The 72,089-nt window shown below is 37.0% G+C and overlaps 1 protein-coding gene across 1 annotated transcript; it reads left to right on the plus strand.

Moving 5' to 3' along the window:
* The first annotated feature begins 3,177 nt into the window (after positions 1-3,177).
* On the plus strand, positions 3,178-50,147 carry l(2)k09913 (transmembrane protein 53-like lethal (2) k09913). Its single transcript, XM_081739259.1, has 6 exons — positions 3,178-3,335; positions 11,266-11,398; positions 18,876-19,205; positions 28,264-28,532; positions 33,762-33,939; positions 43,915-50,147. Exons 2-6 carry the CDS (start codon positions 11,315-11,317, stop codon positions 44,053-44,055), a joined length of 1,002 nt encoding a protein of 333 aa, XP_081595385.1. The 5' UTR covers positions 3,178-3,335; positions 11,266-11,314; the 3' UTR covers positions 44,056-50,147.
* The last annotated feature ends 21,942 nt before the right edge of the window (positions 50,148-72,089 follow it).

Here is a 72,089-nt window from a genome sequence, read left to right on the forward strand (position 1 = left end):
CCGGATCCAATATTCAAAACTTCGGATCTGGATCCAAGATACAAAACTTCGGATCCGGATCCAAGATCCGAAACTTCGGATCCGGATCCAAGATCCGAAATTCCGGATCCGGATCCAAGATCCGAAATTCCGGATCCGGATGCAGGAACCGGATATCCGGATCCGGATCCAAGATCCGAAATTTCAGATCCGGATCCGAGATCCGGATCTTATAGGATCCGGATATCCGAGATCCGGATCCGTCTGGCCATCCCTATGGACCTACTATACAATTTTTTACACATATTTATTTAAATAGAACATATCGTAACTAAATATACATTTATAAGTACTCCCTAAATATAATAAAATAACATAATACCGTACAGAATATGCATTTTAGAGAATTTTCTGGAACAACAGTAATAATATACTGTGATGAAAAACGAATTTAACTTTGAAATCATAATATAGTAATAGAATGTAATTTTATTTGTGATTGTATATAAATTCCCGGAAAATTCCCATTTTGGGGAATCTTCCCAGGGAATATTCCTAAAAAATATCTTCCCGGGAATTAGTCGTCAGTTATAAGACTGTCTTAGAAGCAAGGAAGAATAAAAATTGGCTGAACCAAAATTCTAAAAGGTACCCACTTCTCTTATATACGCTTCAATCCCGGAAAATATTTGAATAATGTTCACAATATTTATGAAAAAATGTCTTTTAAACATGGAAATCTCAGTTTAACATCCCATGCTTATGACCTTTAGGCTAAGGGAGACGGATGATTAAGGGAAGTAAATAATGATGGAAAAATTGGTGAAATTAGAAAGTTGGAGTACTCCAAGAAAACCCATGGACACGATCTTTCTACTACGAAGTTATTTGCCCTGGAACAGGGCCGCAACTAAGGGGGGGCAGAGGGGGCACGTGCCCCGGGCGCGTGGTTGGAGGGGGCGCCAGAAAGAAGATAGTATATCAATTGTTTTAAAAATCGCACCCTTTCCCTTGAGAAACTTATTCTAGAGGTTAAAAGAAATCAAAAGTTTACTTGGCCTTTTCCATGGGACATCTTTTAGAGAGAGAGAGAGAGAGAGAGAGAGTCTCATCTAAATACGTGTAATGTCATACATTGAAAACCTAATATTGCATGCATTTGTTCCCTTGGGCGACCACAGAGAATCCGCCCCCCTTTCCTTTTCCTACCACAAGGAGCTGTTTGTCTGTATAATTCCATTGAGTTGAGTTGATTTTAAGTTTAACGTCCCTTTCAGCAGCAAGGCTATATGAGACGTGGACCTACTGATTAACGTGGAATCCGAACCACATGAGCTCCCGCCAGGAATCGAACCCGGGTCTCCCACGCCAAAGGCGCGTACGTTAACCGCTTAGCCACGAAGAAGCTCTAAGTTTAAAACGCTGTTATCAATAGGGGCGGGGGCGAAAAGTTACCGATTTTTGTTGCTTGCTGGTGGTTGAAGAGTTTAGCTCAGACGCGCCCCTGTAATGTTACGCAATTGCTGTAATGTTTTTAAGTTAGAGGGCAGTTTTGTGGCGGAAAAGTAAGTTACACGCCTCGGTGTATTTAATTGTTTCTTGTACGCCTACCAAGGGATTTTGCGAGTGAAGGCTGTATGAAGTTTTATCTATTAGTTTTGCTTGAGAGCTTTTCGAGGCATTTTGAATTGTTATCTATCAGTCCAACTTATGCTTTGTTGTTAATTTCAATCATTGTTTTACATTAATCGTGTATAATGTATAATATTTACTATACATTAAATAATCTAAATATCTTGATCTATTTATTAATATTTTATGAAGCAATTTCTTTCATATTTAATGAACTTTCTAGTTAATGCACTGTAAAGAGATATGCTTTGCTCGAATCAGTTTTTTCTATCACTTGTGTGCATCTTAGAGGTGCATATATACAGAAAGAGAAAGTATACAGAAAGGTGCACAAAAAGTACAGAAAGTGCTCAAGTTTGAGAGGCACACATAACAATATAGTGTGGAGTTCTTTTGTGCTTCATTGTTGATGGAAAGTTTTGTTCTTTTCTCCACATCAAAGGATTACACCGAAAAATTTACAGAAATAAAAATAAGCTTTTTATTGTTGCATTGTTATGTTCTCAATGATTTTGCATTATAAATATTTTTTTTAAAAATATTAATATAGTATATGTTAAACTTGCAGTTAAATAGAATTTCCAAGAATTATGCTATATATTTTAAATTATGCTTTATTTTCTAAAATTATGCTTTATTATTCTTTAAAATTAGTTTCTTCTGGACCCTTAGACAACCACACCCATGTTCAAGGTACCAACCATATGACTAAATTGCTATTATGCTTTTTATGCTTTTGGGTTGCTCTATTTATAATATACCAGATATTTTCAAGTTTATTTTGTATTGTTTATATATTTTTAAATGAAAGCTTATGTACAAAATTATTTTTGGATTTATTAGAACTAAATGTTATTTCAATTATAACTTTATGATTTACTAGAAATTTTCTAGTTTATTTTGTATTAGTTTCTTATTTTAATATGAAAGCGTATGTTCATAATTATTCTTCGGGTTATTAAAACTAAATGTGTTATTTCAATTAATAACTGTATAATGTGGCAGATATTTTCTAGTTCATTTTGTTTTGATTTCTTCATACAACATTAAAACAAAATGTATGTACAAAATTATTCTTAAAACTTGTGAGCACATAACGAATGTAATATATTTTTTGGTTAAAGTAAGTTTGATTAAAGTACTTAAAAATCGATATAACTGGTTTCATTAAGAATGTTATTTACAGTTGCAATCCATAAGTAAGTGATACTTTTCGACTAAACCTGGGGGGGGGGGCGCCGAATTGTGTGTTTGCCCCGGGTGACAGAAACCCTAGTTGCGGGCCTGCCCTGGAATCGAACCAGGGACCCCATATACCAGAGGAAAGCACTGCCGCTGAGCCACCATACAAGCGTTTTAAATATGGAGAAAATACATTTGATTTATTTGTTTCTATAAATAGTCTTGCAGTTATGCAACATACCTTACTGATACTCATTTGCAAGTAAAATCTTTTCTTTGTATTTCTCACATTACTTTTACATAATAATAAATAAAGAAAAGAAAAGATTACTTTTACGTAATAAACATAGTTATACGTGATTCCTGCTTTTCGCCGCTAGATGACTCTTATGGTGTTTCCGAAGGAAAAGTGGCCTCAGCTTCTTCTGTAGACGGAGTAAGGGGCGAAGGTTAAATACCCGCAAGCAGCTGAAGTATTTAGAGTTTATTGAGTACAATCGAAGGACGGATCATATTTGATAAAACAAGTAGCTTCGCTGTTGGTAAGCTACACCCTACTTTTATTTAACCGGTTGTTGTGTATTTAGATTATTTAAATTTACGTAAGATTTCAGTAGTTATAAATCCTTGACAGTGTATTTATTGTATTTGTAGCACACAATTGATTGTTTCCCTCCTCACCACACGACCTATGACTCTTTGTCGTCAGAGTTTGATAAGTAAATATTTGTATTAGTAAATTACTTAAAGAGATACTTTATGAGTAGATTGAATAGTTTTTGTTCGTTCCACAAGTTATGCCATTCACACTATGTAACTAGTTAACATTAATAATGTTTTCTGAACGTTACAGCGCAATGCAGCAGTAATTTTTCGCTGGAGTTGTTTACACTAGTTTATAGAAGCTGTGCATTGTTACGCTACCTTGTACGATGAAGCTTTGATTCCTAGTACATTGTACTAACTGCATTGCTTAAGTAATTGTAAGGAAAAATTATATATATAATGCAGTTTATTGCTCGTGCGGTAGCAATGATCCTTGCACTTAATATAATTAGTTGGGTTGGAATTTAGTAAACCAAAGCATAATATCGTTCGTTCAATATTTCGGTGCTGATTTACTTCTCGCGCACCACATTTTGGAAGATTTACAAGTAAAGTTCAACACTGTTTGAAAAGACATATTTATAAAAAAATAAGCTTCAGCAGGCGATAGAATTAATTAGCGGTACAAAGTAATATACCAGTGTTATAGGTTTAAAAGTGTAGTATTGCTATTGTAGAATCATTATCATAAGTGCTTTACGACGGATAACAAAAAAAAAAAAAAAAAGAGTGCATATGAAAGTTGATTGTTTTAGATACTATTTTCGGGTTAAATTCCAAAGTTAGGCGTCCGTTTCCAGCAAAATTTTTAAAATTTACAGGAAAGATATAGATAATTTGATCATTTGTGTGCTTGATAATGTATAAGAGTCTCGAAAAATCTGTTTATTTGTTATATATGAGCGGTTATAAACATGGGACTATACGGCGAGCGGAGGGAAATATTTGGCGCAAGGTAACCGAACAGTTGCATTGTGGGAAAGAAACGAGCATTTATGTTATCAACATGGCGAATGTACAAGGGCAATGAACTAACAGTTTTAACATTTATGAAAAAATACGTTGATAACGAGCAAAATCTTTTAAAACTTTGTGAAGAGCACGGATTAATGAACCTAATAACAAATTGCAGAAAGTGTGGAAAGGAGATAAAAGCGAAAAAAAGTGATAAAAGCGGACGCCCAACTTCGGAATAAATACCCTATTTTCCACCGGCGGCGTATTTCTGTACAGTGTATAGAAGCCGTATTTTATGTTTACAAAATGGAGTGCTACTGTATACAGACATGAAAAGTTCCATTGAAACGCGTATCATTTTCCAAAACCTACTTGTTCTTGCTACCCTCACTTACGCGTATTTGCACCGTCGCTACCACTTGGGCCCCAGCTTCACCCTGCACTGACTCGGTTAGATATTCGTGCTTTCTAGTGGCAACCTAGCACAGGTTTGTTTGTTTCCTGCGCTGTACTTTTATGCCATCCATCCGGACGCCATATTTACACTTAAATTGGAAAATAATTGCAATTTTTCAGCAATTACTTCTGATGGCCTCTTTGAATGTTATCTATACCAAGTGAAATATTTGCTTGTTGCCCAGTGCAAATCATTTAGGAGATTATAAGAAGGAAATTAGTAAAAGAATTATAGTTTTTCAGTAGTTATTTCGAGTGTTGCGCCAAAAGTAAATTTACACGAATTCTTAGTTTGTGGTAATACGATTATTATTTTAATGACAAGTTATTAACAAAGTAGGGACATCACATGGTTCGGGAGCCGAAGTAAAAGGATGGACGCCATATAACGTCACTTTAACTTAAATTAGAATAAACTCGACATAGTAGCTTGTATGAATCAGGGTATTATGTGAAATGGCTCACTTATGTAGGTTGTTTGTAGTAGCACTTACATTGTTACGGGTCTACCTAGCATACTAGTTAGGGATGTGTCAATTGCTTAAATAAGTTAGTAAAACATTATCTACAATTGCAACAGGTCAAGTTTAGATATATCACGTTTTGTAAAATTTACAGGTAAAATTTAATAGTTTGGGTGGAATACCATGTTTATAGGGAACAAATTTCTGCAGGCGACAGAATTTGATAGTAATAGGGCTACAATTATATTTTGTGTGTACAAGTGTAGGGTTACTTCTGTAAAAAGATTACAAGTACTATACGATTGTTTAAGTAAGTGCATATGAGAGATGACTATTAGATACTTCATTCGCCCGGCTGAATATTTATGCACAGTGTACAAGAGTGTGTTTTGTGTGGGTTAATTGCCGCAGATAGCGGCTCTGAAATTGAAAATTTACAAAGAAGTGAACAGAATCAGACAGTAGGAGCAATGACGGTCATCAGTGTAGGGTGAGTAATTTGGGAGGAAAACCAAGTTAAATTGTAGGCTATATGAATTCGCGGATTGATGCGATATTAGGTACCGGTAAACAAGCAATAGAGCATGATATGACATGTTTGAAAACGACTGCCTTATTGACTGGATGTGTATGTTGCTGTAATGGAGGGAAATACAGAAATGTTGACTGGAAATTAAAAAGAGGGAAGATTAATAATTGATCTGAACTAAGTGTGGCATAAATGAAATGAAATGAGGCATAATTTTGGGTGCTATCGCATTATACGCTTTTTTTGGGGGGGGGGGGGAGAGGGGCGTAAATTTGTAAAATCCACGGAAGAAAGGCGTATACTAAGGTGGAAATACCTTGTGGGAAGTGTGCTCTTTACCACATACTATAGCACGGCCAGCTATAATATGTGGTATGAAATGTCTGACATTTCATACCACATGCGGGGAGACAGAACGCAGGAAAGGAGCATAGCACTTTTGTATAAGTTCTGTAATTTTTAATATCCCAGGGACATGCGTTTGATAGGGACATTCCCCTCTGAAAGTTGATTTAGGTAATACTCTAATAGTTCATTGTTTTACTGATTTCTGAGTGGTGCGTAGTTTGTAGCAATTAACACTTGGGGGGTATAATACTGTATAGATGCATACGGATGCAGCAAAGAGCAAAGGGAGCATGAAAACAAGAAATATTTGATTAACAGTGAAAGGTGTACTCCGGAATTGAAACAGGTAAGGTTTACTGAAATAACAACACGTAAGTAATAATACAACGTCGAAAACATGTTCATGTGTGTCTTATCCGGGCCGCCATCTGCGAAAACTTAAGTCTTTTATGCCTAATGTGAAAGTATAATAAGTGCTATAGGGTCTCGTATCACTGCTTCATGTGCTTTCATTACGCTCGCGTGCGCGCTGGCTTCCTTCTGTCTTACCCTCGTGCTACTGCACGGATTCACGGCCTTCATCGTATTGTGACTCAGTAAGATTGCATTCATGCGTTTTGGTGGCAATATAGCACAGATTGATTTGTTTTGTGCGGTGTAATTTTTATGGCATTTATCCGGACGCTGTATTTATGCGCGAATCGTAATTTTTCAATAATTACTTCTGCTGCTTACGTTCCGTGCTAAGTAGGGTATTGTCTTATCTCTCAACGCCAATCTTTGGAGGACAGTTTGAAGGAAGTTAGTGAAAGATTTAATTTTCAATAACTAATTCGAGTGGTGTGCGTAAACTTGGCCTGCACGCTACAGTTATCGAATTAACGATGTTTTATTCCTGAGTAGTATTTTCCGCATACAATAAAACTTACTCATTCCATTTTAACACGTTAGCGCTTATCACTCTGTACACTATGACTCCTCAGTAAAAGACATCTGGTCTGATGATGTAGGTCTCATAGACTTTGACCAGAAAAACAGATAAAAGTTACCTATTGGAATATACATAGATAGATACTGTAGTATTTACGGGAACTCACAAAAGAGGGATGAAATCTATGTGATGATCAAATCAGTTCTTCGTGAAATGTGTTATAAAATTCAGGCGATTTCTCCACGAAAGAGTGACCCGGATCAATGTATTTCTATTGACGAGATCATTTTTGAGAGTCCCTACTGTTCTTAATTTCAACCACTTAAACCCGAAGATCAGTGAATACGGAGAGCTTTCATATTTCTAGTCAATAACTGACATTAAATAAAATTGAATCCTCAAATGTTGATCAACTAATAATCTTATTGCTCACATATACCTAAACAATATCACAAAAGCAACATAATCGAAAAAGCTCTTTCGCTGGGCTACTCGGTACCTCGTGTGCTTTTGATATAGAGCGTATGGGGTTCGATCCTCGGTGGGAGAGCACAAATGATTAAATTTCACAATCGTTTAGTTTCATAAATCATCCGTCTCCTTTAACCTAAGGACAATCTAGCTGTGAGACGTGAAACTAAGAAAACAAAATCATTTCATTTTACATAAACGAAATCTCTTTAAAAGAGTGAACATGGGTGCGTAAAGATACAAAGTATTCGTTCCAAGGAGGGGCCCCGGTGGCTCAGTGGTAGAGTCTTCACCGCTGGTACATGGGGTCCTGAGTTCGATCCTAGCTCTCGCGAAGTGAACTTTGTGCTGGACAATCACCGTGTGCGTGGTTTTTCTCGGGGTTCTCCCATTTCCTCCCACTTTCTTCGTTCCACTATTTCATTCGTTTCTCATCATCGCCGTCTCCTTTCGCCTAGCTGGCGTAATCATGGGACGTAAAATTTAATAATTTCATTTCATTTTTTCTTCTTTTTTGTCTCCAGAATGGGCATGGCTTTCTTTCCTAAATTGTATCTACATGCTGTATATTGTTTTGGAAAGTTGTCAAAGTAACACATGGTGTCTACTGATACTTGAAGTACTGGAAATTACTAAAAATTCGTATTGATACTGGGAATGCTGAAGTTATAGTAGATGTTACTGTGTAAAACTAGACAATGTAAAAATTTCCCTTGAGATCTTTCAAGATGGCAGCTCCATCATCTGGGTGTACGTGGTTTTTAGGGCTGCTGGCCATCCATTAAAACCTGGCAAGTTCAAGAAAGAAAGTGCATAGTGTTTATAATATGAGGCATGTTTATAATGTAACAATGTCTTATAAACTTTCAAAAAGACGCTCTGTGTGCAAAGACTCCCAGCGAGTCGTGGTGTGGTTAGAAGCTCATCAGGAAGAACAGGTCTTCTACTTAATATTGTTTTCAGTACTGGAACAGTCCGCAGCAAACAACCTGTAACATGAACATTTAAGTTTATTGTGAAACGTCGAAATGTTTTGTTCCAAAATAAATTTGCAGGGGAGGACGCCGAGGTTTCTCCTGGCGTGATTCGTGCCATTAGACGTGATGTTGATTCCTTGCACTGTTAGGCGTAGTTTCACAATAAACTTACATGCTCATATTGCAGGTTTTCTTGCTGCGGACCGTACCAAATGTAATACAAATGTAAAGAAAAGTCTAAAATTATTAAACACAAACAATTTGCTAAGCAAAACAGTATATTCACATTGAAAAACTACATACGTGTGACAGTTTTGCCAATTAACATTTTGACTTCATCAGCCATTTTGGTTGTTAGTTGGCGAACCTGTCACACGTACCGTATGTAGTTTTTTTTAATGAATATATTGTTTTGCTCGGCAAATAGTTTGTTTGTGTTTAATTATATACAAAGCAAAGCTTCTGCTTATCTGAAAATATGTAATACAGTCAATCAGGTGAGGAAAGGAGTGACCCCTATTGGGTGGGTGAAGATCAAGAAAACAAAACAATAAAAAAGTGGACGTAGATTGCGACAGGCATTCTGGGAGAGATCAAGTTCAGAAAACACTGACATTATTATTATTTTTAAATGTTGATTTCGACCCCCTAGTGTCTGTGCGTTCTTTCTGTTAGAATATTGAATAAGAGTACACTTTTTCAACATATTTTTGAGGTTGTTAGATATCTGCAAACTGTCGTATGTGGTAGTCACTTTTTTTTTTCAGTTCACCATAGTATTTTAGGTATTCAGTTTCACTAGGATACTGCAATTATATTGGAAATACCCAGAGACATCCTGTAACATCAAACCATTTATTTACAAAGAGTGAAAAATGCACAATATGACCGAGATTCTAATCCCGGTCTCCTGCTTACAATTTCAGTGCATCAACCACCACGCTACTCCAGTTCTGCATGGCTAAATGCAGTGTACGTATGTTTAGCTTCGGTGACCCGGCTTCAATTCCCAATGGGAGATGATGTGGTCTGGATTCTATATTAGGGTGTAGGTCCTCAAAACCATTCATTCAATTCACTCTGCTACTTGGTCCATTCGTGCACTTTTTGGCTCTTTTTGTATTACTGAATTCGTCCTTACAGAGGCATTGGCGTTATATATATATATAATTGTGTGCGTGTAATGTGCTTTTTCCTTCATTTATCTATATAATCCAAACTTTTAGTTGAAATCATTATCATTAGGGTTATATAAGGGAAATAGGATTCTTTCAATGATATGGGATTATAGTGTATATTCTGCTGTTTGATATGGTGTGTGTCCCTATAATGTATTCCGCTAGGCAGGTTAGGATCGGTATTTGCTCTTCGAGATGGATAATTTTCATGTAGTTACGTGGATAATAGTTCAGTTAGATGAAAAGAGGGCTACGCGATATTTATTTTGTGATGATCGTGGATTTTTTGTAATGAGCAAACATGTTGTATGCAGAGCTATTTAGTTCCATGTAGCGTATCGCTATCTATCTAGAAGATGAAAATAAAGTAGACATAAATTGTTTTGAACTTAATTTACTACAAAAGTAATGAAGCGTAACACACGAAGAGTGAATGACTCGGTCATGTCTCGAACCCGGGATCTCCGACATACCATGCCGATGCGTTAACCTCTACGCCACGCAGTCTGCTTCCCAGCACCGACACACTTTTTCACTCTAGAAGTCAGTACTCTTCACTCAGACCACATGGCTTGTACCACAGCCTAGTTGCTGTGCTTGGAAAGTCCAGTGTCCATATATTGAGAACACCTTTTGACGGTTGTGGTTTCATGTTAATGAAGGGAGAAAAGAACCGATTTAAAGTGGTCTTTTACACGAGAGCCTCTGTAGGTGTGAATTTAATAACACACAAAGAGTGAAATAGTGAATGACTGCACCTCAATATATGGACACTGGATTGTTCAAGCACAGCAGCTAGGCTGTGGTCTGAGTAGGGAGCACCGACATCAGGAGTGAGAGAGTGGGTGGCTGTTCTGGGAAGTGAACTGGATGGCGTAGTGGTAAATGCATCGGCACGGTATGTCGAAGATCCTCGGTTCGAGTCCCGATCAAGTCATTCACTTTTTCATTCTGTGTGTTGTTGAATTCACATCTACAGAGTATCTGATGTGAAAGAATAAACTTAATTCGCTTGTTTCTTCCTTTCATTAATGTAGGGATGCAAATGAGCAATAAAATTTTACTAGCCCAAAATAAAAGCTACTAGCCCACATCTTAACAATAAAAATAATTTACTTACCTTCGGTATGATATTAAATACTCGTCCGCACCAATGAACCACTCGCTCCAGGCAAGTGGCTATTTGCATCCCTGACGTTCCTTACACGGTTCCTGTGGCGACCAGAATCATTCAGTTAATTATCTGTGTTTCGAGCACGTTCTTCGAGTACCCTTCATCAGAGTTATTTAACAAGGTTATATCATGTTTTACAGGAGTTGATTAGATAGTATGGTTCCAAACTTACTTAGATATGAAGTAGTTGCAAGAACTATTGGATATCAGTACATAGTTATAATAAGGAAAACCCGTACAGTAGGAGTCAAAAACACACTTGTTCGACACAAGGCTCTTCAGTTGTGTTTAGAATATGCAATTCTCCTTTCAACCTTACTTTGTTGTATGTTTCCTCTATGCTGTTTGTTTACATTTTCTCTCTTTTTATGTTTTATGTAGGTCTATATGAAGTTTGCTTCAACCAAGAACTAGCTGTAAAGGTGTCAGAATGACTGTGTTACGAACTGTGTGCGCATTGGCGGCAAGACAGACACAAAACTCTCCATTTGTGCTCAGGGCACAGTGCTCTAAGGCAAGTATTCCAGTTTAATTATTATTACTTTCATTGCCTATTTACATAGTGGAAATGATTGTATTAGTTTTATTTTCTGAAAGTCTTGTAATAGTAACACTGAAATAGAGTAATATTCCGGCTAATCTTGGAGAAGTGCCGATTTTCTTTGTTAATAATATCGACATGTTACTTGGCAAATTTGTACTCTGAGTTTAAATGCATTATATGATGATAAATAAAGATATCCGATACAATACAAAAATGGAATCTTTGAGTTTTACGTCCCTGCCTCTGCCGGCTAGGTTAAAGGAGACGGTTATCATGAGAAGTGGATGAAATGGTGGAATGAAGAAAATGACAGAATCCCGAGAAAACCCACGCACGCTATGTTTGTCCACCAGAAAGCTCGTTTGACGCGAGCTGGGATCGAACCAAGGACCCCATGAGGAGGGATAAAATAGGGCAACAGGAATAGGATAAAGAATGTAAAGTTGCAAATTTTGTTCCACGTCACTCCGATTTTGTTTCGAAGCTAAAATGTTCATTTTACTTGCAAGAAGTATCGAAGTTTCCTAGTGTAAATACTGTGTTGTTTTTTGCTCTTCAGCGTTGGAAGTACTTATATAAAAGAGCGCCTAATTTCACAAACATTAATCCTTGTGTATTACCATGAAAAATACAGCGTAGGAGATACCGTGGGGTCCATTTTAAACCTCAATTATAAATTTACCAAATTATTGGTGATCCGTGCAGAAATTTTATACAGATACATTTCAAAGCAATACTTTATTGCATTGCACTCCAACTCAGACTGTCACATTTGACATCACTGATATAATCGTCATACAAAATACAAAAGAAATACTTGACAAACTCGTCACCAGCTAACAGGCGCAACTACAACCCAGAAGAGTCAAGTCGTGTCGTTTACTTGGGATTGTTGCTTGAAGTAATGGGTGTTAGTCCTTTGAAACTAACCACTTGGTTATTCACAAGCTGTTCAAAAATTAAAGCAAGTTTCAAGATATCTGTTGCTTTGAACTGTAACCTGTGGAAAAAAAGACAGTCACAAACAATGTTGTGTAATGGAAGAAAACTTCTTTTCTTACTTCGAGAACAATATATTAGTAGTTTCTATACATTCTATCGCGGTAGAATTTGGTAAGCCGTAAAGCGAAAAAGGTATCAAGTGCATTTTGCATCTCTACTAGGGATGTGAACTGGCGTCAACTGAGGTGATTGCCCACGGAATGGAAAAGGTAATAATTGGACGGTGCAATGTTTCCCATCCAAGGCGTATACTGGTGTTTCATATCATCCATCCGCGTGGGGCTTAGCGTTGTCCTATAACAGGAGGACCCCTTTGCAATTCAGAAGTTCTGTCTCCAGAGTTTTGAGTTTTCCTTGGACATTCCTTTTGGCGTGGGAGACCTGGGTTCGATTCCTGGCGGGAGCTCATGTGGTTCGGCCTGCACGTTAATCAGTAGATCCAGTCTCTTATAGCCTTGCTGCTGAACAGGACGTTAAACTCAATTAGTGTTGAACATGGCCCAACTGCTGACAGTTCAGTTACATTGGTGCTCTGACCAGCTGGTAGCTTTTCCCGGTGCACGATGCCGCGAGCAGTCCACCAAACACGCAGGAGGACCTTCTGGTGGAATGCTCCTTTCGGCTGTTTTGGAACCGGTTCATGGGATGCTAACCAATGACGACGGCGCCGTGGAGCTTCGTACGGGACCCACTTCTCATCACATGTCAGCACCCTGTCCAGAAATGATTTCTTCCTCAGACGAGACAGCAAAAATCACAGATGTCTTCTCGCGTTGCCTTCTGACCCGGAGTCAAATCATGTGGGACACTCGATCCAACTTGTAGTGCTTCCCAACTTGATGGAGGTGCTGCCGAATGGTTTCTCCATTCACGCTGAATTGTAGTCCCAGCTCATTACATATTTAGCCAATGTTCGCCTCAATTGATGCCTGAAGATCTTCATTTTGTACATATGTTGCTTTTCCGGCACGTGGTGAGTCTTCGAGTGTTTCGTCAGCGTCCTTAAGCTTGTTGAACTACCTCTGCACTGTCCGCGTAGTCATGACACCCTCACCAAAGGCGTGGCGTATCTTCCAGTCCGCTGCAGCGGCGTTTGACCCAGTTTGCACTCGTACAGCATACATACCCTTATGACGCTCTGTGGAGATTCCATGTTCACTCTGCCCTTACGCAAGTTCACGGTGTGACTGAACTGCCACAACCAGGTAGTATGTTGGATATATTCACACCAACAACTGGCCTTCACCTTATCTCTATTCGCATTTACCTCATGTTGTGAGGATCAATTGAACATAGACCTCCACAAAAAGCGACAGAACTTTCTTGGTTACCTTTATATTTTTACATAACAACAAGGCAATAGCAAACGATATTTGATGTTCAATATATTAAACATACATTGGAGAAAATACAAGAATAGGCTTTTAAATACTGACATCCTTTTAAGAGATACACTGCATTAAATATCTCTGGGGTCCCAAAAGGACCCCATGTAATACAGAAGAGTTAAAGAATATGAATTCCATGAGATAGGCAGGGAAAGCAATAATATATGATTGTTAAAATTTTTAGATTACCCTAGGCGCCATTTTATACATTTTTTTTTTTTTTTCATTTAAGTAAAACCGTACGCATCAGTGTGATGGAATTGTTGCTTTTACAAGAATTGCCATAGAAAATAGTTTTGGTTATGTAAGTTGGCGCATTTGGCACGCATTTATATCGAATAAAAAATGTTACTCAGCAATAGAACTGAAGGAAATAACTATTCCTTTCCGTTATATCACGCTTAGAACTTAAAACAACTCTTGAAAGTGTTTACATCTTGCTGTATAACGAATATGTGTCAAAAATCCTGCAGTACATTTGCAATTTGAGGCAGTGTAATTCTGTTACATGTGAATGACGTCCGGATATTTTTTTCTTTCTAAATTTGTAATGCACTTCAGCTAGAAAAGTTAACAAAGTAGTTAGGTTAGACAATAATAACCAAACTTTTCGTAAAATTCACCAAACCAGACTTAAGAATAGTCTACGTAAGATAGTCTCTTGTTTCATATTTACATGATATGTTACTGTATCATATTCTTAAGTACATAGTTGGAATTTTTTCGTTCCCTCTCTACACTTTTTTCAAAGATAGAAATAATGTATAATTTTCCTGTGGAAAGACCCGTGAACTAAAATTTTTTCAAGTCGTTGTATTTCCGATTAAAATTAACGCTAGAATCCCATTGTTTATCTAAATTTCCATTGTCAGTATTTAAGGCCTTTTTTTTTCCTGATGTAAAAGAATTACTACATTTGTCTGACATGATATAGAACGTAAGAAGTTACATAAAACGTCGTCCACGATGGAGAGAAGTATATACAAGTCATTTCTAGTTAAACTACATTAGAAATGTGTAATAAAAATAGCCAATCGTTGTGCTATGGAGATCACCGTTAAAACTCAAACTGGTTAATTCTCTGCCGCTTTCAGTGTGGCTAGAGAAATTAGAGTGAAAATAAATCATATTCTTGATGTTTGATTGCAGAGATACTGCTTTTTGTTCTCTTCTACCGTTTCTTCTCTATAACGATCAACGTTAAACCCGGAACTGGTTAATTTCTGCCATTTCCGGTTTCAGTAGAGTTAAGGATGAAGATAAAATGTACAGGGTGTATCAAAAAGAACTGTACAACTTTGAAAACTCATACTGATTTTTATTTATTTAACTTAGACATAATTTTGATATCATTTTTTTGCAAGATATTTTTTTTCAAACCTTATACCTAAAGAAATTGAATGTGACTTCCATTGGTGATGCAGCATATATCCCATCTGAAATAATCTATTTCTTGCCAAACCTGCTGCAGCGTGACTGTGTAATCCAATTAATTTGTTGTGTCTTACCGAACATCTAGTTTCAATAAAACACTTACGCCACTGATAAATAATAGGCCTACTGAGAGGATCTTTACCATACTTTGTACGAAAATTACCCACAATATTAGTGAATGAAGTTACTGTCTTTTACGCTAACATATCGATGGCCAGCCTCCATTTCAAACAGTAACTTCATTCACTTATGTTGTGGGTCCAGGTAAATGACAACGTTGCATTTTCATTTAAGGTGGGGCGCATAAAGAGTGTACAGCCCAAACGGCTCTGAGAACATCATATTTGGAGACAGTTTTTCCTCTTACATTTTGTTGTAACTGTAATAATTACAGAGTTTCCGTATGTCAGGGGACTTTTGAGACACCCTGTATATAAACGGGCAAATAAAGCTCCTTAAAAGTTGATGCTATACGAGAAATATGTCACGTATTTAGATGAAACTGGTACTAACTTACACACCCATTATGCCTTTCGTTATACGCTAGCTAATCAGGTACAATGTAAACTTATTATTAACTTTATTTATTTACTTTTTAATTACATCGATTGGCATAGAGACAAAAGTAACAGAATAATGAACGCAAAAATTCTAGTAGTCTTTTTCTTCCGGTTTATACGAGTACATTTGTATAAAGCATATTTCAGCAGTTGAATAAGCATTGACTCATACATTGTAAGCATTGACTCATTGCATTCTCAAGGGTGTAAACATTGATCGGCATATGTGAGACTTGAGAACTTTTGAACTGTTGTTTACTTTTATTATTTATTTACAGTCTGCCAGAAAAATGTATACACTCTGTCATCCTGTATCAGAATACTGGCATTGACAATTGTTCTGAAATTTAAGTATGTTGTAGTACGGTATTTCGCCCAACAGATGTCAGTGCTGCCAGCGCGGTTAGTGAGATAAGAAAATGGAAGAAGCATGCTTGACGTTCGAGCAGCGTCAGTGGAGATAGGATTTTGGTACTGAACCACCAACCCGCCTAACAATCCAACGCATTGTTGCCAAGTTTGAGCCGAATGGAACGACGAGCGGTCATTGTATCAATGGAGACCGATGCACATGCCTCTGTAATCTTCTGGCGAAGGTTCTCGAGCGTCCCAAGCATCAGACAACATTTTCAACATCTAATGAAAACATATGCTTACTTGAATGTTTGAACAATAATTAAATGTAATTAAACATATTATATATATTTTTTTTCTTAAACAGTGTATACATTTTCCTGGCGGAATCTATTTCTTTTTTATTATTATTATTATTATTATTTTACGAAAATCCAAAAAACATAAAATACGAAAATCCAAAAAAGAAATAAAATAAAAAAACTCCAAAAAAGTCATGCGACTATAAAAAATATGTAAATATAAAAAAAGAAACAACTGTACATATACATTTTTTCGGCTACCGATTTTCATGTCACGTAATTTTCTCCAGATAATAAGATATACATTTTCAGAAAGCTCTTTGTTCATAGTTTCTTATTTTTAGTTTTTTGTTAAGCATTTCCGATGTTCACGTACTTAATATCGTAAAAAAAAACTACTTTTTTTCGCTCCTCCCATAGACCGCCATGTTAATTCGAACCGATTTTTAGATATGATCCAGATGATCATCGTACTTACATTTGGTATTAACATACGCAGAATTGATCGCGCTACAACATATAACAATATCATTATTGTTCGCAATGGGGTGCTACAGCATTATACGGGAGGCAGTCTCTTTCAAAACCAGATGCGCCAGGATGCAAACAATTTCGATTGAGGGTGGGAAAGGAGGGATGAATTACGACGTTGTGAAGAATTCATTTTCTATGTTCGTTGTGAAGTCTTCATATTCCGTGTTTTCTCTCACTCAGTAATAATTATTTTCGTGCGAAATAGAAACTGCGCAGCCCTGTGAGTTTAGGCAGGAACCACTCCTACTGAGCACTGGTCGCCAGATCTCAATTTATAGTCACAGATGGCGACCGGAAATTTTGCGCCCTGGTCTGCAGTCATTAGTTTTCCTCAAAATACGATGCGCATTCAGAAAGTAACTTTCCCACGCGTCCCATAGCTAGGAAACCGTATGTTGCGTGAAGCGACTACGTGCGGAGAGAGTTAAGGTCCCAGGATGGTGCATGCGCCAGCGGAACTTTCCTAGTACTCTCAGAAGCGTTGTGATAGTGGTTAAAGATGGACTTCCTATTCCAGCTCCCGCCGCGCGTGAAGTACGAGTAGTGATAGTTTCTGAATGCACAGGGGAAAACACTGTGCAAATTAAGATGGGCCATTCAGAACAAGCGGCGTGGGATGCTTGTAGTTCGTGTTGCCCTGCAGCATAATAATGCCCGCCCACACAGCTCGCCAGACAACAGATCTCCTGCAGCAGTTCGGCTGGGACATTTTGGATCATTCACCTCACTCCTAGCGATCACCATCTGTTCTTACGCCTCAAGAGATACGTGTCAGGTTAGTATCAGCATTTTCAGAATGACGGAGAGGCGGAGGAGGTTGTCAAACAATGGTTCCAATTTCAGGGGGCCGAGTTCTATGATACGGACAAGTTGGTCCCACAGTGTGACAAATGTCTGAATTTCGGTGGTGAATATATTGAAAAATAGCTAAGCACATCCTGTTTCTGGTACAATAAATGCAGGCTTTCCAATGCTCCTATATTTCCTACATTTTAACGAAACTTCTTATATTTTTGTCGCATTCCTACTTCCATTTGTGAAAATAACATAAGGAAATAAGGTACGGGTGGTTGGATGGCCTTTTGTCTCCACAGTAGGGTGGTTGAATGAAAACTTTTCTATGTTTCGTCCTTTGCTGCTTATTGTCTACAGATAATTACTCCAAACAATATATACAGTTAGCGCAAAAAATATTCATACACCTTCAAAATGGAACAAAAAATAAACTAGTTTCGTTATATTCATTAAAAAAAATTATGGAGTACTGATTTTAAAGACTTACAAATAATTTATTTACGTGTATCAATACTTTTTGCATTAACTGTAGGCAGATAATTGTAGAATGTTACAGATAGTCGAATTTTACCTTAAAAGCGCCAGCTGCAGAATGTATACATTTTAGATTTCAGATAGTTGTATGTTCATATAACAATTGCTGTAATTTCCATGTGATTATTTTTTATTTCTACCTATCGGATAATTCAAGTGTCCCTTTTTCACAGCTTCAGGAAACCTCCTATATTTGTTCGTCGTGATTTCCTATATATATATTTCATTAGCATTGGAAAGCTTGTAAATGTTACCACTCAGTTGCGTTTTGTTTCTGTTCAAGACCTTTGGGAAATTTACTTTCTGGAAGCGCTTCATATGCAGAAGTGATTTATTTATTTATTTATTTTTGGTAAAGTCTTTACTTAAGAAATTCGTTGTGGTTCTTAAAACTATTACAAGATGCAGAAAAATCCCTATAAAAACAAAGTAATAGGTTTAACAATCAGCTTTCTGGGAATAAAATGGTGTTATATAGTGAATCCACGTGCACAGTTAATCGTAGAAATAACCTGGTAATTAATGTGTAATTATTTTCTTTCAGTTTGCGGCGCCTTTGCTGTCAGCAACATGGGTCTCTGTTGATACCCGTCCTCAAGATAGAAGTATATCGTCTGTTAATCTGTCGAAAACATTGGAGCTGCTGAGTATAGATGACAAGATCTCCTTGAAGAAAGGTTCTTCAGATGCAAAGAAATCGCTGCAGCTAGAGAATCCTCCTCAGAATAGGCCGTTGACAGTTATCTTGCAATGGCTGCTGTGCAATCGAAAGCATTTCATGAAGTTTGCCAACTTATACTTGGAGCAAGGCTTTGATGTGCTTACGGTGAAAGTCACTCCGTGGCAGTTGTTGTGGCCAACGAAAGGAACTCAGGTGAGTGTTTTCCTTAACACAGTTTTTTTTTTTTTTTTTTTTTTTTACCTGGGGCTGAGACACCTAGGGGATCGCTAGAAGAATACGGAATGGCGGGGAAGGGAGGTGATGTAAATAAATGAAATTAGAATCTACAGGTAATTAGATCCCATTTGTAAAAGTAAATGTAAGGTAAATGTACTAGTGGAACAATATAACATTTTCTTTAGAACATTTCCTACATAAAACGAATTCAGTACGCTTTTCTTTTTAGTAAAATACGAATTTTTTTGTTTGTTTGTTTTTTTGTTTTTTACACATACGCATACAACAATTTCTTGTAAGAAGAAAAGAGTAACTTACATAAGGTTACTGCAAGGGTTGCCAGGTCCCCCAAATATTTTTTTTAGGAGTTTTTTGTTCTGCTAATAGGGTAGGAATTGCACAAGTTTTACCTCGTTGAAATCTGTCTTCCATAAACTTTCCAATGATGTATCAGTAATGACTCTGTGATAAGCAGGGTTTGCCCAAGTAAGCCCAGCCCGAAAAAACCCACCGGGTTTTTTCGGGTTGGACCCACCTGAAAAAACCCACCTGGGTTTTTGAGCTTTTTGTTAGTATATTGTTGGTACAACTAAGGTGATTACATTGAAAGCGATTTTTATCAGATTTTGGACTTTCCTGGGCAAATTAGATGCTTTTACATTAAGGTATACAACAACATACGACATAAACTTCTGAATGCACTGAATGAATTTAAAAAAAAAATAATTAAAAAAAAAAAAAACTTTAGCTTGAAGTAATTATAGAACAAATTAATGTATAGATTATGCTTATAGCCTGTTTGAAGTAAGATATGCAATTTTATATTTTAGAAAATACTTTCCGTGAAAAGTGTGCTCGCTGACTCGGCGACGCCGAGGGACGTTATCCCTCATCGGATTTAAGGCCATAAGTGCTGGTATTACCAGTAAATATGTAGTGCTCGGAGTTCCGAAGATTACGTAACTCTTACTATTTCAAATGTTGAATTCAAACTTCCTTACTAGTGGAAGTTTCGATGTACACCAAGAAAAAGCTGCATTTTCGAAAGAAAGGAAAGAAAGAAAAAGTCGCGAAAGAAGTGCTCGGGAAATTCCCGCAATTCAACGCACAAAGCGTCGCAACTGAATAATTGAACAATAATACTATTTATTTTACGCTGGAAGATATTGAATTTTATTTAAGACATTTTGAAACATTTACTTTATGAAATATGAATTATGTCTGTTAATTGTTTTAAATTAATTTTATGGAAAGAGCCGTCTTGCAACTAGAGTTCGGGAAATTCCCGTAATTGAACGCACAAAGTACGGAAGTGAACTCCAACCAGTGGCGGCGGTTAGACGTTACAAGTGGGGGGGGGGGGGTGCAAGACATGATCTGAATATTTGAGATCAGTTTTAGTTTTCCTGGTTTCTTGTAACACTTTGACGAAAGGTTGTATAACTATTAGAATAGTGTCTTTTTCAGTTATACCGTATATCTTGTTTCATATTTTACTAAGTAAATTGACAAGGGCAACGCAAGTAGATACTAGCCCTTTGTACTCTTAAACAACGAAGGTGTAAGAAGAGATTTGATTCCTTGCTCATGAATATCTGTCTGGAAAATTGTGTGATCAGATTAGGAGCCTATTTAATAACAACGATGCGAGCGGTCCCGGGTTCGATTCCCGGTGGGGGCACTCGCTCGAAAAAGTGTAAAACGCTTTTTCAGGCCAGCCACCCTGAATGAGGTTTTCCTGGTTTTTCCTCATTCACACCAGGCAAATGCCGCGAATCATATAGGTCCCAGGCCGCTTCCTTCCTTCCCCCATCCTTTGTTCCTTCCCTTTCCCCGGATTGTGTGCTCGCCGAGGGACGTCATCCCTCAAAACGTGAAGGGCTAAATGGCCTTAGATGCCGAAAGCCCAGAAATCTAAACTCTAACCTATTTAATAACAAATTTGCAAAACAAATAAACAGAAAGGATAATATTAATCAAATAATCATAGTAATGAATAATGATGCTTGTTTTGCAAAAGTTATATTGAAACTGGAAATTAATGAACAACTTATATTTTTAATTCCACGAATGCTATTATGTGTTATTACTCTTAGAAAGACAGTGAATACTACAAGCATATACTACGACATTTAAAGAAATACTTTTGCAGCTTCCCGAAACATGTTCGCTGCCATTAAGTACAGTTTTCACTTTCTTGGAATGTATCAAAATTCAGCAATACTTAGTCACTCCATATTTCAGTTATACAAAATAATCCGAAGACCTAGAATTATGCTAAATTCACTAAATTTAATTGTATATACAAAACTGTATATGTACACCCCTAAACTCGTATATTACACTGCAAAATTAATATTCCTTACTGAGCTTCTTCGTGGCTAAGCGGTTAGCGTACGCGCCTTTGACGTGGGAGACCCGGGCTCGATTCCCGGGGAGCTCACGTGGTTCGAACTCCACGTTGATCATTAAGTCCACGTATCATATAACTTCGCTGCTGAACAGGATGTTAAACTGAAAAAAATCAAATCAAAATATTTCTTATTATTCGAAAAAAGAAAATACATTTTAGGAACTGTCGACTTTTGTGCAATTAAAGAATAACTTATGAAGGACTTCTTTTCTTGCGAAATGTTATCTCAATTAGTTCTAGAGCGGCTGACTAACATATCGAGCCCTTGCAAGAAGAAATGAAAGTACGCTGGAATTGTGGCGCTCCAGTAGGTTATTTGTGAGTTATTTTTAGTGGCAGTTCAAACATAATTCCTGTAGCTTTCTTAATTCTACGGGAAGACAACCAATACGTACTCATAGAACGACAAACACTTTATGACACCATTTTTATTCTATAAACCAATAATACATACAAAACTTTATATTTCCAAATGAAACTATATACATTAATGGGTAATTTCAAAAAAGTGGAGGGGAGGCAACTGCCCCTCCTAATCGCCGCCCATGACTCCAACAATAAAACTACTTATTTTACATTGGAAAATATTTATGTCGTATAAGACATTTTGAAACATTTATTTTATAAAACACGAATTATATATCTTTGTTTTAAATTAATATATTTGGTGTTCATATTTGGCGAACGTCACTGAGGCTTCTGGGATGATTCGATCTACATTTGTTCGTTCGTCTGCCTGTACCACACATACTACAGGATACGAGGGCTGCTATATATATTTCTGGCCTAATAATGAAAATACGAATATTTATCAACGAAAATGGTTTTATTGTTTTTCAAAATATTCTCCATCAAGATTTATACACTTTTGCATGCGCTCAAACCAATTTTCGAAGCACTTTTTCCACTCCGATTGAGACACCTCCAAAACATGGTTTTTGAATGCTTCAACAGCATTTTCTGGCGACGAAAATCGTTGACCACGCATTTTTTTCTTGATGTGTGGGAATAAAAAGAAGTCATTGGGTGCCAAGTCAGGGCTGTACGGCGGATGACCCATCACTTCGACGTTTTGGCCGGTCAAAAATGCGCTGGTTTGAGCCGATGTGTGAGAGCTCGCATTGTCATGGTGCACAATGATTCGTCTTCTCTTGTTCATTTTTCGAATTTCTCCGAAGACTTCAGGCAAACAAATGGTGGTGTACCACTCAGAATTGACCGTCCTACGTTGCTCAAGCGGAACAGTCGCCACATGACCAGTTATGCCGAAGAAACAGGCGACCATTTGCTTCGAAGTGCTTCTTCCACGAACAACTTTCGTTGGATTTGGCTCGTCTTGGAAGACCCACACGGTCGATTGCTGTTTTGTTTCGGGCTCATACGCATAGATCCATGATTCGTCACCTGTGACGATCTTATAAACGTCTTTTGAAGCACCGCGATCGTATTTTTTCAGCATTTCTTTACACCAATCCACACGAGCTTTCTTTTGAGCGATTGTCAAATTGTGCGGGATCCAACGAGAACAAACCTTTTTTACGGCCAGGTGTTCATGCAATATCGAATGTATGCTGGTGGAAGAAATGCCTAGGCATGCCTCTATCTCACGGTAAGTCACATGACGGTCTTGCATTATCAGTTCACGTACGGCATCGATGTTTTCTGGCACAACGGCTGTTTTTGGACGACCTTCACGGAATTCGTCTTTGAGCGAGCGTCGGCCACGATTGAATTCGTTGTACCAGTTTTTCACAGTGCTATAGGATGGTGCTTCGTCGCCATACAAAGATTTAAGTTCATCGATGCACTCTTGTCGTGATAATCCACGTCGAAAGTTGTGAAAAATGATCGCACGAAAATGTTCACGAGTTAATTCCATTTTTTTGCCAAGTTGATTTCTTCAAGTACCTGTAAAAGAAAAAAAAATTGTCGTAAGTCAAAAAGTTCTGAGTACATTTATGCTACAAAATGTCAAACTTTCCAATGGAAATGTCAGATTGCACCTGGCAACACTTAGTGTTGCCTAGGCCAGAAATATATATAGCAACCCTCGTATCACTTTCAGTCTTTTAAGTTTAAATTTTCAGGGTACAAGCACGAGACACACTAAATTTCCTGTACAGATTTTGGCGGCATACCAACGTAAAATTTCAAAATAGCGGCCATTCTTTTTTCAAAATAGCGAATATCCACGCTACAAAGTGCAATTTTTGGTCTTTTTAAGTTGACATGTTCAGAGTAGAAGCATGAGACACTCTAAATTAGCTGTATATACTTTGGCAGCAATCCAACGTAAAATTTCAAAATGGCGGCCGTTTTTTCAAAACTGCAGTGAATAGAAAATTGTTGTGACAATTGTGACAAGTTGTGGCAATGATAATCTTGAAATATAAATCACATTTTAACACTTTTACCCCAAAAACATTGAAATATTTCGAATAAACCCAATTAAACCCGAAAATACCCGAAAAAACCCACATGGGCCCAGGTGAGTTGGGCTTTTTTAAAAAAAAACCGGGTTTTTTCAAACCCTGGTGATAAGGGAGTCACTAGGGCCCCTAAGGTGAAAGTCTTCAATTTCGTTCAAATCCTTGGCGGAACGTAGAAAGATTAATTCAATCAGGAGCAAAGGACCAAAACTTAATTTAGATAGAGGCAACGTAGATCATAGTTGAAATACTACATGACATAATGAACATCACCAAATAAACCACAAAATTAATGTTTATTCGTTTTTAATTACAAATGTTTCTCGTTTGCACAATTTTACCGCTAAGAACAGTAGCATCCTTATTAAAGAACCAAAATAGAATCTGAACAAGTATTTTGAGAGGATTATTTACATCGTTTCAAATATTGAATCTGACCTCATTTCCTCCACTTGAAGTTTAATTGTCGGATGAAAATTAATTTGTCAGCACCAAACCTGAAACTAACACGAAGTGAAGAACTTTAGTTTGTTGAGAAATCTTAGTGACATAACTATACATAGTCAAAATAATCAGTGTTCAAATGCACTAGTCTTAAAATTCGCGACAGAGAATTAAATCTTCTGGCCTTAAAAAGTGAACTTTTGAACAATGATATTTTCATAAAAACAGAATATAGCTGTCGAATACAGTGATAAATAAATAGGGATATTCAAAAACCAAAATTAGGTCTCTGGAATACTCTGTGAAAATTACTCTTTATAATAAAAGTGCAGTAGGAGATTTAAAAAAAAAAAAAAAAGTTCCCAGCGAGGGAGAAATTAAAAGAACAATACAAAGCCACAAAGTAAGTCACTTTTCGTAAGGCAGAGTTTCTTGTCTTAGATAAATAATGTTGCTGTAGTTACGTAGACTTCGTCACGTAGGTTTTTTATTTATTTACTAACTGGTTCGTATACAATAGCTTTGCTATCTTAAATAACTTAACCCTTTGGGGATTCTATGGTACAACTTGTACCATACGGGTGTTTCATGGTACATTGCGTTATAACTATTCTATTTGAGCTTTTTCGTCCTTTTTTAAGTCTAGAGGCATTGTAGAAAACGTGACGTATGGTTTCACACCTTCCTGCGTCCAGACATAGGAGGTGATGACGTCATAATTTTAAAATATATATTTTCTCTTATGAATCCTATGTTCATTATTTTTTGGCGCGCTTATTTTTGCACGTAGAAGATTGAAATTTTGCACAAGCATTCAGTCCACCGAGTAGTATTTACCAGATGTTTTTTTCAGATTTCTGCGTTAAAACAGGGGGGGGAAGGGATATTTTTACCCCAAAAATCCGTTTTTTCGGGATTTTCCCGCCTTAGATACGTGATGGAGACATGTGAATGGTACCGTCTGAAAGGCAGTTCTATTCTGAATAGGATGATTGGCGGATTATAGTCCTAGGATAAATAGAGATGTCTCAGGAAAGTTTTTACCTGAGATCATGGTGTTTTGCGGTAATTTGGGGCATTGTGGGGATTCTTGATAAAATTTCTCCCACCCTTAGTATTCAAGATAGAAACTTGAAATTTGGCACACACATTCAGTCTACCAAGTACTATGTATCAGATTTTTTTGAGATCTCTACGTTCACACAGGGCCGTTCCAGAGGGGCCCAAAGTGTGAAAAAAATTTTCCCTTTGACATCAATTTTCCCTCTTCTGGTATATATGGACATGCAAGTCGTACCATTTGAAAGCCAGCTTCATTCTGAAGAGAATGAGATATGAACTATGATCCTAGGATAAATAGTGGCGATGCAGTAGCTGCTTGACTGAAAGTCTAAAAAAATACCCCAAAAACCCCGAATCCCCAAAGGGTTAAGCTAGAAAAAAAAATCACTGAACCAAGCAATGTTTATTTTAAAATATTAACTGTGTGACAGTATCGCCAACTAACTGAACATATTGATTTAATCACTTCTTAAAACCAATAGAAAACAATGACAAACATTCTTTAAGCTTTTCTTCTGAAATATCGGTAGTATACGTAACATGAATACATTGGTTCCGCGGTGGCTCAGTGGTAGAGCGTTCACCTCCGCTGCATGAGGTCTTTGGTTCGATCCTAGCTCGCGTCAAGTGAACTTTGTGGTGGACAAACACCGTGCTCGTGGGTTTCCTCGGGATTCTCCCACTTTCTTCATTCTACCAATTCATTCATTTCTCATTATCACCCTCTCCTTTAACCTATCCGGCATAACTCTGGGACGTAAAACTTAAAAAGATTTGATAACATGAATACAGTACCATCATCACAGATTTCATCCAGAGCTACAAGATTATAAAACAGAGTACCGTACTGTACCCAACCAACTGGCTGATTTGATCTAAATTTTTCTCTGTAAGGAGTGAAAGTCCTGAAGGTAGCTGTAAACCAGGGACTGTTATTATAATTCATCAACCTGCAAATCACTTCTTCTAAATAGCAAGGATCCAGCATGGGTGCATAGGTGATGTATTCACGTGTTACACCATTAATATCTCTAAATATCGGGAAGAAAGAATGATACCTAGCCGATGAAGTCAATATGTTCAGTTAGTTTAAAGTAAATGTTGTTTTATAATCACATGGGCGCATGGGGGGATATTCAAAATTAACAAAAAATTGACTACTTAAAAAATTGAAAAATTTAAAGATTTTGACGTTTCAGAACTCTCAGCAGGTTCCTTCCTCAGTGGCAAGGTAAAAAGAATTAAAATGGAAAGGAGATAAAAGGAGTAAAAACAGGAATACATGCCACTATATAAAGGTAACGTACAAAAAAGATCCTGAGATGACCTTGCTCTTACCTTGCCACTGAGGAAGGAACCTGCTGAGAGTTCCGAAACGTCAAAATCTTTAAATTTTTCAAGGGAGGAGTCATTGGTAAGTAGCCAATTTTTTGTTAAGTATTGTTTTGTTTTTCTAGTTGAAGTTGTTGCGTAATGAACACACATATATAATTATGTCCCAGGAAACTTTCAATACTAGTTGTTTTGCACAAATAATTCCCAAAAATTAAATAAGAAACTACAAAACACAATACAACCAATACGAAAATTTAACGGACATATCAGGTGAGCGCAAAATACGGTTAAGCGGCATAGCAGGTTACCAGTTATAATTTCAGATCAACTTACTAATTCCCATAACAAATAACTTCATTGGAAAAACTGTGGATCAAAGAATAAGATAATATATATAGAGAAACAAGCATTCATCTTTACTTAAGACTGTTTCTTTCCTAACTTCAGTAGTTAACAATATGTTTCTCAGGCTTTTTTTCAAGGTTTGTTTGACAGAAAGCTGAAGTAGCATAAAATCCCCACAATAAAGAGCAGTAAGGCAATAGCTCTGGTAACATTCAGAGTTTTATTGTTAAGTTTTTTTTTTTTTTTTTAGCTGAAAAAAAAAACGTCGAACAGGTTGTCAAACAGCAAACCTAACCAATATCATTAATCTCAATCAAGAGGCATTTCCCACTCAGAAAGGGTTTCTATTTTCTTAGACACCAATGCAGGGAACACAAAGCATGCCAAACAACTTTCGTCAAAGAAGCAACTTAACTCTAACATACAAACCATTACGAATCCCTCATTTCCTTTTTTAACTTTGTGTCTCAAAATTGATTATCTAAATATGTATAATTTAGTGGTTAGAATTTTGGTATTAAATCTTCATTAGCCGAAAATTCACAGGAATTATGTACTTCTTCTTTCACTAAGTTTAACACGAATCCATTTTCAATATTCTACGTATAATAAGGTCACATTAGACAATTTACGAGCTACATCCTATCCATTTACCTGGTACACTCTGCTCGCCACAACTGATCACCTTGGAGGTGCATTCCTGGTACAACTAGCGCCATAAGCGGGGAGTAGAAAAACTACAAGCACTAGTTAAAACGCGAGCAAGGGACGAACGTTATCCCGCGTTTTTCTTATCGTCTTTAAATTGGAAATTTTATTTACAAACATTTTTAAACATAAATTTTATTATTCGACTGATAGCAACAAAGTTAATTTTATTTGTTTAGTATTTATTGTAACTTAAATAAATAACAAATACAAACAAGTTATTTTCAGCTCTTCTGTTCATATTTCTTTTATGCTTTTTTTATTTTATTTTATTTTATTTTTTTTTTTTAATTTCCAGCTGGTTGCAGAAGAACTCAGGGACTTCCTTTACTTAAACACCAACTACAATCCACTTCTTCTCCATGGCTTTTCCATTGGAGCTTACTTATGGGGAGAAACGATGGCAAAAATGGAAGAGGATAAGCAGAAATATTTCCCCATTCTTGAGCGCATCGTGGGACAGATTTGGGACAGTGCCGCTGATCTCCACGACATTCCTGTAGGATTATCTAGAGCCGTGTTCCCAAAGAACCCTGTGCTTCGTAATGGATTGGAAAAGTACGCTCGGTAAGTACATAACCTATTCCTAGCGCACACAATAGACGAGTCTTATTTAACATTGTTTTTATTATTATTATTATTATTATTATTATTATTATTATTATTATTATTATTATTATTATTATTATTATTATTATTATTATTATTATTATTATTATTAAGACTTTTCCAACATCGACTACCGGGCATCTTCACAGGTCTCTTGAAAGCTTCAGGATGGAGTGGGACTGAATTACCTTGCTCGTCTTTTCCGGAATCTGCTTCAATAGAAGCTTCAATGTCAGGCGATAGTTCTCAGTGCTGAGGGTCCAATAGAACAAAACTTGTGGTAGTAATAAGGTAATATTCAAAACTTAGTACCAGAGGTAGGAAGAAACTTAAGCTGTGAAACACATTTTTACAAAAATCTGCATTTTTAAACTGTTAAGCAAATTTGATTTTGTATTACATGAATATTAAGTTTTCGACAACCTCTCAGTCTTCTTCGATAGTTTTGGCAGTTTAAAGGTAATAACTTAGAAAGTGGCCACTGGAAATACTCTGTATATATACAGGAATTGTACGGTTCATGTAGTCTTAAGTATAAACACATGGCTGTTCAGGAAACTGGCACACTCAATATTGATCCGTAGTGATAAGTACAGAAAGAAATCATCCATATTTGTATTTTCAATGAACTGTCATATCTTTGCTAAGAACTAACAAGCGTAATAATCCATGAGGCAGATTTGTCATAAAGCAAATTACAGTGAAACCTCTACCAACGGACAACTCTATAAAGCGGACACCTCCCGTAACGGACATTTTTTGTAATCCCCAAATACTGTAATAGGAAAAAACATATTGATAAACCTCTCTAGTACGGACACGGGCAGTCTTTCCTGTCTTTATAGGTATTATTTACCTCCGTATTACGGACACTTTCTCTAGAAACAAGTTGGAAAGTGCAGTAAAAATACATTTTTAGTAATTCATACATGTGTCATCAAGGTAGCATTGGGACATTTTGCCGCCTCAACTGGCTGCTCAGCAACCCAGACGAAGTCTCTGTTTAACAACACTCTCATGTCCTTTGCTTGCATCCACTCCCACCCAAATTGTTTTAGACAGAAAAGTGTTTGACAGTTACCCACAATTTGGGATGACACGTTATGGTACTGTTCCGCTAGAATCTGTAAGCAAGCAGAAGACAAGTTTGGTATTTTTGGCCCGCGGGTACACATATTGTCTGAAAAGAGACACTACTGGACTGCAATTAACTCACAAATTAAAACAAAATATCGAAAATGTAGTTAGTAGCAAGTGTAAAGAGCAGAGAACTGTATCATCTTATTTCCATGTTGTGCCTCGAACATAGAGTATTGGGTGGCGGAGGATAATTCAGGCGTTTTTGTAATATTCGTAAATACATGATTCATGCAAAAATATTTGTTTTCTAATTGCGTATTACCTTGTTTACTAATTTACGTCATAAAATATTGAAACCTCTCTAAGGCGGACACCTCTCTATAGCGGACAATTTTTGATTCCCCATGGCTGTCCGCTTTAGAGAGGTTTCACTGTATTATGAATAATAATTTGAATTGTTATTAAGTTGCCAGTTGAGTTACTGACACGTTTACTACTTTGGCTTTTTCGGAGTTTTTGCCTTCTTCACTTTTGATGGTGATTTGGGAGCAGCAGCTGTCTTTTCGCCTGTCCTTTTGGGATATTTAGATGCTGGCTTCCGAGCAGACTTTTTCTCCTTTGTTGCTGGTGGTTTTCGCCTTGGTTGAGGATCCACCTTCAGGCTTTTTCTTTAGCGATAGAGCAGTAAGCTTAAAGGATCCAGATGCACCTTTTCTCTTAGATTGAACCAATGACCCGAGGGCACATGCATCTCTCAAGTATTTCTTGATAAATGAAGCAAGCTTCTTGGCATCCCCTTTGTAGTTCTGAGAGATATATTTCTTTATGGCTTGCAGTGTATTTCCTCCCCTTTCCTTCAAATTCTTGATGGCGTTGTTCACTATTTCTGATGTTCTTGGATTAGGTGTTGTTTTCGGTTTCTTATGCTTTGCAGATTTCTTTGGAGAAGCCTGTGCCCGGGCTGTAGGTGCTGATTCCGTATCTGCCATTGCTTTCTGCAATAAACTCATTGATACAGAAGAATTGTCGTGACTGAAAGCCAATAAAGTGTTTGAGAACAGAAGGTGTTTCATACATGTAGATATTTAGTTTTGTGTGTTAGTTATACATTTCACTTAATAATAAAGTTTTGCTTAAGTAGTTTTATATGTATATATAAGTGGCTCAGGGGAAGACCATGATATCTCACATTTTCTAATAAAAAATAAAAAAAAAAAAAAAAAACAGCATTTCCATACAATTGAATGTAATGAGAACTACACATACAAAACAAACTTCTCTCTCTATTTGCAGGTACCTTTGCGAAATTAAACTACCTACTTACGATTCCAACCCAGAGCTCTGTAGTGGTTAAGCGGTTACCTTACGAGTCTTTGGTGTGGGAGACCTGAGTTCGATTCCTGGCTCATATAGATTCGTTGCTGAAAATGATGCTGAGCTTAAAAATCAAATTAAAATCCGATCTCAATCCATTCCACCTAATAACTCAAGTTAACGAAAGTGGTGCTTACCATTGTCTTCCTCCGAGCCACTATATATATATATATATATATCTATATATATACAGGGTGGTTCAGTAATGTTGGACAGCCCTGAATAAATCGGAAACCAGAAGAGATATTAGCAAGAGTGTGGTGGATCCAGATACTTGTGGAAGGAGGACGTCTTTTGAGGTGCCACACAATGTTACCAGGTCAACAGTGTTGCCAGCTCAGTACAAAGTTGTATTTTTTTAAATGGAACGTATAGAAGTTTATGCCACCAAAAGAATTAGTACAGAATGTGAATACCAACAAGCGAAACCGCACCTGTCAGTGTTGCCAAATAAGGAAGTTATAAAGCTTCAAAGATCAAGAAATCAGTGTCCGTAGAACAAAACTAGCAAAAAGACAAGAAAAATAATACTACGGAATGAAAAGGAGTAACCGAAAGAGTAAACCAAAGAACGCACAGCATCCAGTGAGTAACAGGGTTGCCACAGTAAAGAGGGAAAAAATTGAAAATTTTGCAGTTGCTATAGGAGGAAAAGTGCCCATATGACATAATGCTGGAAACACCATAGAAAGTTCATGTAAAATTCAGGAATCCTAATAGCGTTTGTTCGAAATCAATATCTCTAACCGTTTCCGAGATACACCAAAGGTGTGCGGAGTTTGCAACACTGCATAATAATTCCCTCGCCCTCCAAACTACAGGAACGAGTAATGAAAATGATACGCCCAACAAAATGTAAGAACTACACGGATCTAATCGTCAAATTAATTATGCAGTGTTGCAAACCCCGCACACCTTTGGTGTATCTCGAAAACGGTTAGAGATATCGCTTTCGAACAAACGCTATTAGGATTCCTGAATCTTACATAGACTTTCTATGGTGTTTCCAGCATTATGTCATATGGGCACTTTTCCTCCTATAGCAACTGCAAAATTTTCAATTTTTTCCCTCTTTACTGTGGCAACCCTGTTACTCACTGGATGCTGTGCGTTCTTTGGTTTACTCTTTCGGTTACTCCTTTTCATTCCGTAGTATTATTTTTCTTGTCTTTTTGCTAGTTTTGCTCTACGTACACTTTAATTTCTTGATCTTTGAAGTCTTATAACTTCCTTATTTGGCAACACTGACAGGTGCGGTTTCACTTGTTGGTATTCACATTCTGTACTAATTCTTTTGGTGGCATAAACTTCTATATGTTCCATTTAAAAAAATACAACTTTGTACTGAGCTGGCAACACTGTTGACCTGGTAACATTGTGTGGTACCTCAAAAGACGTCCCCCTTCCACAAGTATCTGGATCCACCACACTCTTGCTAATATCTCTTCTGGTTTCCGATTTATTCAGGGCTGTCCAACATTACTGAACCACCCTGTATATATATATATATATATGGTGAACCTGAAGATGTGCACAAACTCCGGGAAGTGATTCGTGACATCGAAAGAAAGCAAAAAGTCCTCTTACATGTTGTCGAATTGCGCGTCCTGTACGCTTTGCATATCTTTCTATTCCATTCCAATTGTCAGGATTCGAGTTTTGATTCCAAGTTGCACCCCTGTCACTCGTACACGATGCGGAATTCGACAACATGCAACAGGACTTTTTGCTTTCTTTTGATGTTAAGAATCACATCCCGAAGCATGTGCACATGTTTTGTTTGTTCCAATTGTCACAATTCGATTTTTGATTCCAAGTTAGCACCCTTGTTGTACAGGACGCGGAATTCGACAATATGCAAGAGGACTTTTAGTTTTCTTTTGATGTCACGGTTCACCTGATATATATATATAAAATTCAATAAATTTTAAGCACCCTAGAGGTATGCCTAACACAGCAGAGTAATTGTGCTTATATGTGATTATTAAGACAGTTCAGTATATTTAATACTTCAACTGAGTATTCAAGGTTAAAATTTTACATTATTCTAATAATAGTATTTTAAGTTTCCACAGTAATTTTGTTCAGTGATTAGCATTTAGATGTAAGTTAAATGTAAAGTAAATATCCAGTTGTTGCAAAATACATAAATAAAGAAAGAAAAATCAGTGGGAGGGGTTTTCTTGAGATGAATATTGTGGGTCAAATACTAGCCACAAGCTTTCCATTGTTTCCTTCCAATATCAAATTAATTTGCTGAATTCCTTTGAATCCTATCTAAATAAGAGTTCGAAGAGCGTAGCAGTTACTTCGCTGGTTGAAACTGGAAATCAAGAGTTTCCGCGCTAGTACCTCGACAGGACGGGATCGTTTGAATCGAATGTGGAACAGTTTATACACCTGTATTGTCCTTATGTACATAGTAGTTAATGAATGGGCTTTTACATAGGCCTTCAGTGAACAGAACGCGAAATTTTATCCGAAAACTTGTACAGTTTGAAGTTTAAATTAGTCACAAGTGCGAAGTAGCACTTAAGTTTGTTGCATTCCTAATGTTAAATTTCAACATAAGATTATCGGACAAAAGAATTTGCATTTCCCTGAGTTTAAATTACATTTTACTTATTATTTTTTAAATTACATTATATTACTATTAAAAATTTTTATTTTTTAAAGACAGTGCCATACTTTAACACTAAAACAATATTGAAATATAATTTGTATTTATTTCAGGTATCACTTACGAACGTTCCACGATGCAGCCACCATCCACTACATTAGATCTAGTCAGATATTCCACGGCGCAGTTACACACGCCCCCGCCTTGCTCCTCTTCTCCAAAACAGATCCTGTGGGAACAGTTGAGTCCAACACAAAGCTCAGGGAAAACTGGGACAGACTAGGTGTCCAGGTAGGTCAGATAGTAATTTTCCGGTAAACTGAAAGAAATATGGCTCCTCCTAGATACGAAGCGTATCCGGAAAGTAAGTACCGTTTTGGAAAAAAAAATATTATAGTAAATATTTTTTTAAAACAATTCTATTGTCACAAGAAAGGGCATATCTTACAATATTTTTCCACATAGTTTCCACCGTTGTTGAGGCACTTGTCGTAGCGGTGGATCAGCTTATCTAGTCCTTCCTTAGAGAACGATGCCGCCAGTGAGTCCGACTCTATATACCGCCAGTGATGAGAACCATTGCTGCACAGCGAGTTTCACTTCGTCGGAATTCGCCTGAAAGCGTTCTGATAGTGAAACCTCTGTTCTCACGGATTTCTTCATCGATTTTCCTCACCAAGTCATCGTTGACAACAGAAGGCCGATGACTCCGGGGCTCAGCGTGGACGTTAGTTCGACCCTCATTAAATATCCTTAAGCACTTTCTCACCATTTCATCAGTCATTGCGTTTTCACCATAAACTTCTTTAATTTGACGATGAATTGCTGCCGGTTTCATATTCTTTGCGTTTAAAAATCGAATTACCGAACGAATCTCATAGTCGGCGGGATCGTCAATTGTCTTAGGCATTTTAAACTTGCACTGTAAACAGACAACACTACGCAGAGCAACCAAAATGGCGTCAGTTGAGAGCAGACGAACATGTATGACTAGTGCGCATGCGCGGAACGCCGATCGCAGCGTAGCAGCGGCGGGAAAGCGAAACAGTACTTTCTTTCCGGATACGCCTCGTATATCAAGTAACCGCACTATCCGATTTTGCAGTTCGAGAGGAAATATAATTTTGCCCGTCAATTTTCTGATAAGTTTTCTCATTTTCTTCATTCCACACATCTTTATCAGTTAGTTTTACTTATCTTTTGGTGTACAAGACATAACCAAGGCCTGTTTATACTAGGTGAAGCAGCCATTACTGTATATAAGGTTTGGGATATCAAATTGCCTTTAAGGAATTTATGGCCTTTACGTTTATTGGAAATAATCTAAGTGATGATTGATCTGATACTTCCGTAACCAGTTTTTTCGAAACAAAGCCTTTTGAAGGAAAGTCAGTTTTTCAATCCTTTGTATGTATATTCCTATTTATTTGTATTGAACTATATTATGGCTAAATAGCCAACACCAAAACACTTGGGATGTAGATTGTTCTCACCAGTTTCTTTCTCTTTCTCTCTTTTTTTCTGTCTTTTTAGTAATGTGCCTATATTCACCATAGATATGTTATCACAACAACTTCTTAACACATCTTGTGGGGGCGCGGTGGCTCAGTGGTAGAGCGCTCACCTCTGGTGCTTGGGGTTCCTGGTTCGATCCCAGCTCGTGCCGTGTGGATTTTGTGGTGGACAAACACTGTGCTCGTGGGTTTTCTCGGGGTTCTCCCATTTCCTCCCAGTTTCTTCATTCCATCATTTCATTCATTTTTCATCATCACCGTCTCCTTTAGCCTAACCGGCATAACTGTGAGACGTAAAACTTCAAAATTTCATTTCATTTTTTTTTCGATTTTGGCGCTTTTTTTTTTAATAGAACCCAGAAGCTGGTAACGAAGATGTCACTCTTGACAGATTATTCGCTGAAATAATCAGGTCATGCAATTTCATTTTTTCTTAACACATCTTCCGGTATACCCCTGTAGTGTCCAGATTTCTTGTATCTTTGGTGTCGTACCCTTCACAAGTCCTTTACAAACTGCCACTATATGAATTTATTATATAAAACTGGTATACACAAGAACAACTAAAACAACTTACCTATAATGTGCTGTTTCGCAGGGCACTTTACGTAAAAGGCGCACTGTACCATTCACGGGTTCTTTACCAAAAATAACTGTGTATATTTATTGTACTGAATGTCGTATACTGAAGAATAAAAAAACTATTTATCTTTGATGTGGTTCCGCAAGGACGCCTTATGTAAATGGCACACTGTATCTTTCACGACTTCTTTACCAATAACAACTGCAGAAAAATGTATTTGGTCTAGGAATTAATTCGTGCGGTTTTACAAAAGATGGCGTAACTAGCTTATTGTCCCATAGTTTCGTTGATCCAAACATGCGTTGAAAACTACTGTCATTGAGCATCTTGTTTAGTATATGTCAGTTGCTTGAAGCGGAAACAACAACATTTTTTCTTCAACTGAAAATGGCGCATTTTGTGCCTGATAAAGTGTTTTTGCGGGGAGTTATTCTTCATTGCTTTAACATGAAGAAAAGTGCTACCGCAAGTCATCATATTTTAGTGGAAGTGTTTGGTGACCATGCTCTAGCTGAGCGAACGTGTCAGAAGTGGTTTGCACGGTTTAAAGGTGGTGATTTCAGCTTGGAAGACCAAAAGCAATTTGGACAGCCAAAAGAATTTGAAGATGAAGAATTGAGAGCATTGCTTGATCAGGATTCGTGTCAAACGCAGGACGAACTTGCAGAAGCATTTGGAGTTGAGAAAACAACAGTTTCCAAACGTCTCAAAGCCATAGGAATGATTCAAAAGATGTCTTATTGGGTTTCACATGAATTGAAAAGAAAGACGTTGAAAGAAGAAAGACCGTTTGCGAATTGCTGCTTCAAAGACAGAAAAGGAAGGGAGTTTTGCATCGAATTGTAACTGGTGATGAGAAGTGGATTCATTACGAGAATCCTAAACGAAAAAAGGCCTGGGTGAAGCAAGGTGAACCAGGTCCTTCACAACCGAAACGAGATATTCATTGTGCAAAGGTTATGCTGTATATATGGTGGGATTTGAAACGTGTGGTGTACTATGAACTTCTGAAACTTGGTGAAACTATTAATGGACACCGCTATCGACAACAATTAATGCGTTTGAAGCAAGCTCTGGCCTGAAAACGACCAGAATGGAATAACAGGCATAATAAACTTATTTATCAAGATGATAACACTCGACCACATGTCGCAAAACCGGTCAAAACCTATTTGGAAAATGTCGGATGGAAAGTGTTACTCCACCCGCGATATTCACCAGACACTGCTCCGTCTGACTACTACTTGATCGATTGCATGAATAACGATTTGATTAGACAGCGGTTCACTTCTTCAGAAAATATCGAAAAATGGATCGTTGATTAGATTGCGTCAAAAGATGAGGAATTCTTTCGACACGGTATCCGTAAATTGCCTGAAAGATGGGAGAAAGTAGTGGCTAGCGATGGACAGTATTTTTGTTAACGTATTCATTTACTTTGTTTTTGAAATAAAGCTTCAATTTTTATTAAAAACCGCACGAATTAATTCCTAGACCAAATATTATAAACAAAATTTGTACCTTTACTTATAATGTGATGTACCGGAAGGTGCACCGGAACATGTCCCACTGAACCACCTCACGCCTGCGTTGCGGTTGTAAAATAGCAAAATGTGGAATGTTTGTAAAAATTCCACTAAAATCAATAGTAGTAATACGTTCCTATATGTTTGTTGACATTTCTCGGTCTATTTGTTCTTTTTGTGCACAGTTACCCATTAGAAAGCTTTTATTAAGTGGAAGAACTATAGAAACTAGTCAGAATGAAATATTATCTCTGTTTATTACGAAGTCCTCCAAGCAAGAGATGACACTTTCCACTTGCTGCGTAATATACTCGGGGGGAAAAAAATGTTCAATTCAAAATTTAATCTCGTAAGATTCGGAGAAACACATTTACATGGCATGTAAATAACTTCTTTAATACTGTTCGGGTATGTAATTAATTGTTCACTAGTGATTATTAAAGAACATTGTTCTCTTCGGTATTTGTTTATTTCACACTTCGAGTTTTGCACTTAGTCTGGTCTAAAATTGATATATCATATGCCCAAATTAGGTCCCCTTTTATCTTTTTCTTTTAAAATGCTGATTCATCTCGTTCATTATCAACGAACTTAAAATGTTCGTTACGTGTGTGAGTGTGTGTGTGTGTATGTATTAGCGATTTTTTCAATTTTGAGCCCTCTATTCGATAGAGCATTAACATCTATTTGGGAAAGTGATGGAAATTTTCGCGTCACTCTTATCGTTCTCGAGATATTGAAGAAAGAAAGAAAGAAAAAAAGAAGAAGAGATTTAAGGAGCCATATCTCGGGAACCGTAAGTCATAGAGAGATGATATTTTGCGAATTTTTCAATTTTGAGTATGTGTCTTCTTAAAACAACAACACCGTAGAACGTTTTAACAGGTTTCCTCCTTCGTATAAACTAAACACTTTCTCATTACTCTCGATTACACGGTTCCAGAAGTCTTGTGGCTTGTTGATGCGCATCCTTGCAAAGTCTAAGCGAGCATGTATATGTGCATCTGTTAGTTTGACCTGCAAAGTAGAACAAATAATATGAGTATACATTTACATGTCTATGTACTGCATTCCAGACCTAAAGTTGTTTTCAGATTTGTTGCAGCAGCGAAGGTATTTGCTGCATTAGCTTCAATAATCGAAACATTTTCGTCTTTCGTTGTCACTTGCGGTCTACACAGTTTGTGATTTCTGTTCCCCTTCTGCCTCGAATCGTTCAATTCAATATCTTACTGTTTTAATATCCAGACTCATGGCTCAAGCAACTTGCATTTTTAGACATTCCAGCTTCTCATATGCAATTATTCTTCATCTAACTGTAAGAGACAAATAACCTGCAATTTTTGTTTTATATAGGGTGATTCAATAAGAAAGTACCAGGCCTATATCGCAGCTAATACTGCACGTAGAGCCTTCAAAAAAAAAAAAAAAAAAAAAAAAGCATTACCAAATCGTATGTGTAGAATGCAATAAAATTAGTAGCGAGACCAGTGGCGTCTCGTGAATACCTCCAACGGGGAGCAAGTTCAAAATTTGAAATGGAAAATGGTATAACTGTTGGAATCGTTCGAAAGGACATTTAATGTCATGCAACGTTTAGGGGACAAACTTTGTCATATCCTTTCCCATTTAGCCGCTAGAGGCGTTGTTGCAGACTTGTATCTGACTACCCGTAGCAGGCCTTTATCTCAGCTAATAATGCACATAGAGCCGTCAAACAAATAATTGAACTACCAAATCGTATGTAGAATGCAATAACAATAGTAGCGACACCAGTGGCGTATCGTGAATATCTCCAACCGGGGGGGGGGGGGCAACTTCAAAATTTGAAATGGAAACAGGGGTTGGTTATGCCTCCATTGAAACAAGCGCACAATGGGAGAAACGTCGAGAGGAGACACGTTGGCACATTTCTTCCTCTGTGGCAGCAACACGATCGTATTACGAGGTCAAAATCAGATGATGCGAGGGTTTCTGCATACGAAACGAAAGGGAAGAGTAAATACTGGTCTGAAACGAATGGGACGTACAATTGTACATACGCGGAATCACACCGTGTAAGTGGTGACAACAATGGCGTCAGCAAGAGACCACTACGGCAGAGGGTACATACTGTAACAGTAAGCAGAGGTACATTGGCTGCTGTTGAATGAAGCTCTAAATAGGGAACCAATGACACGCAATATTTGAAGAGAGTGGTTTCCGTATGGCTGCGACAGAAGCGCAGTGGATGGGGAGAACTATGATGAGGGGCAATGTACGATGCTATAACAAAACGGAAGAAGAAACTATTGGTTGCAACGAAGAAAGACGAACCGAATGTGCTGTAACCAAAGCATAGAACAAAACATGGTGACAGAAAGCTCAGGCGTTGCAATCAAGCCAGTGGAGAAAGATGAGTAAATAGCTAAAGAATCAGCTTACCTTCTGCGGAGTGTAGTCGACCCCCCCCCCCCCCCCCGTGGCTTTCACAAATGATGTCCCCGAACAGCAATACAGCGATTTATTCGTTGTACGTAATTGTGAGCAACAGCTTCCAACTCGACCACGTTAATGGTCCGGAATGCGGTTGTAATGGGGTCTTGCGTGTTGCGAATTGTAGTTGGTCGGTTGACTTACACAAAATCCTTATTTCGACCCCAGAAAAAAAAGTCCATACAAGTAAGGTCGGGCGGAGGAAACCGTGGAACCTCTTCCGATCCAGCATTGCGGAAATAGAACATTTAGCTCTTCCTTACACATGGCAGCATTATGGGCTGGACAACCATCTAATTGAAACCACAGCGTCTGACGTATATGGAGCGGTACATTTTCCAATAGCGGCTGTAGATGGTGTCGCAAGAAATCACGAAACATTGCACCTGTTAAATGACCAGCAAAAAACCATGGCCCATTGACCTGAGTCCCTACAGTGCCACCCCACACATTAATGCGCCAACGGTGTTGCCGATTGACTTCTCTCATCCAGTGAGGGTTCTCCGCTGCCCAGTAATGTGCATTGTGAAGATTCACGTTGTCATCACTGCAGAATGTCGCTTCATCAGTCCTTAAAATGAAGTGAATGAAATTCGGATGTTCTCTCACGCGATTGACCACCCATTTGCAGAACAGAAGCCGTAAATTACAGTCCGCATCACTTAGTTCTTGATACAGAGAGATGTGGTACGGGTGAAAATGTGTTTTCCACAGAATACGCAGGACACTACCTTGACTGATACCACGATCTCGTGCGATCTGCCGCGAAGATGCATGAGGATTTACTGCAATAGCGGCAAGTACATCTATGGCAACGTCTTCATTTTGTACGACTCTTCTCCGGACACCATAGCGTCCACGCATGTTGCCTGTCTGCCGCAATCGTGCTGCTACAGAGGTTGTTCAGCGTACGTCTGGCCGATTTCGTTCCTTCCCCTCCTGGGCAGAATTGACTCACCCGACCTTGCTCGTGACGTCCTACAGCGTTGTTCAGTGGATTCCTGTGAACGGAGTTTTTTTTCCCGCGCGGACGACAATAACGCACAAAACAGGACCATTGTTATGAGTGTTGTGTTAAATTTGTTTCCAAGTGTGTGGTTTTCCGCCCTGTGACCGAACTGCCGCCCAAACTAAGCCGGTTTTGGGAAGGCTATGTTGGGGCTCTTTATGACGCCCACTTTAGTGTTTCTGTCATTAGAAAACAGCGCAAGAAGAATGGTTGCAACATCAGTTTAAGTGGAATAAAAAATGTTATTAAAAAGTACAAGGGCAACGAAGCTCCACCATTTGGATCAGCAACGAAGTTGCCTAGGAAGCGGGAATGCACTAAGGCCAGCTCCACCATGCAGAAAAAACTTCGCAAAATGGCAATGCAAGAAAATCAGCCAACACAAAAGTGTACGGCTAATCGTCTTGACGTGTCTTTGAGTACTGTGAGCCGGACGTTATAACATCAACTCAAACTGGAAAAAGTCATGAAAGCTCGCGGCCTTCTCACGGATGACCACCAAGAGGAACGAAAGTGTAACGCCCGGAAGCGGTACGAACGGCATCTGGCAAAGCAAAGGTGGATGCACGTCGTAACGCTCGATGAAGCATGGATTTACTTTTCGACTGCTGCAAACCGAGACCCATCATGTATCAAGAGAAAGGCGCCAAGAACTTCAGAAGGTGAGTCCGTGTCTGTACAGAATTCTTCCCAAAAGGGTTCATGGTCGTTACTGGCTACTGTTACCGAGGTAAACTGAAGGTTTGTAGGGTGGCGAAGAACTGCAAAATAAATTCGCAGTATTTTCAGGAGCAGATCATGCGGCCGATCTACATGAGATTCCAACAATGTACGGAAGTGACGCCAATCTCGTGCGCATTCACATGGACAAGGCCTCATCACATACTTCAGGATCGTCCCTCGCATTCTACAGGGAGATGGAGGAGGCAAGTGGTATACAGGTGAAACCTTTCAATGAGGTACCTGTTAAATGTCCAGATGCAAGTCCTATGGACTATTGTGGATTTGGATTGCTCAAGCGGGCTTTGGGAAAACGGCGTGTGACAACTGTGGAAGGACTTTGGAAAGCTGTGCAAAGGGAATGGGACAAGATTCCCCTCCCAGTTCTTCAGAGAAGCCTATTACAGTGGAAATTACGCTGTCGGGCTATGGTTAGGAACCAAGGGAAACACATCGAGCACTTACGGACCTGGCACCATGGATTCTTCTAAATTTTTAGGTAAGTCGAAATTGGCCAAATGTAGACTGAACAACCTCTGTAATCTCCGCAGCAGATTGTGGGAAATAGCTTGTCGCTGTGGATAGCGTTCAGCGTATAATCGAGCTGCAGCCCTATAATTTTCCCGGCATTCTCCTAAAATCATGAGCATTTGGAATGCCTCCAAATTCGTATACCACATGAATGTTATTTACTACAGTCACTTCCTACTACAATCTCTCAAACATCAATACAATCAAAGAGGTTTCACAGCTTGTAGAAGTTTCGTATTCGTCCCGTCACGAGCTTGTAATGCACAGGGGTAGTAGAACTCAATGCACGACACCTTGTCCAGTACACGGAGCACTTTAACTCACTGCAGAGGTTAATCACTCTCGGACTCTACACGCTTGTGTTACCTGTTTTGGCTACAGCATCGCTCCTTCTTCCCTCTGTCTGACATAGCAGCAATCACCTGTTCGAGGCCGCATAGACTGTCTTGAGCAAGGTCATGTAAGTGTTAGCTACCGGATCTACAAGAGTATCACCACACAATCACTGGCAACGATAAATGAGTGTGCTGTTCGAAACAACGACAAACAAGCCCACAACACATGCTCTCGGATTTGGGAGATATTTCATATTGTACGTACGCGCACAAAATACATCGCGCGTCCACGTCATTGTGGGTCTGGGCTACCCTTGGCTTAGGCCCCGAGTTAACCCTGCAAAGGTGTCGGCGGTTATTTGCCAGGGCATGTTTGCACGTACCCTCCCGGCATTCGCCTGGTGTGACTGGGGACTTCCTCGCACCATCTGACTTTCACCTAGTAATGCGACCGTGTTGCTGCCAACGAGGAAGAAATATGGCAACGTGTTTCCTCTCGACGTTTCTCCCATTGTGCGCTTGTTTCAATGGAGGCATAACCAACCCGTTTCCATGTCAAATTTTGCAGATGACCCCCGTTGGAGATATTCACGATACGCCACTGGTGTCGCTACTATTGTTATTGCATTCTACACATACGATTTCGTAGTTCAATTGTTTGTTTGATAGCTCTATGTGCATTATTAGCTGAGATAAAGGCCTGCTACGAGTAGTCAGATACCAGTCTGCAACAATGCCTCTAGCAGCTAATGGGAAAGGATATGACAAAGTTTGTCCTCTAAAAGTTGCATGACATTTAATGTCCTTTCGAACGATTCCAACAGTTATACCACTTTCCATTTCAAATTTTGAAGTTGCCCTCGTTGGAGGTATTCACGAGACGCCACTGGTCTCGCTACTATTTTTATTGCATTCTACACATACGATTTGGTAATGCAATTTTTTGTTTGAAGGCTCTACGTGTAGTATTAGCTGCAATATAAGCCTGGTACGTTCTTATTGAATCACCCTGTATATATATATATATAATATAGCGGCGGATCCAGGATATGATCAAGGGAGGATCTAAACCATAGTTTGCTACTTTATCCAGTATAAAGCAGGATTGAAGCCAGTTTTATCCAGTGTATGATGGAGCGTCAGGGGGGGCTATAGCCCCTATAGCCGCCTCCCTTGGATCCGCGCTTGTATACACACACACACATATATATATATATATATATATATATATATATATATATATATATATAAGCAATTTGCTGTAAAGAGGAAACAGTTCTTATAAGTTCGTTCTGGCAATGCTCTTGAAGCATTCTCAACTTTTTTTTTTTTTTTTTCTGTTTTCGAACATTATACACACAAAATACTAGGTTTCCGATTGTACATGCTAGGTAAGATTGCTAGTCTGAACAGGACACTTTCATTAATACTACCAGGTTAAGAGAGCTAAAGCAAAATCATTAAATATACTGCAAAGTTCAGCTTTCAAGAACTTTGCGAGTCTCAAAACTTGGAGTGTTATAATTGCTTATTTTTTTTTTCTTTCTTTCTTTTTTTTTTTTTTTTTTTTCAGACTTACGTGAAGTGCTGGGATAGATCTCCGCATGTTTCTCACTTCAGATATCACACTGAGGAATACATAGCTGAGCTGCGGGCCTTTTTAGAGAAAATTGGACTTTCTGCTCATTCTGAGAAGATCAGAGCGAAACTTTGAAGAGAAAGTGTGTAACTTAATAAAAGGAAAAATATGTAAACTTTGCTGGTGTTGGACACTTGATTCAAGATATGGTCTTCAGAATGTTAAGCTCATTAATATCACAACACTTAAGTTGTATTTTGATATTATAATGTCCTTTTTTCTGTTTATATATATCTTTTGTATATTTTCTCCTACGTTGAATAGTTTACATATGCTTTTGTTGTGTGTACGTATTATGTAAGATGTGTATAAGAAGCTTTACCAATGCAAAATGGCGATAGTTGCCAGCTGAGTGATAGATAAGCAATGCACAAGGATATTTTTAGTCATGAACCCTTTTTGTTTTTGTTGTCGGTTTGATTCTTATGTATTTTATCCGTTGTTACTGCCATGACAGGAGTCTGTGTTTACTTATCTTGTTTATATATTTTCCATTTTTGTACAAAAAAAATACAGGATAAGCCAAAAGTAGGAAGATTTCTTTATATTTTTTTTTTTTAATTTTGAAAACGGTGGAGTGGAAATCAAACTAATACCAATAGCACTATTCTTGAGGTGTGTATAACTAACGTAACAGGTATTATAATACGGTGAACATGAATTTAATTGTTATTTTTAAATGGAGGTCGCATACCACATCCGAATTTTAGATACTGTTATTGTTGTTTTTATGATTCAGTTTTTATTATTAGATTTTATGTTGTTTTTATGAATGATAGGTGCATTCGTTTTCAAGATATTCGTAACCCAAAATCAGATGAATTCACGGATGATAGACTTCTGACTATTCAGCCTTACAGGGTAAGAAGATAGCCAGAGTAGTATGAGTTCTATAATTACTCACTACTTGCCCCATCCATAACTTTTTATACCAGAACCCGTTCTTATTATATTGTTTGTCCTCCTACTACAAGCCAGTACTTTATAAAATGCTTATTACATACTGCACTGTAAGTGTTAACTGAGTCTAAGAATAAAAAATTTGTATCCGCTTTAAGATAACTTCATAATTAATTTAAGATAGCTTCATAACTGTCTAATTTAATTCCAGGAACGTAAAATAATGTACACTGCATGTACATACAGTGTTAGTATAAGCAAGACATTAACGTGAAACGTATGCCTAATTCTTAAAATAAATGTTTTAAATTTGTTTTGTAATTCATTGGTAAATGATTTACACAAATACGGAAAGGGAGACCTAAAACAATCAAAACTTAGCTTTTAAAGTAAATCCATGATAGATTACTGCTTTCCCTTGGCACAATCACGTTTCTATGAAGGCTTTATAAATCGAGTGGATCGTTTAAAGAGTGTTTTCCTCCTTTTATGACGAAATGTTTTTCTTTTTCGAATACTTGAAAGTCTACTGTACATATACATAAGTAAATCATACTAAAGACTACGGAATAGGATGGATTGCTATTTGCATGTATGACCTTATTGCCCACTATTATAAAATCAGACACATTATTTGTTTCTTGAAATTTAGCGTCGCTTTGCCACACCGAGACTGTATGAGACGTGGACGTATTAAAATTTCAAGAACTTTCCACCAGGAATCGAACCCGAGTCCTCGTGCATGAAGTGCACACGCATTAGCCGCTAGAACAGCCATTTTAAAACAAGGAAGCCCGCGCACTAGTGTACTGTGAAAGTTTTCGGGAGAAAGTCAACGCTTTACAGAAAAGATTATTTTTTTTCTTTCTTTCTTTCTTTTCCGTTATTTGAAAATCAGTTGCAGTTCCGTAGGAATGGTTCTTCGTGGACAAAAGTACAAACTTACTTGGCATTAGCTGTGCAAACAAAACCGTTAAATCTTTGTTTGTATGCAGGAGGATTTTAATTACATAGTATGTCAAAAATTGTAAAACATTTGTAAAAGCTGTGCAGAACGCCAGCGGGGAGAGTAGCAGAAGCATTATTTTCAAATTGAGTTTGTTGTACATCGAGTAATACCTAGATATGATAAGTTTTAAATGAAACAGATTAATTTGATTTGAAGATAAATTTTTTGGTAATGTGACGATGCAGTTCTTTTGAATACATTTTTATTCACCCAATAACGAAAAGCAGAGAAACAAGCATTTACCAACTGTTTGTTCAAAATGTTAACGTACAGAAATTTAGTTTCTGAGAGCAAATGCCGGAAGCATGTGGTATGAAACCCTGATGTGCGTAATGGATAATCCAGCACGGCGGGATACTAGTTCTGCCTAAACTTTAAACATATTGGATGGAGATCTTGAACAGACGGATGGTGAGTGTTTTTTTTATTTATTATGGAGTGAATGTAAGCAACGATCCATGCAGAGTGGTAGAGCGTTCACCTTTAGTACAAGGGGTCCTTGGTTTGATCCCAGCTCGCGCCAAGTGAACTTTGTGGTGGACAAACCCCGTGTGCGTGGGTTCTCCCGTTTCCTCCCACTTTCTTCATTCCACCATTTCATTCATTTCTCATCATCACCGTCTCCTTTAGCCTAGTCGGCATAACGGGACGTAAAACTTCAAGATTTGATTTTTTTTTTCAACTATCTATGTGCAATACTGTAAACACATTTGTTCTTCTAAGAATTATAACTATAAATAATAGAAATAAGTCAAATTTTGATTGTAAATATTGCATTTACGGGAATCTAATGTGCTTTTGTTTGTTTGTCCAAATATAATCTCGAAAATTATGGTACGCATTAGATTCAAGTTGTGCTTGAATCTGCACCTTACCTGTTAATTTCATTCAAAGTTATCGTTTCTTACGTTGCAATGCATTGTTGAAGTTCTGGACTTCGGAACTTCTATTGTTGGCCTATAAATTAAGCCTATCATTGACGAGCATTAGATTCCGGTAGAACAGTGGTTCTCAACCTGATTCCTATCACGTTCCTAATTTTATCACATCTTTTTGCCAGAGACTCCCTTATAATTTCTGATTTGTAATAAGCTTGTCTGGGGTTTTTAATATACCTATTGCGGACATTTCACGTTATCCATCTATTTCTATAATAATAGAATCCATTTCTTGTATATAGTGGATACAGTAACTTTCCTAAAAGCAAATGGATTAAAATCAAATTTGGCCACTTCATTCATCTCCCGCGTATCTTCGCGACCCCCATGAAAACCTCTCGCGACTTCCAGGTTGAGAAACCCTGCGGTAGAAAATACGGTATAGCCAAAACAAATTACAGAAGACATATTTTTAATTATTCACCTAGATTCAGGATGACGTAGTGATGATGTGCCTCATGTGCTGATTTCGTGTTCTTTCGATACTTTTATTTTCCATTCCAACTTCTATTAAAAAAAAAATAAAATAAAAAATAAATCTTTCAACTTCTGTCTTAGTCTGCAGTATTAAAGAATATTCATCCACTTCCTCCTCCCCGTCTCAATATTTGTACTTATTTTTGAAAGGTCAGAATTAGAGTTAAACGTAACGATTCAATTATACATGTACTAGATAGAAGGTTAAGGTACCAAGGTATTAGAGTAACTTCCTTTTTAGAATATTAGTGAGTACTGTTGTAATTTTCTGATAAATGCTGATAGTACTCATAGAGTTTTGTTACAATTAATATATTACAGTATTTCCTCCTCCTTTGTACAATATTGTAAAAGGAAAGATTCGGGAAATGGTCTGTTTATTTATGAATTGGTTCAAATTTTGAATAATGTTAGATTGTTATTACTTTACGGAAATACATCCGAGTCAGGTTTTTTCAGTGGAATTTGGAATAGTAATCTCGCAGCGAAGAAATCCTAAATATCCATATGTTCTTTTGTTTCTTAAAGTTTAAATATGTAGCAGGGAATGTAAAAACGGTTCTACAGTTCTGTAAAACTACAGTCTGAGCTATTTTAGCGGTAAAGGTGATCAATTCTTAAAATACTAGTTATTTTGTTGGAATATGTTTTGAAAGTGTTTGTGTGGGTTTTATTTTAAAGGTCGTGCAAATACGTATGTTCCGTCCCCATTGACTGCAGTGGATAAAGTAATATTTCGTATGGACAGTGGATTTTTAATTAAGTACTAGCTGAACCTGTGCTATTTACACAGCGCACAGTTCTAATATGAGCGTGAATCTCCTTCCCACTTCTCACTATATCTGTGCAAGTCCCTTTACGGACACAAGTAAAGGACAGGAAAACTCTCAAAGGGAGTAAATTGCTATAGACAAACATATAAATGTTGGAGTGAGTTTGTGACAAACTTTGATACGTAATAGATGATATCAAATGCAAATATTTCTTCCTTATAATTCCATATCCGAGTACGTCTCATTGTGGGCCCACAAGCCTTCGAAGTTGCCAGCTTGCAATAGGTTTTGTCACTCAGATTAAAGCAAAGCGCCTGAAATGTCCATCAACCCGCTATACGTAGCTCCTCTACTTGTTGCGTTTCACAAGGGTATCAACCTAGTTGCAATATTAAACTAATAGGGTTAAAACGACGCCTACAATGTGGAATAGAAAAATAAAGAGAAGTTTTTTTTTTTTTTTTTTTTTTGAAAATTTGAATGAGAACTGTCAAATCTACACAAAATTTGGAATCGTCCAACGAAAACGGCACGTTTCTAACACTTGTAATTTTGGAGATCTTATTGTCGAAAGGATTGGCCACAAACATAAAATCTTTTCTAGCATTTTAATATGTAGATTTAAAAAAAAATGTTCGAAGTCAACGCAATGACAATGTAGAAACTTGCTATAAACATAAAACAAAACTATTGTAGTGATCACTGACAAAAGAATTGTAGTGATCAAGTTCCTCGACTTCAGTGACACCTACGTAATAAATGGCTCAGCACTGTTCCCCGCCAAAAGAAAAACTGAGAAAAAATCATTAGTTTTCACTTGCCATAAAGATGCAAAATCACTTAAATTCGTTCGAAACTTTTTAACAATAAAGGAAATTTCATGTTTTCCAAGTATAATAAAGATTTAAACGAAAAGTCTTATTATTATAGGGACTACCTGATTCGATTACACTATATTGTGTTAACAGTTCCCTGCGTGTCATAGTGAAGTCTATGTTAAAGTCAAATCTGTTTGATGTTGTTAACGTTTATTTGGTAGACGAGGTATTTTAGTCACAGCTAAGCTTGAAGATGACTGTCTTCTTTCCATTCCCGAGAATGTAAAGTTGGATTTTGAACTGAACTTATAAATTTCTCTTGTGCCTTAGGCATCGCTCTATAAGATACATATATTAAAAAATGTGCGAAATTTTATGCATTTTCAAAATTTATTAGTTTCTGCTTGTTGATGCTGTGCGTCTTGTTGGGAAACCTGCTCGTAGAGAGAAATTATGAAGTGAAACAATACAAAAATCCTGGATGGCATGGTTACTATTTAAAAAAAGTAGAGACTGCTTCCCCTTCGACTTGGTATAAAACCTAAAAGTCCTCCCAATATTTCACCAGATGCCATACGGGTTCAAATAATTTTTTCCCATTTGAAGCCCAGTGTGACGTAATTATGTTTTTATTTAATTTTATTGGTCCTTTTATGTAATATGAAGATGTTTCCAAAATGGAGTTTTAACGATACCATTAATCTCAAATTGTGCTGTATATTTTAGAAATCTGCAACAGCAACCTATTTAGAGAAAGGTGCTGCAACAGTCATATAATCAACGGATCAACGGACAGACGCTACATTTACATTGAAAGATCTGTATGCATGAAGTCAATCAGTAAGTGAAACACGTGGGATCACAGAGAAAAGTATAACCATTGCTTGGTTGTTAAGTCACATCTTTTACAGTGAAATTGTCATCGAAAGGTCTAGCGCAGGGGCAGTTGTATGGCGTAGGTGTTTTATCATGGTAATATCACAAAGAGCAGTTATTTCCCAGAGTAAGATGCACCTGCATTAAAGTTTTCAGTAGTAGGTATTCTAAAAGTAAAGAAACTGTGTTAGGCAGTTCATTATTGGTTCAAAACTAGAATTATAGAAGGCTAGTCTACACTTGGGAGGACCGAGTCCTTATTTCTTGGTTCATGGAAATTTTAACATCACACATTTGTGTATTTGCTTGAGTATATAATACTTATGTAACTAGTGTGCGCTATTACAATAGTAATAAAGAACACTTAATACTTTAATTTTCCACTTGTATTTTTTAAAGTGAACTTGTATTCATTCCTTGTAATACAGAGATGAATCGAGTGTATTGTATTAGGTAAACTTTAAAAAAATATATATAAAGTTGTAGTGGACATACGTTGATTTTTGTTTTCTTCAGTAGCACATAAAATAGTAATGTAACATGCAGTTCGTTAACTCTGGTGCAAGGGTAAACTATGGTACATTACTTTATCCACTAGGTTGTAAGAAACTTAAAGGATTGCAGCTTACAACTACGTAAAAAGATAGAGTAGAGACATGCTCCTTCACAATTCTACTCGTTCACGAAAACCTGATGGGTCGATTTGTGGAGGCAAGCAGCCAGAAGTTTTGAGAAACCTCTTTGTTTCCACTCCACGAAAACCTGATGGGTCGATTTGTGGAGGCAAGTAGCCAGAAGTTATGAGAAACCTCTTTGTTTCCACTCCACAAAAACCTGATGGGTCGATTTGTGGAGGCAAGTAGCCAGAAGTTATGAGATACCTCTTTGTTTCCACTCCACAAAAACCTGATGGGTCGATTTGTGGAGGCAAGTAGCCAGAAGTTATGAGAAACCTCTTTGTTTCCACTCCACAAAAACCTGATGGGTCGATTTGTGGAGGCAAGCAGCCAGAAGTTATGAGAAACCTCTTTGTTTCCACTCCACGTTAACCTGATGGGTCGATTTGTGGAGGCAAGCAGCCAGAAGTTATGAGAAACCTCTTTGTTTCCACTCCACAAAAACCTGATGGGTCGATTTGTGGAGGCAAGTAGCCAGAAGTTATGAGAAACCTCTTTGTTTCCACTCCACAAAAACCTGATGGGTCGATTTGTGGAGGCAAGTAGCCAGAAGTTATGAGAAACCTTTTTGTTTCCACTCCACAAAAACCTGATGGGTCGATTTGTGGAGGTAAGTAGCCAGAAGTTATGAGAAACCTCTTTGTTTCCACTCCACAAAAACCTGATGGGTCGATTTGTGGAGGCAAGCAGCCAGAAGTTATGAGAAACCTCTTTGTTTCCACTCCACAAAAACCTGATGGGTCGATTTGTGGAGGCAAGTAGCCAGAAGTTATGAGATACCTCTTTGTTTCCACTCCACAAAAACCTGATGGGTCGATTTGTGGAGGCAAGTAGCCAGAAGTTATGAGAAACCTCTTTGTTTCCACTCCACAAAAACCTGATGGGTCGATTTGTGGAGGCAAGTAGCCAGAAGTTATGAGAAACCTCTTTGTTTCCACTCCACAAAAACCTGATGGGTCGATTTGTGGAGGCAAGTAGCCAGAAGTTATGAGAAACCTCTTTGTTTCCACTCCACAAAAACCTGATGGGTCGATTTGTGGAGGCAAGTAGCCAGAAGTTATGAAAAACCTCTTTGTTTCCACTCCACAAAAACCTGATGGGTCGATTTGTGGAGGCAAGTAGCCAGAAGTTATGAGAAACCTCTTTGTTTCCACTCCACAAAAACCTGATGGGTCGATTTGTGGAGGCAAGTAGCCAGAAGTTATGAGAAACCTCTTTGTTTCCACTCCACAAAAACCTGATGGGTCGATTTGTGGAGGCAAGTAGCCAGAAGTTATGAGAAACCTCTTTGTTTCCACTCCACAAAAACCTGATGGGTCGATTTGTGGAGGCAAGCAGCCAGAAGTTATGAGAAACCTCTTTGTTTCCACTCCACAAAAACCTGATGGGTCGATTTGTGGAGGCAAGTAGCCAGAAATTATGAGAAACCTCTTTGTTTCCACTCCACAAAAACCTGATGGGTCGATTTGTGGAGGCAAGTAGCCAGAAGTTATGAGAAACCTCTTTGTTTCCACTCCACAAAAACCTGATGGGTCGATTTGTGGAGGCAAGCAGCCAGAAGTTTTGAGAAACCTCTTTGTTTCCACTCCACGAAAACCTGATGGGTCGATTTGTGGAGGCAAGCAGCCAGAAGTTTTGAGAAACCTCTTTGTTTCCACTCCACGAAAACCTGATGGGTCGATTTGTGGAGGCAAGCAGCCAGAAGTTATGAGAAACCTCTTTGTTTCCACTCCACAAAAACCTGATGGGTCGATTTGTGGAGGCAAGTAGCCAGAAGTTATGAGAAACCTCTTTGTTTCCACTCCACAAAAACCTGATGGGTCGATTTGTGGAGGCAAGTAGCCAGAAGTTATGAGAAACCTCTTTGTTTCCACTCCACAAAAACCTGATGGGTCGATTTGTGGAGGCAAGTAACCAGAAGTTATGAGAAACCTCTTTGTTTCCACTCCACAAAAACCTGATGGGTCGATTTGTGGAGGCAAGTAGCCAGAAGTTATGAGAAACCTCTTTGTTTCCACTCCACAAAAACCTGATGGGTCGATTTGTGGAGGCAAGTAGCCAGAAGTTATGAGAAACCTCTTTGTTTCCACTCCACGAAAACCTGATGGGTCGATTTGTGGAGGCAAGCAGCCAGAAGTTTTGAGAAACGTCAGTGCTTCTACTTCGATATTTGCGACATCACAGAATAATTTGAAAGGAGCGGATTGCTTATGTAAAATGCAAGTCTCTAATCACAAGTTCATTCAACCACTGTTGGGAGAATTTGTAAGTTGTTGTAGAAGACAGAAATAGTATTAAATATTTAAAATGTTGAAGAAAAAAAAAATCGAGAGATTACTGAAAAAAGTTGAAACGTCAAGCGATATTATTAAACTTATTATGGTAAGTTAAGAAAAGGAGAGCTGCAAAAATAATATTTTGATACGTATAAGTAACACTTATTATTATTATAATTTAAATCATAACTATTGTTTTTACATTTTCAGAAAAAAAGTTAAATAAAACTTACTGGCCACTCCACTAAACATTCTCGCTCCATTCTTAAAAGAGAAACTTCAAAGAGTAAACTACCCCTTTGTTGATATTGTCACGGAAGTGATTTATGCAACATCATAACAATAATAATGAAGTACCGTATTTGTTTACGAAATGTGATCAAAATCATTCGTATCGTTTTTGAGAAAATAATATGAAAAGAAACTTATTCCTAAAAGTAAACTACCCCTTATGATTTTTTAAAGGTAATTTACACAATATTATAAAGTATTAATGAATTATTTATTCATGAAATATGAACTAAGGTAAACGCACCGGATTTCCACAGGTTAAGGACCTTTTTCAAAATCAATTGCCTAATGTGGCCATAATATTGGTCGGTGTTGGCCCATTTTCTTCCTTGAAATGTACAGTGTCTACTAATACTAAAAGTCACTTCAAGGCTCAAATGCTAATGTTAGAATTTTTTATGAAACTGGAACTCGCCAATGGAACCCGAATTCGACACACTTCACCTGATTTCGACAGTTGCGGTACCTGAATTCGACACCTTCAATTATATCCATGTAAAACATTAAGTCGGCATTATTACTACGCTTTTTCACGTACCTTTGCACTCTTCAAAAACAAACCGCGTAACTCAATTTGTATCACTCCGCGCACGAGTATTCAGTGATTGGTGCAGGAGAAAATGCTTCGTCTGTTTCCCGCAATATTTCTGCTTCTGCACGTGCATGTAATCCTTCACTGGTAACCTTCCTGCCTGCATGACCATCATCAACTATAGCGCGCGCTCTGCGTATTTGTCAGTGGTTGTGGTTGTTTTCTTGTTAAATTTAATATTTTTGTGTAAGATATCAATCCACATGTAGAGATGTGCTTTTAATTGAAACTAAAATGTTCTTAGTGTGATTTAAAAATACAATAATTGCTACCTAGGTTGAACAAGTGGAATTTCTTGGGGACTATTTTCTTATGGAAGAATAATGGTCATTTGGCTCATTGTCAGTGTTGCTCACTTCTGATTATATTTCGTTTTTTTTTTTTTTTAATTAATCGTAGTCGGACTGTTTAGTCAGTTTCAGAGAACTGGGCTGCAAATGTCCATTATGTTACCCAAAAGAAAAACTGAGCCCTTGTACTAAATTTCTATTTAATATATTAAATGCATTATACTTCGGATAATTGGATATAAAAGGTTGTAGGCCTATTATTTTAAAGATAAGTAAGAAAGATAAAAGCTATTTCACCGATTCGAAGTAGCGTAACGTCTGATGTTAATTCTGCATGTTATAATCAGGGGTAAAAGTGGATCTGAAAAGGTAGGGGGACGGTAGCAAGCGGCATGACGTCACGCCTCGTCCCCCCGCCTATCCTTGCCCATTTTAATTTTATAGGAATGGGGGACGCCGTACATATTTTTTCGAGGTCGGGGATGGCGTTCTCCCGCGTTCCCCCACACTTTTACCCCTGGTTATAATTCGCATATCGATTAAAAGAAACGATCGGGTTTAACCCTTAACATACCCTCTAGGGACCCCAGAGTGTGATATTTGGTGATTGATACTGCTGCAACTATAAGAATCAATTTATTCTCGATTTTTATGTGTCCTACACCCGTTTGGGATATACTATCTATTACATAATTAGATCAACGGTGCGTTCGTTAAAAAAAAAAGAAATAAAAACATACTTGGAAATGTAAAAGCTCCATTGTTAAACTTGTATTTCAGATTTACGAACACAAAAGTATAAAATTGTACGAAAAACTGAATATTGTTAAAGTAAACATAATATTTGATGTCAACAATGCTCATTTAACTTAGGTAAGCTTTTAGACATAAAATAATAATAATAATAATAATAATAATAATAATAATAATTTGAGTTGCAATACTATGTTGAGAAATTAAAATAATACTTGGAGTCGCCAGAAGACCCCAGCTTGGTAAACAACGTTGACGAGTTAGGCTTGGTACGTTAAAGGTTAAATGAACATTTAAGAGTCGCAAGAACGATTTTCCGTTCTCAGGAGTAACAAAATATATGAAAAAATCTTCAAGGGACACTAAAATTGTAATATATTCAATAAATAAACTATTTCGCTTTTTTTTAATGAACAATTATTTGATCCACATTTTCTCTTGCCTCTACTTGAGAGTTACGTAGTGATCCGAAACAGTCTTGAAATGGACAGGAGTAAAGAGCATGTTTTAGTAGATCTGCTAGTCAAGCTAATAAACATAGTAAGACAACAGAGACTAGAGAACATAATAAGATCCAATAGCTCTGATTCTAATTTTCCATGTTATCCCTTGACGCTATGGGCAGGCTAAATAAAATTTAGTAGTGATAGATTGAATATTTTGAACCATTAATGCGAACTTCCTGACATCAAAGGACGAGGATTTATGGTCAACCACGATTAGCCATGATTTGCAGTTACAGGGAAAATTTAAGAGATTGTTCAGCCCGGCTTCCAGGCATGGACATCCGCAGGACTTTTTCAAGGGGGTAAAATACCGATTCCAGGGGAGAACGAAAGACCGACACACAAACTCAGTCGCGAATACACAATATTTTGATACACGAGGGCACATAATACATCAAGTAAAACAAGTTATTTACGCGCGTATGCTTTTTAACTACAGTAAATAATCTATAATACCAGATACTATAGTATTTAATATGAATATATTAAGTGTTACAACATTTAAGTAAGCAAATTAGTATGTCTTGACATGCACTTCCAAAAACCTTTTAAAACAAAGGGAGGCAACATCCCCTTTCCCCCTTCCCCACTGCGGGTAACCATGCTTCCTAATGTTCTGTGTCTATATTCATATGCTACTTCAAAGATTCAGGAGAAAGAAAATGCATCTTGGTAATATATCAGAAGTCCATGCCATTTCATTTTCAATCTCCCGCTCTTCGGTTTGTTTCTTAACTTGTTAGCTCGAGGTTTTCTATAAACTTTTTAGTCTGTTAGTTGGCAACATTTACACACCGTCGTCTGCATTGTTTACAAGGGCTGGAAAGCTTCGTGAAAAAGCGAACACGTAATCTCTTCTTAGCTTCAAATATTGTTTTATTATTATGCAGAAATTATCAGACGGGCAAAAGAACACAACTTAAATTTTCTGAACTGAGTAGTTACTTCGATGATCCTCAATTCGACATGCTGGAACCTGATTTCGACATCCCATGTCGAACTGAGGTTACAAATATCGGAGAATTATGCAACAAATAGCTTTATGAAAGACTTTGAACATACTTGTACGTTTAGATATTCAGTTAAAATTATATTTGCACTACTGAGCATGAATTCGACAACCTTGTCGAAATCCGGTTCACGTTACAAATAAAGGCTCGTGTTTTCGACAACCCCCCGTTCATGTTACATCACAACCTTTGTCTTCACAGAAGAAAACAAAACGCACTGATTGAAACTCCTTTACAACATTAAAGTACCACTATTTGCTTGAAGCAAACCTAACTTTAATAAAAGTCTTACGAAAATAACCTGCCGTCTTACGATTTTCTTAAGATTATGTGTTTTTTCTCGAAGAGTGTGTCACACACACAACAATGTACTTCTTTTCTCCATGCGTATGACTCATCTACTGTAACCGCACTTTTGACACGAGAAAAGACACTCCCATAATGTTGCCACTTGTATTCACGATCGCAGGGATGACATCTTACGCTTATTTCAAAACATTTAAGCACAGGTATGTCGAATTCGGGTGCCTGTCGAATTCAGGCGCGTTTACCTTAAATGACATTACTTGTTATTGAGAAAATTGACCGAAAATTCCCACCACCCAAGAATAAACTACCCCTCATACTTAGTTTTAGCACAGATAAGCTATGCTATGTTTTCAGGTTATGAAATACATAAACAAAATCGTTAGAGCCGATTTGAATTTTTTTTTTATTTCTACACAAGTGAGCTACCCTTATTTTTAGGACTAGGAAGAAATTTCGAACATAGAGGATCATATGAAAACCTTAAGTTTAAAATTTGGTTATGATATGTTGTGAACAGTATGGATCCTAAGAGACTGTAGATCAGGACGATCGAAAATTCACTTTTTCGTTATCTGTAGGACATCAAAAAAAAAAAAAAATTTTTTTTTTCACGTTCACCAAACTTTCCTTTTCTCTTTTCGTCGCTCAAAGAATAAAAAGAATAACTCCAGTAAGTTAGTTTACTTGTAAAGCATAACATCATAAAATAAAATCATAAACACGTCTTTCCGCATTTATTTATTGAACAAATTCCCAGATACAGCATAATTGTGCCATTTTACACAGGGAAATGTCAACAAGCGAAAAAAAAAGAAAAAAGAAAAAGAATTAAAAAATAAACAACAATAACATCAATAGTATTAACAAAGAGTGCACAAGTAATATTATTTAGCCAGCCCGCGTTTTATTGCTCTTTCAAACACCGGGTAGCTCGAAAACATGTCCACCTCAATTGTTAGATTATTATAATAGTTGGGTACTCGGTGAAAAAGAGACCTCTGTATAATTGTCAACCTAGGGCGTGCAAGATGGAATAGGTGGGTATTCCGGGTTTTGCGGGAAGGGACATGTAAGGATAGTTGTTAAATTAGGGTTTCTGATCTTAGGTTCCCATTTACAATCTGATGAAGAAACTTCAAATCAGAGTTATTTCTGCGTGCTTCCGGCGTCTGGATATTAAGATATCGCAAAATTTCCTCCTTAGGTAATATTCGAAGTGCGGGAACACGAAAACGTACTATTGCAATAAAGAAATTGAGAACAGACTCAAGTCTAGAGAGATGTGTAGGTGCGGCCATGGCCCTCGATCTTGGGTGCTATTAGAGTTTTATAGAATGTTGTTAATGATGCTACAGTACGTAGTTCAGTGAATCGGTAAAGAAGCCCCAGCATACGCATTGATTTCTTAACTATTGAGGAGATGTGGTCAGAGAACGAGAGTTTCAAATCAAAGATGACACCAAGATCATTATGACTGGCAGAATGTGTTATAGGGGAATCGTTAATATGGTATTTGGAAGGAACAGGAGACTTTTTCAGAGTAATTGTAATAGCGTCACATTTCTTACTGCCATATTTCACACCAGTCTACAAGATAATTTATGTCTTCCTGTAGGGCAATTGTCATGGAAACATGACATTTCTCTATATAATTTGCAATCGTCAGCAAAAAGCAAAAGGCCACTAGGATTAACTGATAGGTGAAAGTAGAGATCGTCCATATACAGGACAAATAGCAGGGGCCCTAGTACGCTTCCCTGAGGCACCCCCGAGATCACAGGTTGGGGGTTAGAAGTCGCCCCTGAAATAACAACTTTCTGTTTACGGCCCTTTAGATAACTGATAATTAAAGAGAGAAATTTACCATGTACATTAAACCTATTGGAAAGCTTGTGGAGAAGAAGAATGTGACTGACAGAATCAAAGGCCTTTGAGAGATCAAAATAAATGACATCTAATTGAGTATTGTTATTTATACATTGAACTGCACAGGAAAGAAGAGTACTTAAGTTTGTGAGACTTGAGCTTTTCGGTAGAAAGCCATGCTGAGAGGTGTGAATGTAAGGCGACGTGAATTTGAGAAGCCTGTCTTTGATTATTTTTTCGCAGATAATAGATATTACAGAAAGCAGAGATATTGGCCTATAGGAGAATACTTGATCTTTAAGTCCTGATTTATATATTGGGGTCACATGAGCTAGTTTCCAGCTGGTGGGATAATATCCTTCTCTGAAGCATCTATTGAATAGGATGGATAAAGGAACTGAAATAGCTGAAGCAGTTTTGTTAAGATAGAGAGAGCCAATGTTGTCGGGCCCAAGAGATCTATGTAGAGAAAGCGACTGCAAGAGAACCAAAACCTCACCCGGGGTGGTAGAGAGGTCTGATAAGGTGTTAGTACAAATGGGGAGGAGAGGGGGAAGATGGGTTGTAGGGGGAAAGTCGGTAAATGTTTTACAGAAGTAGTTATTAAAAAGGTCGGGTCTCTGACCATCACTAGCTTCAAAATTCTCGTCATGAACTGTTGCTGGTATGCCGGGAGATTTCGATCGAGATTTAATTACAGTCCAAAATAGTTTAGGGTTGCTAACAGTAAAATCACCAATTGAGTCCATGTATTCAAAGTACTTACGTCGCTGTACCTTCTTCGTAAAGCTTCTAATTTTAGCGAATTGTTTGTATGTGTAGTCACTCGTATGTTATGTAGACACGCTTTCTGATTTAGTGTGTTTCTCCTTCGATATTTAGCAACTCGTTGGCACGTGATCGAACTAGCTTGCACGTGTGCCATGGCCGTCGCTCGAAACACAGGTAAAACAAAGCTTTCAGGTCAAACAAACGAAACATTTCAAATTAGGTGGTTCTTGACCAGAAAAGATACGGAAAAGAAAAAAAATAGATAGAGTAAAAAATCTTAGGTGAGAAAAGTATGCGTGAGAGTTAAATCGAGTGCTTTTCTACGTAGAAGTCAAACGAAGTGTGCTTATCAGTGTTAGTCTACACAATACAGCTCTATGCGCTATCTTAGATGAGGTACTTTTTACTAGAGGGCTACTTTTGTGAATAGAGATGGTCCAATGACGATTCTTAGCTGTATCCCGGGTCTGAGATAGGATACAGTGACAATATGTAACAATATATTTAAGTTTTGTTTATGCAAGTAGAAGGTAGAGCCATTACGTACGGGAATCGTTTTCTCCCGCTACCAAGTTTATTACGAAACTTCCAGATGTAATACAGTATGATAGGATTTCACTAAAACAAGTATAAAAGTTCTCTAATGATTAGGGTAAGTAGGTGTTCCAAAACCAGATGGCCAAGGACAGGGCTAAAGGTGGATCTGAAAAGGTAGGGGGACGGTAGGTAGCGGTATGACGTCACACCGTCCCCCTGCCTATCTATTACCATGATCCATTGTAATTGTTTTAGAAACTGGGGGAACGCCATACATATTTATTGGAGGTGAGGGGATGGCATTCCCCATGTTCCCCTCACTTTTACCCCTGGTCAAGAGAAGGATTTCTCAAAAATCTCCGCTGCAAGCTAAGAAAAGTGGAATAGGTTTGTCAATGCTCCGCTGCAACAAAGAGAAGAGAGTCCCGGAGAGTTCCACCGCAAATTAAACGAGAAAAGAGAACCACGAAGCCCCACTGCAGGTTATGTGGTTTTGTGGTAAAGGATATCTAAGTGGGATATCTAAAGCTAAGTGGGAAGAATGTCTCAAAACTCCAATGCAAGTTGGGAGGCCTGGGTTAATGTTTTCTTGAAGGTCCACGGAAACCTAGGAAAAGGGACTTGACCAGCCAAGGACTGACTGATACCCTTTGCTGTGATCCTCTTGATTTTACAGCTTCTGTTCACATCACGTGGTGGTGCTGATGTTCTGTTGTCTGCATCTATAGTGGCTTGTAGTAAATACACGTGGTACTGTTTGTAAATAAGAGCACATGTTAATGTTTACAAATGAAACCATGTGCGGAATATTAAAATATGTGACATCGTTGGCTTCTATGAAATTCTATGTTGAGCAGGCTGAAAAGCGTTATTGCTTATACACAGAAAACTTTTTAAAATACTATCCCCGTACAATCATTTAACCTTTAGAAACCGCCTGTTTCAGGGGGACGCGGCACAAGTCCTAAACGGCACTGGACCTAAAAATCTCTAGTGGCGCTACCATCGCGTTCGTGCCAAGAATACTGTCTTGTCAATCTGTTAGTCGAAGTTTTAAATATACTATGTCATATTACAAAACCTTAGTTCTTGCAAGTAATTTGTATAAATACATATTGTATAGTCCTGAATAAATAAATAAAGCCTATTGTCCTTTCTTGCTCTTTCCATGATATATTTCTATGGTGACTAAATTTTAACTTCCTACCAAATGTGATTCCTAGATCCTTCATAATGTCTGTTTTTCTCGATTTCCACACCATTGACCTCATATTACGAGGGTCACTACGAAACTTTTGAGATACAAATTGTTGTGGCACAGTATTTGAATTCCAACAATTGCGTTCGGTAGTGGTATCCAGAGCGAAGAAGCGAAGCAAGTTTCAACTCGCCTCGCTTATTGGCGTGGCCGTATCGCCTTCACTTGTGTGTTGATGTGAGCAGTATTCGGCTGTCTAGAATGGAGCTCGAAAGGGAACATTTTCGGGCAATGATCCTTTACGATTTCAAAAGTGGTTTGAACGAGACACAAAGCCTTGACCGTTTGCAGGGGGCATTTGGGGACCTTGCTCCTTCCCGTGCTCCTTCGGTGGTTTGGTGAATTCAGAAGAGGCCGGACATCACTTAAAGATGAAGAGAGAGCTGGACGTCCGGCAACAGCTGTGTCAGATGAAAACATTGCCGCTGTGGAACAAATGATTCGAGAAAATCCTCGAACAACTTTCAAGGACATTGAATCTACAGTGAACATTGGATCGCCAGCAGTAACAAAAATTCTTCATGATCATATTCGGCTCAGGAACGTTTCATCTCGTTGGGCACCTCACACTTTGACTGAACACCAGAAGCATATGCGTGTGGAATGGTATGAAGAAATGCTTGCAAGATTTGATGGAGGCAATTCTCGACGCGTCTTTGACATTGTTACTGGTGATAAGACTTCGATCTATGAATTTGACCCTGAAAATAAACGGAAGTCTACAGTTTGGATCTTTCCAGACGAAAATCCACCCACGAAAGTGAAGCGACCGCAGTAGTATTGGCCCCACCCTATCTCACTTTTGATTATCCAATTTGGGGCCCTGTGCTCCTCCGTGGCTAAGCGGTTAGCGTACGCGCCTTTGGCGTCGGAGACCCGGGTTCGATTCCCGGCGGGAGCTCATGTGGTTCGGATTCCACGTTAATCAGTAAGTCCACGTCTCATATAGCTTCGCTGCTGAAAAGGGACGCTAAACTAAACTAAACTCAACCAATTTGGGGCCCCATGGAGCATAGCATTAATGCGAATGAATTAGGGATGCTTTGGCTCGGGATTGCGTCACCTATTGAAATTTTGCTTATGCTTATTCAGGGGCTATGAACGCTGGTGCGAATGAGTCAGAGGTACCTAGGCCCAGCTAATGCTTTTGTATGACGTCATTGAATTCGGAGTTTTGGATCAGAGGTTATGATGATTCTTTAAATTAGTAGTAGAAAATGGATCGATCTGGAACAACCTAGGCCAACATAGAACAACTCAGGAGCCCCTGGGAAATCGAGCACCTTACACCGTGAACCCACGGTCTTTTACGACCTCCATTTTAGGGGTGTATTTGTTCCCTTTTATGAGCACTTTTTAGGGGGTGTACTCGTTCTCTTTTATGAACATATTTTTAATGGTGAACTCGTTCCCTTTTATGAGCATATTTTCCACCCCCTATAATAAAAGAGTATGGCTCATTTTTCAACCCTTATTTTACCATAACAGTGCGTTACAGAAATTCTGCGCTAGTTAAAATTGTGTTTGAGCTAGTTAAAATGGTCTTTTTTCGCTTATTCCTTCGTTTATTTGAGTAGTACAAAACGGTATAAAATACTCAGCTAGCTAAAATGGTTCTTCTTTGTTTGTTTAGGTAAGACATCTTATAACAATAATATCATATTATAAAAACTCACTTCAGAATTATTATAGTAAAATTGAGTTATTTTTAAAAAGTGAAACCGAAAGAAGTCAAAACTGGCACGAGCTAGTTAAATTGGTCTTTTTTCGCTTTTTCTTTCGTTTATTTGAGTAGTACAAAATGGTTCATCTTTGTTTGGTATAAAAAGTAGAACACTCAAATTTGTTCTTTCGTTCATTGGGCTAGTACAAAAGTACATAAATTCTGAGTTAGCTAAATTGGAACTTCTTCAATTTTTCTAGTTAGTACAAAAAAAAACAGGCCACTCAAATGTATCTCATCGTTTGTTTAAATAGTACAAAAAGGTACGGAAATTCTCAGTTAGTTAAAATGGGTCTTCTTTGCTTTTTCTGATTAGTACAATTTTGTTCTTTCGTGAAAATACTCAGCTAGTTAAAATGATCCTTTGGTTGCTACAAAATTAAATAGCTCACTCATATTTATGCCTTCGTTTATTAGACTAGTCTAAAATGATATAAAATGATCCTTTTTGCTTATTCCTTTGTTTGTTGAAATAATACAAAATGGTATAAAATACTCAACTTCGGTTTTTCAAATTAAATAGCTCACTCAAATGCATTACTTCGTTTAATTGATTTTAGAGTTGACACAAATTATAATTCCTTTGTTTATTTGAATACTCCAAAATGGTGCAATTTCTTTTTTTTCTCGGTGGTACAAAGCCAGTTAAAATGCCATTTCTCATTGGTACAAAATTGAATAGGTCACTTAAATTTATTATTTCGTATATTCAGCTGGTTCATTTTTTCTCGTTGGTATAAAAGTAGAACATCGAAATTATTCTTTCGTTACAGAAATTATGAACTTGTTAAAATGATCCTTCTTCGGGTTTTTCTGATTGATACAGAAATAGAACATTTCAGTAGTTCAAAAGTTACATAATGGTCAATTTTCGTTTGTTTAAAGAGTACATAATAAGCTAGTTAAAGTAGCTCTTCTTCTCTTTTCCAGTTGGTACAAAAGAAAATAATCCACCTAAATTTTATTCATTCTTCACTTCTTTTTTTCTGGTATTCCTTCAAAATGGTATAAAATGGCATTTCTCGTTGGTATAAAATTTATCCTTTCGTTTGTTTAAATAATACAAGATGATTTTAAATTCTCAGCTAGTTAAAATGAAATATTTTTGCTTTCTTTCTCGAAGTAAGCCAGTCATATTCATTCATTCTTCACTTTTCTCTGCTTGGTACAAAATTGAATAGGTCACACAGGTTTTGTTTAAAGTTATTAAGGCTTAAATATTTGACTATTGACCTCGATAGTCAGTACTTTTAGAACATGTAATAGTTGATGACGTATTACTAGATTTCGAAACAGCACCTCAATACGTTGCTTCGTTTTCGAGTTATTAGGTTTTAAGTATTTTGACCTTTGACCTCGATGGTCATTATTTTTGGAACTTGCAGTGGTTGATGACCAATTACTAAATGTGGAAACACCATCTCAATATGTTGCTTCGTTTACGAGTGATTGGGTTTTAAGTGTCATACAAAGGGCGTATCTCACATAAACTATAAGACTCAGGTAGAGAGAAATATGATATTCGTAATCAGCATGTCCGAAAACCCCTATATACCGAGTTTCATCCAAATCGGTTAAAATTGTCATAGAAAGGGCGTATCCCACATAAACTATAAGACCCAGGTAAAAATAGGTATGATATTCGTAATCAGCATGTCCGAAAGCTCCTATATACCGAGTTTCATCCAACTCGTTCCAACCCCTACTTTAACATAGACAATGAGCACATTATAGCAAAGATTACTAAACCGTCCACCCACGGTCTACAGATAGTCATTTTAAGGGGTGTATTCATTCTCTTTGATGATCACTTTTTCCACCCTTATTTGAACATAGCAAATTCATTCCACCCCTAATTGAACATAGTCCATTTTTAAGGGTGTATTTATTCTCTTTTATGAACATCGTTTCCAACCCCTATTCGAACACAGCAACAAACTAGAGAATAATGGGGATGTACTTGTTCCCTTTTGTAACCCTTATTTCCCACAGAGGCTACGGACATAGGAGATTACATAGCAAAGAATTCTTTTTACCTGGGTCTTATAGTTTATGTGGGATACGCCCTTTGTATGACAAATTTAACCGATTTGGATGAAACTCGGTATATAGGGGTTTTCGGACACGATTACGAATATCATATTTATTTCTACCTGGGTCTTATAGTTTATGTGGGATACGCCCTTTCTATGACACTTAAAACCCATTCACTCGTAAACGAAGCAACATATTAAGGTTCTGTTTCCTCATTTAGCAATTGGTCATCAACTACTACAAGTTCCAAAAATAATGACCATCGAGGTCATAGGTCAAAATACATAAAACCTAATAACTCAGAAACGGAGCAACATATTGAGATGGTGTTTCCACATTTAGTAATTGGTCATCAACTACTACATGTCCCAAAATTAGTGGCCATCGAGGTGAAAGGTCAAAATATTTAAAACCTAATAACTCGAAAATGGATCCACATACTGAGGTGCTGTTTCCACATTTAACAATATGTCATCAGGTACTACATGTCCCAAAATTAGTGGTCATCGAGGTCAAAGGTCAAAAAACTTAAAACCCAATAACTCGAAAACGAAGCAACGTATTGAGGTGCTGTTTCCAAATCTAGTAATAGGTCATCAACTAGTACATGTTAAAAAAGTACTGACCATCGAGGTCAAAGGTCAAAAAACTTAAAACCCAATAACTCGAAAACGAAGCAACGTATTGAGGTGCTGTTTCCAAATCTAGTAATAGGTCATCAACTAGTACATGTTAAAAAGTACTGACCATCGAGTTCAAAGGTCAAAATACTTAAAACCTAATAACTCAAAAACGGAGCCAAATATTGAGATGTTATTTCCACATTTAGTAATAGTTCATCAACTACTACAAGTTCCAAAAATAATGACCATCGAGGTCAAAAGGTCAAATACCTCGTAACAGAGCAACGGATAAATCTGTGTGATCTATTCAATTTTGTGTCAAGCAGAAAAAGTGAGTGGCTTATTTACTTTTGTATTAATGAAAAAGAAATCAAAGAAACACAATTTTAACTAGCTCAATATTTTTGTGCTACTCAAACAAACGAAAGAATAAATTTGAATGACCTAATCAATTTTGTATCAACGAGAAATGCCATTTTATCTAGCTTGGAATTTTATATCTTTTTGTACTACTCAAATAAACAAAAAACCGAATAAGGTTAATTTTAACTAACTCAGACTTTTATACCATTTTGTACTACTCCAATAAACGAAGGAATAGAATATTTAGAAAAAGAAGTGAAGATTAGGTGGATTATTTTCTTTTGTACCAACTGGAAAAGAGAAGAGCCACTTCAACTATCTCATTATGTACTGTTTAAACAAACGAAAAATGACAATTTTAACTAGCTCAGAATCTCTGTAATTTTTGAACTACTGATATGTACTATTTTTGTATCAATCAGAAAAAAACGAAGAAGGATCATTTTAACAAGTTCATAATTTCTGTAACGAAAGAATAATTTCGATGTTCTACTTTTTATACCAACGAGAAAAAAATGAACTAGCTATATATACGAAAGAATAAATTTAAGTGACCTATTACATTTCGTACCAATGAGAAATGTCATTTTAACTGGCTCATAATTTTACTACTCAAATAAACAATGGAGTATTTAGTTTTATTCCACCGAGAAAAACAAAGAAATTGTACCACTGTGGAGTATTCAAATAAACAAAGGACTTATAATTTGTGTCAACTCTAAAAAGGTCCATTTAACTAGCTGAGTATTTTATACCATTCTGTATGATTTCAACAAACAAAAGGAAAAAGCAAAAAAGGATCATTTTAAGCTAGTCTAATAAAGAAAGGCATAAATATGAGTGAGACCAGAGAAAAAAACGAAGAAGGCCTATTTTAACTAACTGAGAATTTCTGTACCTTTTTGTACTATTTAAACAAACGATGGAATAAATTTGAGTGGCCAGAAAAATCGAAGATGGTCCAATTTAGCTAACTCAGAATTTATATACCTTTGTACTAGCCCAATGAAAGAAAGAACAAATTTGGATGTTCTATTTTTTTATACCAAACAAAGAAGAACCATTTTAACTTGCTCAAACATAATTTTAACTAGCGTAGAATTTCTGTAACGTAAAAATTAATTTGGATGGAGTAACAAGAAAGAAAGCAAAGATATGTCATATTAACTATTTAAATAAACGAAGGAATATATTTGAGTGGTCTATTCAATTTTATACCAATGAGAAATGCCATTTCCAGGCCATGTTTTACTATTTTAAACAAAACGAAGGGTTAAATTTGAGAAAGCGAACATGGATCATTTTACTCAAATTTGGATGGAGTATTTAGCATTGTATGAACAAGAAAAAAAGTGAAGAAGGTCCGTTTTAACTAGTTCAATATTTCTGTACAATTTTGTACTACCCAAATAAACGAAATTTGATTTTTGTACCAATCAGAAGAAAATCAAAGAAGGGTTATTTTAACTAGCCAAGCAGAAAAAAGGAAAGAATTAACACTTTGTGCTAATCAAGTAAACAAAGGGATAAATTTGTACTGACCAGAAAAGGAGAAGAATGATCAGCATTCTATACTTTTGTGCCATTTATTGGGGTGTTCTATTTCCTTTTGTACCAACGAGAACCATTTTTAACTGGCTTAGAATTTTATACCTTTTTGTAAAATTTGTACCAAACCGAAGAAAAGCAAGGAAATACCATTTTAAATAGCTCAGCATGTTATAACTTTTTGTGTTTTTGGTTTACCCAATTTCTTGACCATGTTGTACTATTTAAACAAACAAGGGAATAAATTTGTGTGACCTATTCACTTTTGTAACAAGCAGAAAAAGGAAAGAATAAGTTTGAGTGGTTTAAGCAAAGAAGGTCAATGGTAACTAGCCTTTTTGTGCTATTCAATTTGAGTGACATATTCAATTTTGTACCAAGTAGAAAAATTTTTTTTGCAATTTAAAAAGCGGAGAAGGTCTATTTTTATGTACATTTTGTACTACTCAAATTCTACTTTCTGTACCAACCAGAGAAAAACAAAGAAAGACCATATTCTGCTACTCAAACAAACGAAGGAATGAATTTGTTTGACCTATTCACTTTTGTAGCAAGCAGAAAAAGCCCCTTTTAGTTTTATACCAACCACGAAAAGAAAGGGAAGAAGTCCCATTATAACAAGCTCGGCATTTTATAACATTTTGTATTACTCTAATAAATTTGGGTGGTCTATATCATTTGTGTAACAATCAGAAGAAAAGCTCAGAATTTTATACCTTTGTGGTGCTACATTTTGTATTATTTTTGTGTCATCCAGATCAGTTTATTTATTTCTTTTAAAGAAAACAATACATTACGCTCACTGACAAATCAGTTGCCAGAGTCCAATGTTAGTTATCTATTAAATTCTTAATATTACAATACTACAAATTGTAAGATTACAATACTATCCATTTATAAAATAATATAGTTAACAGTTCAAGTTCTTCTATTCATACACTATCAAATGCATATGCTACAGTGTCTCAATGTTCATTTACAGAATTAAATAATTGTTTATCTTTGTCTAAAAACATTTCTACTATTTCTTTGATATAATAATCACACTCTGTAATGTATTCATATACCAGATGAAATTTTTTCTCCAAAGTATAAGTGTCCTTAATATTACAACCTTTAAAATGCTTCTTTAAATAGAGTTTATAGATTTTCTCTCTCATTTCACGTTTAATTAAGATTGTCCACACCTTTTGTAATAATTGGTAATCATACTGCAGCAAACAGTTGTGATCTTTTTCATTTTCATTATGGTCAGAACATGCTTCACATAATACTGAATTTGGTGTGTACTCATTAAATAATTGTATAACACATGTATCACTAATACTTTCACTAGTACACCCGCACTCATTAGCTTCCACTTCAAAACAGTTAATATTTTAAACACTCTCATCATCACTTTCAGTGAGTATTTCCTCATTATATCTATTATAGCGTCTAAAATAATACACTTCTTCTATTTCCTGTGTTGGATATATGATTCTCTTTATCACGTAATTCATCTGGCAAATCGGGGTCAGACGGGTGAATTAAAAGTATAGGTTTTCGTTTTCACGCTGAATTTCTTTTTCTCTAGGTGAAACATAAACATTCTCTATGCTTTTCAGCAAAAACAAATCAATAAAATAATTTTTTTCAAGTGTGATACATCTATTTATATACCTACAATAAAACCATTCTATGCATTCTCCGTCTTATATTACAATCAAATAATATGTTTCAAGGCAATACAAAGAAACAATTCGTTAATATAACATCATGATGTATGTTCTATTATTTTCCAAATATACTCCATAAACTTATATTCCATTATAATAAAATACATAAATGCAAAAATATATATTTTTCTTTCTGAACTTAGACGAGGAAAGAAAGTTTAAAAAATAATAGAATCGTTGAGCAATAGGCAGTACCTTAGAACTCTCACTATACTAGCAATACAAATGTTAGGTAGAGCTCCTTCGTGGCTAAGCGGTTAGCATGCGCGCCTTTGGCGCGGGAGACCCGGGTTCCATTCCCGGCGGGAGCTCATGTGATTCGGATTTCACGTTAATCAGTAGGTCCACGTCTCATATAGCCTCGCTGCTGAACGGGACGTAAAACTCAAAAATCAATCAATCAATCAAATGTTAGGTAACGCATTCGTAACGTTGCTTAAATATCTGCAGCACTCTTTATAGATGGTATGGAACATGGAACTTTGAAAACATTTCTTCTTTGATATGATCTCTTCTTCTGCTGTGATTCAAATTGGCCAAGCATGCTGTCACGATTCCTCGTCCTTCATCAGTTTTCTATAGTACGCTAATTGTTATGGAGTCTGTTCTACACAATTATGACGCAACTCTGGTTTGTTAAGTCTCATGTTCAAATATTTTATGAGCCTTACTTAGTGACGGGAGAGGCAATTTAAATTGTTCTCTGGATGACACAAAAATAATACAAAATGTAGCACCACAAAGGTATAAAATTCTGAGCTTTTCTTCTGATTGTTACACAAATGATATAGACCACCCAAATTTATTAGAGTAATACAAAATGTTATAAAAATGCCGAGCTTGTTATAATGGGACTTCTTCCCTTTCTTTTCGTGGTTGGTATAAAACTAAAAGGGGCTTTTTCTGCTTGCTACAAAAGTGAATAGGTCAAACAAATTCATTCCTTCGTTTGTTTGAGTAGCAGAATATGGTCTTTCTTTGTTTTTCTCTGGTTGGTACAGAAAGTAGAATTTGAGTAGTACAAAATGTACATAAAAATAGACCTTCTCCGCTTTTTAAATTGCAAACAAAATTTTTCTACTTGGTACAAAATTGAATATGTCACTCAAATTGAATAGCACAAAAGGGCTAGTTACCATTGACCTTCTTTGCTTAAACCACTCAAATTTATTCTTTCCTTTTTCTGCTTGTTACAAAAGTGAATAGGTCACACAAATTTATTCCCTTGTTTGTTTAAATAGTACAACATGGTCAAGAAATTGGGTAAACCAAAAACACAAAAAGTTATAACATGCTGAGCTATTTAAAATGGTATTTCCTTGCTTTTCTTCGGTTTGGTACAAATTTTACAAAAAGGTATAAAATTCTAAGCCAGTTAAAAATGGTTCTCGTTGGTACAAAAGGAAATAGAACACCCCAATAAATGGCACAAAAGTATAGAATGCTGATCATTCTTCTCCTTTTCTGGTCAGTACAAATTTATCCCTTTGTTTACTTGATTAGCACAAAGTGTTAATTCTTTCCTTTTTTCTGCTTGGCTAGTTAAAATAACCCTTCTTTGATTTTCTTCTGATTGGTACAAAAATCAAATTTCGTTTATTTGGGTAGTACAAAATTGTACAGAAATATTGAACTAGTTAAAACGGACCTTCTTCACTTTTTTTCTTGTTCATACAATGCTAAATACTCCATCCAAATTTGAGTAAAATGATCCATATTCGCTTTCTCAAATTTAACCCTTCGTTTTGTTTAAAATAGTAAAACATGGCCTGGAAATGGCATTTCTCATTGGTATAAAATTGAATAGACCACTCAAATATATTCCTTCGTTTATTTAAATAGTTAATATGACATATCTTTGCTTTCTTTCTTGTTACTCCATCCAAATTAATTTTTACGTTACAGAAATTCTACGCTAGTTAAAATTATGTTTGAGCAAGTGAAAATGGTTCTTCTTTGTTTGGTATAAAAAGTAGAACACCCAAATTTGTTCTTTCTTTCATTGGGCTAGTACAAAGGTATATAAATTCTGAGTTAGCTAAATTGGACCATCTTCGATTTTTCTGGCCACTCAAATTTATTCCATCGTTTGTTTAAATAGTACAAAAAGGTACAGAAATTCTCAGTTAGATAAAATAGGCCTTCTTCGTTTTTTCTCTGGTCTCACTCATATTTATGCCTTCCTTTATTAGACTAGTTTCAAATGATCCTTCTTTGCTTTTTCCTTTTGTTTGTTGAAATCATACAGAATGGTATAAAATACTCAGCTAGTTAAAATGGCCCTTTTTAGAGTTGACACAAATTATAAGTCCTTTGTTTATTTGAATACTCCACAATGGTACAATTTCTTTGTTTTTCTCGGTGGTATAAAACTAAATACTCCATTGTTTAATTGAGTAGTAAAATTCTGAGCCAGTTAAAATGACATTTCTCATTGGTACAAAAGTGAATAGGTCACTTAAATTTATTCTTTCGTATATTCAGCTAGTTCATTTTTTCTCGATGGTATAAAAAGTAGAACATCGAAATTATTCTTTTGTTACAAAAATTATGAATTTCTTAAAATGATCCTTCTTCGTTTTTTCTGATTGATACAAAAATAGTACATATCAGTAGTTCAAAAGTTACAGAGATCCTGAACTAGTTAAAATTGTCATTTTTCGTTTGTTTAAACAGTACATAATGAGATAGTTGAAGTGGCTCTTCTCTTTTCCAGTTGGTACAAAAGAAAATAATCCACCTAATCTTCACTTCTTTTTCTAAATATTCTATTCCTTCGTTTATTGGAGTAGTACAAAATGGTATAAAAGTCTGAGTTAGTTAAAATTAACCTTATTCGGTTTTTTGTTTATTTGAGTAGTACAAAAAGATATAAAATTCCAAGCTAGATAAAATGGCATTTCTCGTTGGTACAAAATTGAATAGGTCATTCAAATTTATTCTTTCGTTTGTTTGAGTAGCACAAAAATATTGAGCTAGTTAAAATTGTGTTTCTTTGATTTCTTTTTCATTAATACAAAAGTAAATAAGCCACTCACTTTTTCTGCTTGATACAAAATTGAATAGATCACAAATTTATCCGTTGCTCTGTTACGAGGTATTTGACCTTTTGACTTCGATGGTCAGTATTTTTGGAACTTGTAGTAGTTGATGAACTATTACTAAATGTGGAA

The sequence above is a fragment of the Thermobia domestica genome, chromosome 14 (assembly GCF_964235325.1).
Source record: "Thermobia domestica chromosome 14, izTheDome1.hap1.1, whole genome shotgun sequence".
In the NCBI taxonomy this organism is placed as follows: domain Eukaryota; kingdom Metazoa; phylum Arthropoda; class Insecta; order Zygentoma; family Lepismatidae; genus Thermobia; species Thermobia domestica.